Source organism: Crinia signifera, chromosome 4 (genome assembly GCF_055691185.1).
Source record: "Crinia signifera chromosome 4, ASM5569118v1, whole genome shotgun sequence".
Taxonomy (NCBI): domain Eukaryota; kingdom Metazoa; phylum Chordata; class Amphibia; order Anura; family Myobatrachidae; genus Crinia; species Crinia signifera.
Window position 1 is genome coordinate 326,220,683 of NC_139220.1, and position 72,089 is coordinate 326,292,771.

At 42.9% G+C, this 72,089-nt stretch overlaps 2 protein-coding genes across 2 annotated transcripts; both read right to left on the reverse strand.

Moving 5' to 3' along the window:
* Nucleotides 1-39,907: 39,907 nt before the first annotated feature.
* LOC146072194 (olfactory receptor 8H1-like) lies at nt 39,908-40,870 on the reverse strand. Its single transcript, XM_083179521.1, has one exon. It carries the CDS (start codon nt 40,868-40,870, stop codon nt 39,908-39,910), a length of 963 nt encoding a protein of 320 aa, XP_083035647.1.
* A 21,665-nt stretch (nt 40,871-62,535) lies between these two features.
* On the reverse strand, nt 62,536-64,584 carry LOC146073453 (olfactory receptor 5A2-like). The gene is made up of 2 exons (XM_083180633.1): nt 64,453-64,584; nt 62,536-63,471 (listed from the first exon to the last, which is right to left on the reverse strand). The coding sequence occupies exons 1-2, from the start codon at nt 64,582-64,584 to the stop codon at nt 62,536-62,538; spliced, it is 1,068 nt and encodes a 355-aa protein (XP_083036759.1).
* Nucleotides 64,585-72,089: the final 7,505 nt, after the last annotated feature.

Sequence of the window (72,089 nt, forward strand, 5' to 3'; positions counted from 1 at the left end):
CCAGGGGCGTAGCTAAGGGTTCATGGGCCCTGGTGCGAAAGGTCAGCTTGGGGCCCCCCTACATACAACAAAATTAAAATCTCGGTCTGTTTATATTTTAATACATCAAGTATATTATGTTAATAATAGAACTAACATTTAAACATAGGATAGCAGTTTATTTAAATAAAATATTAAAAGAACAAAGATGATAAAACTGGAGAGGCCCAGGTTACTGGAAGCTCAGATGGTGGCAGACCTAGGAGAAGTAAGAATGTTTGTTGTTAGGAGTTGTTTCATACATATCCTACTGAATCAGAGCTAATGAGAGGGGGAGAAAAACAAAACATAAAAAGCAGTAATTATTTCTGCAATAACAGAGCAGCCAAGCAATAGAAACGAATTGCTTTGTCAGCTTTGGGCACCACTCCAAATCCTGATTGATCCAACAGCTATCTGGCTGAGACGATACTACAACAGAGGAGACTTACGTGTAGGCGGCGGCGGCCAGTGAGCACCGGGACACACGCGAATACGCAGCGCGGCAGCGGCGACTGTCCTTCCTCTAACACCGCTCTATCTGCAGCATCAGGGGGAACCGGAGCCGCTGCAGCCAATCACAGCTCCGATACGGCCACCGTGTCCCATCCTCAGCCGCAGGCAGCCAATAGGAAGGGGACCCCTTGCCGCGTGACGTCAGCGCGACGCACGCTGGCCGGGCCCGCAAAGCACCACTGGGAACGGGTGCTGTTCGCTACCCTCTTCCAGGACGGCCGGACAGTGGCAGTGGTTGGCAGTTGCGACCGCTGCGACCCCTGTAGCTATGCCACTGACTGTATCAATGTCCCAGCCATCATCAAAATGTTTATTTCTCCTTTCAGACACAACATCTTCATCTGCACTCTCCTCTGAGGGCCTTATGTTCTCTTGCATCCTCTGTCCTGCAAGTCGCTATGTTGGTGGTGTAGGGGTCTTTCTATTCTCTGGCTGCTCCCTTTCTTTCTCTGTATTTGAGGTTCATGTTATTCACCGCTTCCAACCTGTTCACTCTCTTGTAGCTGTCACCTATTGCCTGCCTAGCTCGGCTGTAAAATATGTAGAGGTCCCCTGTATTTTATGAAACAAGACTGGCTTTTGTAGTCAGCTCTGGTTCTAAAAAATATGGAGAGAAAATGAGTAGGGATCCCCTGTATTTTAACATACAGCATCAGGCTTCTCTAGGAGGGGGGTAATGCCTAGGGTCATACTTGACAGGTCTCCCTAGCCAAAGATTTATTGGTACTTCTTTACTTTCACGGCGCCAGCATGGCGCCGCGCGTACTTCCGGGTTACGCTCGCCACTAATTAAGTAAAATAAACTAAGTTAACGCCATGCCAACATGGATAGTTCATACCTCCACTATCCATGTTGGCATGGAGTTGATTTTAATTAGCGTGGCGAGCGTAGCGAGCCACCGAGCCCGCAGCGTGGTCGAGCGAAGCGAGCCCCGCAAGGGGACTCTGACGCGCCGTGAAAGTACAGAAGTACCGATTTATTTCCCTCTATCTAGTCAGTCCAGGCCAGAGATTTCTGGAGAAGTTGTGCCATCCACAATAAAGTGATTCCCCTCTCCAAGTCCCCCTGGGCTGAAGCCCGGGTCTAATTCTCATACCCCTGAGAGGTTGATAGCATTGATTTTAAAATTATTTTTGGCCTGATTCAGACCTTTCGCTAGGCTTCATGTACTCTAACGAACAGGTCAGCGCCACCCCTGTAAAATAACCATTACTATAACAGTAATGTACACTTCACATCATGGAAGGTAAAATGTAATACATACCATACACTAACATTCACTCTCCAGTGCCTTGCGATGGATTATTCCAGGGGTAGCCAACTCCAGTCCTCGAGAGCTACCAGCAGTTCGCTTTTTCCAGCTCACCTCGCAGATACGCAGGTGCACTCATTACTGACTGATACATTTTACAAGATCCACGGGTGGAGCTAATTACTTCACTTGTGATTCTGTGAGGATGCATGGACAATGTTAACTGTTCAGGGGCACAGGATTTGTAAGGGGGGTTTTCAGTTATGAAAAGTGCTGATTTGGACAATGTTTTTGTCATGTTTTGAAACTTCTCACCAACCAGATCTAGTGCCGCGTGACTTGCTGATTCACTTTTATTTGGACTGCCCCTTGACCCATCCAAAGCCCAAACACTGACCCGCTCCACAGCCCTCCCTTTTACCTGCCTTATCATGGTTTTTTTAACTTTTGCTTCAATTTTATTCTTGATTTTGCACACCATAATGCCATGTACATGTTACATCACTCACCATAATGCCTATTACACATTACATCTCACAACATAATAGCCTTTACAAATAAGGCCTCATATCGTGATGCCCACTACACATTATGCTACACACCATGATGCCTATTACACATTATACCACATGTTATAATGGCTATTACATATTATGCCAGATAAGTGCCACTTACCTACATGTTAATTGCAAGGGGCTTAATGTCAGGGCCTTCATGCTTGATGCCATAGGGGACTACATGCCCATAGAGGAAGGCTCAGGACCCACTCAGAGCAGCAGCTGCAGGAGGACACCGGAGGGCTCCTCGTCTCAGAGTCAGCCTCACAGGGCAGGAGTAAAGAGGGTTGAGGGTTCAGGGCAGGAGCAGATCCTTGGGCCTGCTAGGGCAGGGGGCAGCCACAGGTGGCCCACACAGGACTGGAGCAATTCAAAGTTGGGCTGTGGCAGGCGGCTCACTCAGGAGACAGGTCACTAGGACAGGGGTCTGATGTCAGCCTACCCTGTGGAGAACAGAGAGTATAAAATAAATAACGGGGATAGGGGAGGGGGGATTGAGGGTCCGCACACACTTTTTTCTTATATTGTATATCCCTTGTGTATTATTGGGAATGATTGTTCAAACGCCTTTATTTTATGTACTTAGGCGATGGGTGCTATCCGGGCAACGAGATCATAACAATGTTTTAGGAGAAGAAAAGAGTTGCACGGTGGATGCACACCAGAGAGAGAGGATATTTTACAAGAGAGAAAATTATCCTGAGATATTTAAAATTTACACTTTTATTGGTATTTTAGACTAAAAAGAAGAGAGAACAATCCTGTGCAGATTTTTAAACATATAGAATCTCACGAGGTGATCTCCTTCTATGACTTGTGAAATTTACAAGGGGTTAAAACTTTTTAACATACATACACACAACATATATTGTGACGTGCAGATGCACAAAAGAAAGAAAGTAGTGTTTACGGGGATTCAAATGAGTTTCCCTTAGGCTGGTTACAGACGATACTGTGATTTTATCTAGTCCTTTTTTAAATATTTTTCTCTCTTGTAAAACATCCTCTTTCTCTGGTGTGCATCCACCATGCAACTCTTTTCTTCTCCTAAACCATTGAGAACAGAGAGTAGGCAGGCCCTGCTAGGACAGGGGCAGGGACTCCTCAGCTGAAAGAAGTGGAGCCACATCCAGCCACAGGCCCACACAGGACTGAAGCACTGCATGGGGCGGCGGAGCCTAGACCTCAGGACACTGTGACTGTGACAGGCTGCCCTATGGTGAACAGGCAGCATGAACAGGGAGTAGGAGGTGCTGTACCATGGGGTGCTGCCTGCCCCCCGCCCCCCCCAACTTCCAGCACCTAGATCTAAACTAAGCAGCAGCACCCAGAGGCAGCAGCTGCAATACCATCCTCTTTCCCCCCTCATCATTAACAAATATTATTACCATAAAGTAACACTTGCTCCTTACCTCCCTTCTCCCTCCAGGCATTTATAAAGGTTGCCTGTCAATCACACGCCCCACCCATGTCCGCAGCAGCAGCAGCACCACAGTTAGCCGCAAAAAGGATAAATACTCCCCCCCCTCTGGCTTTCTCTCCCGGCAGCACCTGTTGTGCATAGTCTCAGCGTGACATCATCTGCTCATCACTGTCAGTGGTGCCGGGTGACGTGCGCTCGGCAGAGGAGGTGAGCGCAGCTGCTGAGTCCCAGCATTAGAAAAAAGCTCTCACGAGCAGCGCCCTGGCTGTCTAACTGCTTTTTTTTACACTGCAATATACAGTAGGAGCAAGTTTCATCTTTGCTCCTTTGGCTAGCCATGGCCAAAGGAGCAAAGATGAAACTTGCTCCTACTGTAGATCTCACTTTGAAGTAAAACCCCACCTACATCTAATTCTCTCTGCACAAGTAACATCTGCCCCACCTGCAGTGCACATGGTTTTTTCCATCTAAGAAGAAATTTTTCAGAAAGAGTGAACCAAAATAACCCCCTTAGTCACATGACTTCCGTTTAAATGTCTGTAGCGCTGCATAACTATTTACTTGCGCACTTTGATATTTCCTCAATAATTATGTTAATTATACATATTTTTACCTTCACGTTCATGTAGCCGATGCTGAATATTTTGAACTGTTGGTACTGTACAGTAGCTCTAGTATTTGGCTACCACTGAATTACTGTCTCTTCCAGGGAGTAATGTGTATGCAGCAAAAGTCAATCGCCACCTCCCCTCCTCCCCCAGGGCTAATCCACAAAGGGACCGTCTCAGATGCTGCCACAACTCGGGTTTCGCCACTAGCACTACAGATGCCACTGATTATACCAGTACTCTACAGACCATACACATCACCGTGTTGCATAGTGTAGTGCATAGCTGTGCGGCTCTACATGCTGGAGACCCGTGTTCGATTACGGTGTCAAATTATTATTATTTTTTTATTCGAATATTTTGGAAAGTGATATTTAATAAAACTAGACCATTAAATGTAACAGTTTTAACAAAACTAGACAAATAAAACAGTTAATGTTTTCCAGGTCTCCTCACAGAATCATACTGTAAGTGAGGTAATTAGCTCCACCTGTGGATCATTTATAATGTGTCAGTCAGTAATGAGTACACCTGTGCCCCAGCTAGGTGTTCTAGAAAACATCAATTGTTGGTACTGTACAGTAACTCTCGAGGACTGAATCTGGCTACCATTGCATTACTGTATCTTCCAGGGAGTAATGTGTATTCAGCTGAAGTCAACCGCCGCCTCCCCTCCCCCAGGGGACAATAGTTTCATGCGACTCTCGTCTCAGACGCTCATGCGACTCTCGTCTCAGATACTCATGCGACTCATGTGTGCCGTGGTAGATACAGGCCCCTGGCAATGTAGCCTGCCTCCGGTCCCCGCCATCGCCGCAGGTACCGCTCGCCACCTCAAGCCCCTGAAGCGGAGACAGGAAGGGACACGCAGCGTCCCCACCGAGAGACTGGGACGCGCATGCGTGTGAGACGCACGCACGTCCCAGTTCAGTGTAGCCCCTGTCCGCCGGCGCTTGCCAGCGGGGAGGGTCTGGCGAGCTCCGGCCAAGGATGGCAGGGGCTACATCTGTATCTCACAGGTTACATAACTGCAATAGTTGTCATAGCGATTCAGTATGTTAAAGCTCTTTCAAATAAAGTTTTGGGATGCATGATGAAAGTAATGTGTAGCACACAGCGGTGACTAGGACGCCCGCTCCGCCATTTTAAGACTACTTTATGCTGTACAGTATACTGTAGTAGGTTACAATGGCGCAGCCCAGGGAAGGCCCACACAGCACCCGGGAGCTTAGGCACCTGGTGCGCTGGCGAGACGTTGCTCTCGCCAGAAAAAAAGCAAAAGCTCCGGGCATATAGAAAGGCCCGGAGGGCCATTCTGGCGGACCCTGGCCATGAGCGGTCTGTCCAATTTATAGAGCGCCACTGGAGCGACTAGCATGTAGCAACAGGCATGTACAGACCACCATGAAAACAAATGCTGTAGGAAATCCCTCATGCCAACTAGCACGTAATCACCCCATGGCAACAGGCATGTAATGACCACCATGAAAACACATGCTGTAGGAAATCCCTTGTGCCAACTAGCATGTAATCAACCCATGGCGACAGGCATGTAATGAGCACATTGAAAACAAATGCTGTAGGAAATCCCTTGTGCCAACTAGCATGTGGCAGCAGGCATGTAATGACCACATTGAAAACAAATGCTGTAGGAAATCACCCATGGCAACAAGCATGTACTGTACAGTAAAAACATTAAAAACAAATAGGAAATCCCCCATGGCAACAAGCAGAAAATACAGCACCCAATACTGTACAGTACTTACTTCCCCTTAGGGAGTTGAGTAGTCAGAGGTCCGGACGGACCAGGTCGCTCCAGCGGTGTTGCAGGGCCCTCACTGTCCTGATCCTCCTGAATCGCTCTCTTATGGCCAGCTTGCCCCCTGGTATGCCTCTACAAACTCTTGGTTGGAGGCCAGGGGCCTGTCCTGCCACGCCACCAGGACCAGGAGCTCTCCTCTCCCAAAGGGCCTAGCTCTGCATGGTGCAGACATCTTAGTATAGATGAGATACTGTAATAGAAATGGTGCCCACGTGTGCCCTGCCCACGTGCATCCTGTGCAGAACAAGTAGTTTATCACCGGCCAATCAGCTCCTACAGTAACTGTAAAGTTACTGTACTGTACATGCTTGGCTTGAAAAAATGACACTGTACAATGTACTGTACTATACAGTAGGAGCTGAGTGACCACTGATAAAAAACAGACACTTTATCACTTCACCAAGCTTACTAAATCTACAAGTACCACTTTATACATGACTGTAACAGTACTGTGTGTAAAATTAAAATGATCCCTTTACGAATTGAACTCAGCCAAACTGGACTTTAATGTACTGAACAGTAAAGATGCATCCTAGCACCTACACTATTGAACATGACAATGAGACGCATTAGCGTTTGTGCCACTTTAGTGTAGACCCGTGTAGAGCCTGTATAGAAGTTTATTGGAAGACTGGAACTTTTTCTTGTTTGTTAAATATACAGTACAGTAACTTACCATGAATGTCATGAAACCAAAATGTGGCCACCATTAGAACAATACACAGAGACACATTAGCGTCCGTGTCGCTCCAGTGTATCGCCTATGTAGATGCTCGTGTACATGCAAATTTAGACCCACAAAAAGCCTTATTGGGAAGCCGGAATTTTTTATGTGTGTTAAAACTACAATACTGTACTAACCTACTGTACATGTGTTGAAATCCCAGCACCTTTCAACAAAACCAATGAGACGTCAGTATAAAGTAGTGTAATGATACTGTACGCAATTCAATGTAATTTTATTTATTAGTGTGTACACTATCTACAGATCAGTACAGTACAGTTTGCTGGACAGTACAATAGTAGCAAAGTACTTTACTGTAGTACCCTGCTGTTATTCAGATGCTGGAGCGTTTCATTACTGGAGCATCTCAGGCGCTCTTGCGTGTTAAACAGCTCTTTGCCGGCGCCAGCATGATCCCCTCTCCGCCAAAGAGAGGGGATCATGTTGGCACTGGCGGTGTGAGAGATGTGCTGACTAGGCTTGCCAGGGACAGTACAATAGTAGCAAAGTACTGTACATACTTTACTGTAGTTCCTGCGCTTCATGCACGCGCTGCAGCACAAATTTGAAGCATGCGCAATGAAGATTTCAAAAAGTGACTTCTGGTGGATGATCACTGCATTGCACACTGTATTGCACTCATCCGGAGACGCCACTGCAATTCACCAAGCTTTTAAAATGTTTTGCGATGCTGCGTGCCGTGGTGGACTGGCAGTACAATCGCCATAGGTAGAAAAGATGAGGGACGCTACATCTGTAAAATAGTGAAATACATCAGTGAGCTGTTTGGACACCTACTATTTGTACGGAATTTCCAGATTGCAGTCCGAAGCAACCCCTTGGGATTTCTAACAACTATTTCCTGCCAAAGTATTCAATATCAATTACCACCTCAAGGCCACTACATCCAATGTGGAAAAAGCACTTTCACAATTCCATCTGCTGACTATATTGCCAAAACATTTCCAGTGGACTCTCGGTTATTCACACCAGCATTGGGCCGACCACACGGATACAAGTGGTTGATGCCAATACTGTACCCTACAAAAGGGGGTAACTATCCTCATATTCATATTCCCTTTCTTATACAAGGGTATTATAGGAGCTGACTCTCCGGTTTATTTAATCTTCTGTGGGTGTCACTATTATTGTTAATTCACAGTTTATTATGTTTCATTAAATTTGTGTAAATGATCATCCAATCCACTTATTTATTTTTATTCTTAACATTGTGTGCTCTGCTTTACCCCCTTCTTTCAACTATTAATATCTGTCTGCAATCCATTTGAGGAAGCTCGTGCGCCCATCTTATTCCATAGATCATGGGTACATTAGCGTCTAAGGTGAAGAGTATTACATCTGAGTTTCTTTTTCCCAATTTTTGGGCAAGTTAACAGCTCGAGTTGTACTCTATTACTTTGGGCTAGCTGTAGGTTTTACATTGCACATAAAACACATGGTGCAGATGCACACTCCATGTTATTAATCAATCAATAATAGAGGTTCTTGGTATATTCATTGGCCAAGAAATATTTGCCCACCAACCAGCTTCACGGTGACCTCATTTCTGGTGGGTCCCTAAAACTAAGCTTGAATCTGGGGCGCAGAAACCCAACAAGGCCAGCATAAGCCAGTCACCCCAGGGCAGCACACAAGTTAAAAACTAAGCTATAAGTAATAAATATGTGTTAATAAGAAAGAAGCAGAAGCTAGAGCAAATCGCCAGACTGTCACCGCTGGCGATCTGCCAGCAGCGAGGCGCTCCATCTGACTGAGACGAGCGTGCGTCTCACGCGCACGCGCGTCTCAGTTTCTGTGCAGCGGGGCGACTGGAACCTGTCCGTCTCCACTTCAGGGAGATGGACAGGGTTAGGGGGGGGGGTGCGGGGAGGCGGTGGGGACCCCGGGTGAACGCCGACAAGCCGGCGGGGACCCGGGGGAAGCGCAGTCGGAAGGGGACGCTCGTGCATCTCTTGCGCGTCCCCTTTCGCAGATACAGATGGCCGGGGGCGGGGGATGGTGGCTGGCGTCGCCATCCCCTGCAAAGACAAGCCCAGCTCCATCTGTAGTGCCAAATAAATGTTAGGGTGTGCCACCCCGAAAGCAACTTGGTGACACCAACCCAAGGGGAGCTGCGTCCAAAATCCATCTCCAAAACTAGCAATTAGTGTAAATTCTGCACCATGTGTTTTTCTTTGAAGAACAACAGGTCCCAGCATGATACAGTAGCACCTCATGTCAATCGGGTCTACATCCTAAGATCCCCTACATCCTAAGATCCCCCCATAAGCTAATATTGTGTACACCTGTACACCTGAAGGTTGGGACTCCTTCAACTTAGAGTAGCACCCCGCCCACCTGATCTGAATAATTTGGAGTGTGCATCTGCACCATGTGTTTTTCTTTGCAGAACTACAAGTCCCAGCATGATAGCACCTCATGTAAAATGGGTGTGCATTCTAAGATCCCCCCCCCCATTTACATTGCACATGTAAGCCCCCCAAATATCAGAACGGGGCCCAAATTCACCCCGCTCTGAGTGAACCTGAATGAGGGCAAATGTTTTGTTTGTCTGTTATACAGATCTGGATACTTAATGTGCTGTTTGCTCCTTTGGATTTGATAAAAATGGCTTTTTATTTTAAATTCAGGTCAGTTCTTTATCCACAAGCAAATGTCAGCAAGGTCTATACTTTGGGTACGTTTTTAGTAATTCAGTTGTTAACAAAAAAACAAAAACGTTGGTCGGATTTTTTAAAGTGGGTTTTTTGGTCATTTTCACATTGGTTTCATCTTTCGGAAATAATTGGTTTTGCAAAAACCAATCTAAAATACCAAAAAACTAAATTTACCCAAGTGACTTACGATGATATATAAAACATAATTCTCTTCAATCATTTGTTTTAAACCTTAAATCATGGTCTGTTACAAAATGACATAACCGCAGTCTACAAGTGATGTTGTTGCCCACAGTGGCCAATTAGGTTTTGTCTGTCATTTTCTAGAATGGGAAACTTCCAATTGCAAGTCTCTGCCAGTCACAGCGAAGACTGCACCGGGCTCACTGTCACTGAGCTGCAATGGTGTATTTTTCCTGCGGGTGGGCAGCACTGCCACCGCTTCGATATGAATTTACATGGACTTCTGTAAAACTTTATACAAACAACAATAAAGTTGAGTCTATCCAAAAAAGTGTTACCATATTATGCCTGAAGTTGTTTATGAATTCCCTAAAATGCCATTTACATTTTCTAAAAGCTTCCTTAAAGTCTCTATTCCGCAGGCTGTATATGAACGGGTTAAGCAACGGTGTCACCACTATGTAAAGCAGCGACAATATCATGCCAGTAGCGAATAACTGTCCTTCTGTTGGGACCATATATACAGCAATTAGAGATCCAAAGTATATAGACACAACAGTCAGGTGGGAACTGCAGGTGGAGAAGGCTTTCTGTCTCCCGCTGGTGGAGCGGATTTTTAGGATAACGTTGATAATTTGCACATAGGAAACTGAGATGATTATAACAGGAAATACAAGCGCAATAATACAAATTAAAATGGTCTGTGTTTGAACCACTGAAGTATCTGAGCAAGAAAGTTCTACAGTAGGCTTTAAATCACAGAAGAAATTATCAATAATGTTAGGTCCACAGAAGTCTAACTTATAGACAGCTACTACATTCATTCCCATTAACAAGACGCTCAAAGACCACAGCAAAATACCAGAAACGACACAGAATCTCTTGTTGATGATAGCGTTATATCTCAGTGGGTTACAGATAGCCACATGGCGGTCATAAGACATCACCGTCAGGATGAGACACTCAAATATTTCTGATTTGCCAAACACAAACAACTGTGATAAACAGGCAACAAGAGACATCGTTCCACCATTGTGCAGGACAACATTAAGTAAGTTGGGAAGAATGTCCGTGGTCATCAGGATGTCCTGGAGAGATACCAGCGTGATGAAGAAATACATTGGAGAGTGGAGATTTATGTTTACTGAAACCAAAGCAATTATTATAACATTAGCGCACATGGTGACACAGTAAATGAGGAGTAGGAACAAAAACAACAGAATATTGAGGCTGTGGAGATGTGGAAATCCCAGGATAATGACGTATGAGATGTTATGTGCAAGCATTTCTTCAACAAGTCCTGCAGAACAAACATGTTACAGTATATTGTCCACATTGAAAATGTATAATATCACAGTAACATTTTCTTCATCGGCATAGGCAAATGCAGGGGGGGGGGGGTTCTGGTTGCCTGGACACCACACCTCCTTTTGGCAAGTTGCTCATATTATGACAACAAAAGCAATGGCATATAACATGATTACTCGAGCTGCCGTCACATCATGGAGGTGATAAGGGACATAGCGGAACTGCTGCACATGCCCAATGGTAGCAGCTTCTTCTGCCAAGTTTAATGTGTGTGTGTGGATCTGAGACTACAATCAGTGCATTGACCAGAGAGCAGCTGCCAGGAAGAAGAGAGAGGAGCCTTACCATGAGGTTGGAGAATGTGTATTTATTTATTCCATACAGTACATAGTAAATAAAAAGACCAATGTTCAGGGTCATTACTAGATTCTTTTAGCGCTCACTCCAATGGCGTAGCTATCGGGGCTATTGTTACCCATCCCGCTGCATCTGCCATGGGACCCTGCTCTCCCGGCTCCATCTGCAATAAAAAATGTGAAACACAGAAAATGGCTGCCCCCTGAATGCAGACCGTTTTTGAGGATGCTAGAGGAGGCGGAGGCCTCGTCTAGCATCCTTAAAAACAATCTGCTGTACGGGGGCAGCCATTTTCTGAGTGACATGTTTTTTATGACAGCAGGAGCCGGGAGAGCAGGGAGACGGAGAGCCGCAGCGCAGACTGATTCGCCGGCGGAAGGTCCCGGGACAGACGCAGCGGCACTACGTGGAATGGTAAGGGGGTTGGGGGGGGGTCGAGCTGGGGGGGTCGGGGTCGAGCTGGGGGGGGGGGGGGGGGCGTGCAAAATAGTTGTGGCGGGAGGGAGATTTTTTCATAGTTACGCCACTGGCTCACTCACTTACTCCAATGTTCTGCAGAGTGGGAAACTGTGGATTGCATTTGGAAACCCCCCTCACAAAATGTATACATCTACTGTACCTATATGCATGGTTCTACTTATGTACTATGTACATAAGTCTATATACTATATTATGTGGCTGCTATTTCATCATGAGCTATTGTTGCAAAAATGCAATGATGAAAGAAACTGGAATTTACCCATATTTACTTACCTTCAATTACATGTCATCAAACTGTTAAAGGAACCAGCTATCCCCAAAACCAGCCTTGTACTGTGGATGTATTTTCATTTTACACATTTTGCCAGTACAGAAAATGATGACACAGCAATCTTCAAATAATATTAGAGATTTAAAAGTAATATACACCCAACTTTTTTCTATTCCTAAAGAAAAGAAAATACTCAAATAAATAACAGATTATAAATAACTTTAATGCACTAACCAGTATACAGTATACATTATACAGTAAATCAACAACTTACAGTACTCTAGGTCAGTGGTTCCCAACCCTGGTCCTCAAGTACTCCCAACAGTGCATGTTTTGCAGATCTCCACACAGAATCAAAGTGCTATAATTAGCTCCACCTGTGGATCTTTTCAAATGTGCCTGAATAATGAGTGCACCTGCTGGGTGACCTGGAAAATGTGCACTGTTGGGTGTACTTGAGGACCAGGGTTGGGAACCACTGCTCTAGGTCACACATACCAAAATGTACTGCCCAAAAGTGATAAATAAACTACACTTTTAGCTGCCACATGTTATAAACAAGACCTTCTATATGGTTATGCTGCTTAAGCCCCAACTTTATTGGAAGAAAAAGAATCCAAAAATGTTCTTTAAGGACAAAAATATCTGTTAAGTATCTTTTAGACTCAGACAAGGGAAGTCAAGTGCTAGAAGAGAAAATACAGTAATGTCAATACATTATAAAATAGAATTACGCAACCAGTAGCAGATAACTATTATCTTTATAAGGCTCTAAAGCACATTATCAGGTCACAGAACCTTTGAGTCTTGACATTTTGCAAATTGTTCAATTTTCAGAAAATAACTATTGGAAATATATACATATATTTTTTATTAAATCACCTTCTAACTTACCTTGGTAAAAATTCAACCACAACAATTCCTATAATTGCTCCTTTTGGATCCACATATTTGTGCTTTTTGCAGAAATTTAGAACAAAGTATATTCCACATTTTCAAGTCTATCCAAAAAAAATAAAAATACAATTGAAATTTACTTAAATTTTCACACCTGCATCCGGGACATTAAAAGAAATAATAATTGTATAATTTTTAAAAAATTCATTTAAAATTCACATCCGCCTCGGTGGAGCTTACAATCTTTGTTTCTGACCATGTTTCTCACATGCTTGTACATTTTGAGTCAGGTGTCAGAATGTTTTTGAATTGTGGAGAAAGCCGAAGCAGCATTCTAAGTCAATAAAGGGATTTCTTCCTTAGTGTAAAGCCGGTTGTTTCAGCCTTCTCTTATACAGTGTACAGCATGTTGTATTAAATGAGCTGGTTAGTCTGTGGAGACCTCACTGAGGATCTCTTGTGTGTTAGTGATCTGTGTATTACACGTCAGCTGGGGAAATCAATTTAAAATTTTGATAATAATTCAGTGGAAAACAAATTTGCGCTTTTATAAAAGGAAAAAAATTGTAACATTACTAGCTAATATTTTCTATACAGTCACATATATCTACATTTCAAATAAATGAATTCAATTTTTTTCTCAGGTTATATATATATATATATATATATATATATATATATATATATATATATATATATATATATATATATATATATATATATATATATATATATATATATATATAGCAAATGGGGGAACCCTTTCTGCGCTCGAAACAGTGGAAGCAGCACCTCTGGGGGGTCCTCTGTTAGACAAGACCCAGAATAAAAATGGAAAGAGGGGGGTTTCAGAGGGCGCTATTCAATATCCAACAGATACAAATCGGATTTAACCGTTTAATATAAAAATAGAAGTAAAAAACCCACAATAGGGTATCACAAATACATATGTTGTACACATACAAATAAATGCTGCTCAATACATATGAATAATAATAATGAATAATAAATGCTGCTCAATACATATGTGATGTGAATCACATTGGTGAAACCCTGCTGCTGGTTACTTCTCTACGATTCCCATATTCTGATGAGAATGTTCATCTGATTTATCTGCTGTGAAATCTATCTGAATTGTCTGCTGTGAAATCTAAAAGCCACTTCTGTCTTTTTCCGAATATTGGAAACCCACCGGAGTGCTTCATGAATTATTTATCTCCAGACTCTATCTGTATAGGACACATATAGTTTCTGCTGGCTATGTTATCTGCCCCTGATGAAGTCAGGTACTGACGAAACGCGTTGGGCTATCTTCTACTGAACTATACAACACTCATTTGAATCCGTACAGCTTATGCGCTATCTTCTGTATTGAGCAGCATTTATTTGTATGTGTACAACATATGTATTTGTGATACCCTATTATGGGTTTTTTACTTCTATTTTTATATTAAACGGTTAAATCCGATTTGTATCTGTTGGATATTGAATAGCGTCCTCTGAAACCCCCCTCTTTCCATATATATATATATATATATATATATATATATATATATATATATATATATATATATATATACATACAGTAGCTTGATGAGTAACAATTTTATTAATTATGAAAGTATTTACAATTCCACGTTTCTGTGACATAAATATTGACAGTAGGTGGATGGGTATGTGGTCACTGTGTAGACAATGTCTAGGAGGACAGTCACTAGGTTGACCACAAATGGTCAACATTCCCAAGGTCAACATTGACAAAAGGACACAAGCTTATGGTTGACAGACATGGTTGACATGAGTTTTCCATACTTTTATTTATTTTCAAAAAAGGTGTTTTTTTCATACTTTACTATCCAAGTGGGCATAGATTGGGAATTTAATAGTGTGCCGAGCACAGCGAGGGAAGCGAGCCATGCAATGGAATGCGGTACATTTAGACAGTTTCCATGTCGACATATGGGGACATAGACACCAAAAGTTATGAAAAACTTATGTCAACCTTATTCATGTCACCCATGTCTATGTTGACCATAAGCTTGTATCAAACTTTTGTCAAAGTCAACCTTGGTTATGTTGACCACATCAAGGTATCGACCTAGTCACTGTTGACCATTCATTGTCAACCTAGTGACTTTTGACCTAGACATTGTTTACCATTTATACCGAACTGATGGATGAAGCATCAACAACAATAGAATACAAGTTAGAAGAGTTGTTTGGAGATCTAACAAATTGTGTATAAATGTAAGGGTTACCAATTCTTCTTATATCCTGCTTATTCTCTCCTTAGACCTCCTGAATGCATATTTGTCTGTAATATTATAGTCACCTCCGATAAACCCTTCATTTCAAAATCACTAAATCTGCTAATTCTGGCAAATCCTGCATTTCAGACATCACTTCTTCTGCCGCATTCTCCTCTGGAAGCCACATAATTCATAGACTGCTGGGTCCTTCTATACACCCAACTATTCATGCCCTACTTCATGCTATTTGCCTCTTCCTGACTCCCATTTTTCCTCTATGCAGACCTCCCTTTCCTTATCTTGGTGGACTTCAATATAACTATTAATGCTCCCAGTGGCCTGTCTGCCTCTAAAGTCTTTACCATCACATCATCGCTTAGTTTCTATTAATTGACCTCCTCATCTTCCCATGGGGGCATTCACTTGATATGGTCTTCACTCAATGTTGTAATTCTTCTGACTTCAAAATTCTTGTGATCTTCCTCCTCCAACTCTCACTCCCTAGGATACCATTACTAATCATAACCTTGAGGTTATTGACTCTGTGTTATTTTATACCTTTATTGTTTATAGTCTATTCTAGAACTGTTGGACACTATCCATTATATCCAATCCATGCCTCAGCTTTGACAGGATGATAATAGAATGCACGTTGGCATGTGGCTGAGGCTTAAAAGAAACTGAGGTTGACTTTGAATACTTGCAAAATGTTGATAATTTGAAGGTAAATTGCTTCCCACATTCAAATACAATATAAATGGGAAACCTGTACAACCCGAAGATCTCTTCGATAAATACATTTAGCAGCTTTAGAGCTGAAGGCAATCCTTTTAGAGAAGCACATTTAGCCATCTAGGGAGAACCTAAGACATTATTGAATCATAAAAGGAAAGAAAGCTTTATGCCTATATCAATATAAGGCGACGGATAGTCAGGAACTAGTAAGTGATGTAAACAATCCATAGTAGCATCAGCTTAAGAATAAATAATGTGTTAGACACAGGTATAAAGTCTTATTTGCCCTTGCATGGCTGTGGAAATGTAATACCACATAAAAATACTTAGGTTTTTGTTCTAGTGAGACAGATTTCCTTGGAATAAACTTCATTGTCTACTAAGATGAAATAAGTTGAATTTGAAATAGGTTTGACATGTACTTCGGCTCTTTCATCATCAGCCTGGACAAAGACTGAAAACTACAAATACCCTTACTGTATGTCTTGCTCCGACATATGATCTTTGAGCAATCTAAGTACATAAGGATGATGCAAGCCAGTTGTCATGACTTGGATAATGGGGATATATGGAATAATATCAGGATCTGATGTTTTCTAGACATCTCAACAAAATCTTTGGAGAAATTCTAGATTTGGATCCTAACCATTCCATTAAGTTTCACTATGCACATATAGCCCTCTGGCCAAAGTTTCCTTTAACTGACCATCCCTGATATCAGATATTTTGACTCCACTACTATTCCCAAAAAGGAGGATATCCTTCAAAAGGTTCATGTCCTGGAAGGTGTGGTATTTAATGATAGCTGGCTGAAGATCTTTCAGGAACTCTCATGGCCCAGACTTCAGCAATTGAGTTAGTAAAACCTCTTGTGGAGGTGCTACACAAATGGCATCTTAAACACAAATGGGTGTTTCTGCTATCTCGTACTGTAGCTGTACCAGGAGCGGATTGAAATGAAAAACCAACTGGAGAAATTTCTGAAAGCTGCCCTACAAAAGGGGTGGGGTCAATTAAGGGGGTGGAGTCTTTTAAAGAGGGGAAGACAGAAGAAACCCTTATTAAAAGCAAGAACCCCGTCCAGCTTTGTACCAAACCCCCAGGACTTAACTGGGACTAAAAATAGACACTGCCATTTACAGCACACAGGAACACATGGCATTAGCATCTGGCTACTTCCCTGACTCTTCCTTGGGGAGATGTGAGAGGAAAAACAGGGAGACGCGAAAGCAAGAGGAGGAACAGGGGGAGATGTGAGAGGAGGAACAGGGTGAGATGTGAGAGGAGGAGGAACAGTAGGAGAGGTGAGAGGAGGAGAATGAACAGGGGGAGAGGTTCAAAGAGGAGGAACAGGGGGGACTTTAATGGAGGAGGGACATGGGGAGATGTGAGAGGAGGAGGAATAGGGGGAGACTTGAGAGGAATATAGGCTTGTACCACTGCAGAGAGAGAGAGAGAAAGAAATAGAGAGGGGGAAGGGGAGAAAAAAAAGAGAGGGTGAGAGAGGGGGGAGAGAGGAGAGGATTGAGGGAACGAGAATGAGATAGACCAGGATAGAGAGAGACAAATAGGCAGGGGGAGAGACAAATAGGCAGGGAGAGAGACAAAGACATAGGGAGAGACAAAGACAGGGGGGAGACAAAGACAGGGAAGAGAGAGAAAGTGGGACACAGAGAGCGATACAGTGGGAGAGAGAAAGACAGTGGGAGAGAAAAAGAGAGAAGGGGAGAGAAAGAGAGCGGGAAGAGAAAGAAAGAAATAGCGAGAGAGGGGGAGAAATAGAGAGATATAAAGAGAGAGGGGAGAGAAAGGGTGGAGAGAGGGAGTGAAAAGGAGATAGACAAGGACAGGGGGAGAGACGAAGAGATAGGGGAGTATCAAAGACATGGGAGACAGAGAGAAAGAGAGAGATAGGTAGAGAGAGAGAAGGAGAAAGACAGGGGTACAGAAAAAGGGACAGGGAGGAGAGAGAGACAAGGAGAGAGTTAGTGTGCATATGCAGAGGAGCAGCATCCAAAAACCCAATGACTATCTTACCACAGCAGCAGTGAGTCCCAGCTTCCCGCTTTTCAGTGCAAAATCAGCAGCGCTTGGGAGGGATGTGTTTTGTTTGAAGCACTTCGGCCCCTGGTTCAGGATCCGGACTACTCAGTCTGTGAACAAATAAATATTCAAAATAAATGTTAAATGATAGGTGGCGCACATGCCTTGATTGCCCCCCCCTGAATCCGCCACTGCGCACACACACACACACAAACACAAACACTACATACAAACATATACACATAGCATACATACATCCAAACATACTATAAACACATCATACATACATACAATGAACACAGCATGCATACATAAACACATAAAATAAACACACAGCATACATAAAAACGCAGAACATACATACAAATATCATACATTGCGGCCATAGGTAGACCGGCAGCCCGGGTGTTCTCAGATGCCCAGCTGGTAAGTCTGTGAGCTGTTTCTGCAGGAGCCCAGTGCCCTGAGGAAGGGGGTGGCGGCTTTGGACCAGGGAATTGCATCATCAGGCTCCTTGCCTCTGAGGAGAGAAGGAAGCCGGCGGTGGCCCGTACTACTCACTACACACACACATTACCTTCTGGACGAGGACCTCAGGATCCCGCTACTACACAGCAGATTGAGCCCAGGGCCAGGCAAAGTTGGGGGCATGGCCTAATCAAGGAACTTCCCGTGACCTTGCCCCCTTTCAAAACCCATCAGGAGCAGGTACCGCTACAAGCAGGGGAGGGAGCACTGCTGTGAGACGCATAGTCGAGGCAGAGCTGGCTCTGCTACTGGTAATCAGGGGCACACACACGCCAAAGCACCACGGGAGGAGCTGCATGCGGCTGCATATGCGCAGCAGCCCTCCCGTGGCCATCTTTGATCTGGGCAAAATGCTGTAGCATGGCCTCTAACAGCTGAGGTCACGGTTGTGCATACGTCATTCTCTGAATTTGTCCTACATTACAGCTGGAGTATTAACTGTTTGACTTCTTGTCTAGTTCTCAGCAATATCTGCCGCCAACAGCATTTTTAAGCCTTTTGATTGTTGAACTATACACCACGTATTCCTGATAATCTGGTTCTTCTACCGCTCCCTCAGACTTCCGCACTTGCTCGAATGTTCTGCGGAGTGTAAGATTTTTGAATCCTCCCTCTAGAAATCCTGCATTTGACACTGACCTGTTTTTCATTTTTAGACATTCACAAGATTTACGCATCTACCTATATGTGTGGTTTGACTTATGTACCACGTATTGTGTGGCAGCTTTGTAATCAAGAACTGTCGTGGTAAACTGAGATAATAACTTAACAAGACACATATTTACTTACCTTAAATTACAGGTCAGCAAACTGTTAAATGAATCTGGATCTGTGTAGGAAATACCTTTCCAATAAAGAAAATGAAGACACATCATTCTAGATTTGGGTTATGAGTTATTTTGTTTCTGTGCAGGGTAAATACTGGCTGCTTTATTTTTACACTGCAATATAGATCTCACTTTGAAGTAAAACCCCACCCAAATCTAATTCTCTCTGCACATGATACATCTGCCCCCTGCAGTGCATATGGTTTTGTCCAGCTAAGAAGGATTTTGTCAGAAAGAGTGAACTAGAATAAGACCCTTAGCGCTGCTCATTTCCTCCTCTGGGGTCAACATGGTGGTGGTGGTGTTGGTGTCCGTCTATCCTCCGGTTACCCTTTCTATTCTAACAACTCATGCACTCAGAATCTCTCCTTACATTCTCTGCATTTGAGGTCAATGCCATACAACTCTTATAACCTGTTGACCTTTGAGTTGCTGCCATTTACTCCCCCCCCCTGTAATTCCCATGTCCACCTTTTGCTTGTGTTTACTTATTTTCCATGTTGACCTAATGCATTTTAACCAATTATTGACTGTCAAATTTTTGAATGAAAGTCTGGAACCACCTTAAAGCTTCAATCACTAAGCATAATATTGAGGTCTTCAAACAATTTCATTATCCTCCTGTTAATCTCGTTTCTCGCTCCTGTATTAAGATAACCACCTATACAATGCCTTTTTTACTTTTGCTTTTGATGCTGTTGCTGCAGCATACCCTATGCACCTCCGCAGATCAACACCTCTAAAAGTGGCCTAACTCTGGAGGGTTCAGGGAGGTGCAACTGCTATGGGGCCTGGGCCTTTGGGGGTCCCGAGGGATAAGCAGGCATCCCCTGCACCCATTATACCTTTTTTGTTAGGTAGCCACAGTGCCACTGTCGTGTCCCTCCTTTCTTCCGCTGCCCTCACCGTACGTTATGACTCTACTTCCCCCCTCCGCCAGCAGCACCTTTGGTTTGGCCAATGAAGGGGAAAAGCTGATCTGGCTATTCCAGCCTCTGCTCTCCCCCCTGTCTCTCGGACGCTGCCGGGGGTCAAAGTCACTATCTGGTGACCAGCCTTAGCGTGAAAAAGGAATACTGTGCTGCTTCTGGTGCTGGCAGCCAGATATCCGCACCACTGAAGGGGGCCCACACTGAGGAGAACCACCACTGCTATGGACACCACTGAAGACATCCGCATCTGCTGAGGTCTCTCTCTCTCTTCCCCTACCCATAATTCTCACCCTCCCCTTGTCTTATCTCTCTCATTTCTCTCACTCTCCTTCTTCTTTCTTTCTCTCTCTCCACTGTTCTCTTTCCCTATTTGCCTGCTTTCTCTCAACCCTCTGTTATTCCCCCTCCTTTGCTCTGCCCATATTCTCTTTCTCCTCCCCATCTCTTTCCCCATCTATCTCTTCCCTCCTTATCCCCTCCCTCTCCACCTGTCTTCCCCCATCTCTCTTTCTCTCCTCCATTCTGTCGCTCTACCTGACACTGGCCCTTATTCAGATCTGTTCGCAGTACAAATTTGTTCTCAAAATGGGCAAAACCATATGCACTGCAGGTGGGACAGATGTAACATGTGCAGAGAGAGTTAGATTTTGGTGAGTTAATTTGTTTCTGTGCAGGGTAAATACTGGCTGCATTATTTTTACACTGCAATTTAGATTTCAGTTTCAACACACCCCACCCAAATTTATCTCTCTCTGCACATGTTACATCTGCCCCATCTGCGGTGCACATGGTTTTGTCCATTTTGAGAACAAATTTGTACTGCGATCAGATCTGAATAAGGGCTACTGTCTCTATCTCCCCCTCCCTCCAACATTCTCTCTCACTGCTGCTCATACCACTCCCTTTCTCCCTTTCTCTCTTGCTCCTCTTCTTATATTCTCACGTTCCTTCTCTTTTCCTGACCACCCCTCTCTCACCAGCATCATTTGTGTCTCTCAGTAGCATAAGGGGGGAGAGTGGAGGTGGAGCCCTTTTCATTTGTAAACAATTTTATCTTTGAACCCCCAGTGCCTCTTTGCCACTTTCAAGTAACTCATCTGTTACAATGCTGCCTTCCGTTGACATCCATGACTCCTCCCACTTTTATGGATAGAGCTGGTTTTAGTCCACTGAGGCTTCCATTTTACAACTTCTGTTTGAACTGTTGCTGTTTTGCTGACCAAGTGGTTCATGTTCTTTAGCTTTAGCCCACAGAGGCACAAAAACATGTCGCACTCTATAGGGACACACCCTTGTAACTAACCACTCACAGCCGCTACTTGGCACACACCCGCCGGACCCAGCAGTGATGTCATCGAGCTGAGTCCCGACAGCTACATCAGATGGAGGAGAAGAGAGAATAGCAGATATAGTTTATTATAAGCTGAGGAATATTGCTGGTTTCACTGCTAGGGTAAGGCAGGTAAGTAACACCATCACATCTGCAAAACAGTGTAAACATTCTGACTGTCACAAACCTGCTTGTTTTGTTGATATGGTCAGCAGGCTTTTCACAGTTCGGATCAGTGCAGTGTGCTCTCATGCTGTCAATCATGGTATGAGAGGCTGTGGGCCTTCATTATTTGTGCACCTGAGGAGAATTCAGTCTGTAGCAAAGATTAGCTGTAACCCTTCGGTGGCCTGTTTGCTCTTTGTTTAACTGTTAGTTCTGACTGAAGCTCCTGAATCCATGTCTTTTAATTGCTAATCACCTTTCTCTCTTTCAACCAATCAATACAAGGCAGAGGAGGATAAATATCCTGCCCTCAGACCAAGAGTTGCCTACAGCAACTGTTGTTTCTACATGCAGTTTCCAGGCATCCGGTATGGTGTTTCCACTGTTACCTGATTCCAGTCTCTGCATCTGTGGCAGCTTGGCTTTCTGACATCTCCAGCTTCAGCCACCATCCAGTCCCCTTGCCGCTGTCTGCTATTACTCCGCTGTGCAGTTTCCAGTAATCCTGCTGCCTCGCTGAGTCCAGATGCTCATCAGTTGCTGCTCATTCGCCACACAGCACATGTTCCAGTAATCCTGCCACCCTGCTGAGTCCAGACTCTCATCGGTTGCTACTCATTCACCGCACTGCAAATTCATCACTCCGGTCCAGAATCTGGTCAATCTCCGGTCAGCTCTACAGAACTCTGCAGATCCGGTATTCCGGGCCAGTTTCTGGTCAATCTTCAGTCAGTTCCCAAGTATCCTGCAGTTTCCCGTCACATGTACACTGTCGCTCCTGTGTGAGTCAGACACCACTGGTATTCGGACGCAGTGTGCTAGTTTGTTGCTAATGGACTCCAGCTAAACACCATTTCTGCTGTGTATAGGTGACTACCAGTTCCGGCTCCAATACATCTGAATCTGTTGTGTGCCAGCCTCCCTACCACTCGTACCACCAAGTCACATCCCATACCAGTACTCCACGTCTGTATTATTAGAGCACGGAGGCATAGCCGCTGTCCGTATCCAGGAGGGTGTTTTGGTGTTCCTGGTATCCCTGGTTTTTCCAGTGCTTTTGGATCTTGTCTTCTTCAGTGTTCCTGGATCAAGTACTCCTGAATCTTCGGATCCAGCCTTATTGCCTAAAAGGCATTCTTAGTCAAGGAGGCAATTCCTGAGTTTCTTCAGTTTATTTTATTATATTGCCATGGAGGCATTTATCAGTTTATTTGCCAAGAGACATCGCCCAGAGTATATTCCGGCTTCCCCAGTAATCTGCATAGTAAGTCTCCAAGTCACTTGGTCACAACTGGGTCCTCAAAACCAAGAATCCGGACACTGGCATTGCTAATTATTTTCTTTTTAATACAGATGATCAATCATCTATATTTTATTCAATTGCTCTTATGTTACACTAAGTTCCTCATCTTCCAACCCCCACTTCAACTCCCTTCTCCCTTCCCTGACCTTGACATTGTCACCTAACTCACAACCACCATTCACTCCACACATCAAGGCATCATTTCCTTTGGCATACCTGAGACCTGTGACACATGTTGTGGGCACTGGAAAATGGGGCCTGTCCTTGTAGCAAGAAGGTGTGGACTCATGGCAAGGGGATAGCCATTTTCATCTCTCTGCAAACATTACATATGCCCCACCTGCAGTGTCCATTAAAGAGGGAGTTTGCTTTTGCAAACCAACCAGAATCACCACCTAAAAGAGAACTGTTAACATTGTTTATAATTTATTTTTCCAGTGAAATAAATAATTACATTTATGCGTTACTAGGTAACGGTAACACCTCTTTTTCTTGATTTGTGGCATGAAGCCCACAAATATGTTAAATAAGCATAAATAAACGAGTTTGATGTTTCATGTATAAAGGATGTTATTAGACTTACACGCATTTTAATTATTTTGACAACATTTTATTTATCTACTTATATATATTTTTTGTATCATTTATTTGGAAGCTGTATAAATCTGACAGTACCACGCAACAGACTTTGGATAAGCATAATATGTAAATCATAGTATGTCATTATAATTGTTTTCACTAGATCAACATTTCATCATTAAATAATGTCTCTGATCAATGTCTTCTCTAATGATATGGATGACACACAAGTGATTCTCAGTGAGGTCTCCAGGGACTCCCCAGCTCATTAATTATATCTCTGGTGGGGTATAAAAGAAGGCAGCAGTGATGGTATGTACAGGAAGCTGAGCGCAATATCAGTATAAACAGCTATTTACTGGTAATTATCGGTCTTACAGAGACGTGCGGTGTGAGTGTGGCCAGGTGAGTTGAGAAATCCTGTGTGATTTGTAATGGTAAGTGCTTACATTAATGTTACATTTATTTGTCTTTTGTTTTGAATTATATTGAATTATTGATTTGTTTTAATTATTGTACTTTTTGGTTTGCTAGACAAACTGATGCATTAGCAAAACATGGTATTGTATTGTATACTAACTTTTCTACTTACCCTCTCCTGAACCCTACCCCCCGCAGTCTAATTTTAACTCTCTCCTCCTAATGCTTAAGACACTTCTCCTTCAAAGCCTAACTCTAATCCTCCATACCATCAGCATGACCTTAGCCCCCCTTCCTAACAATAATCCTCCCACAGCCTAACCCTAACCCTCATCTCCCTCTGTTTAAACCTAACTCTCCCTCCCCCAGCCTAACCATAACTCCCCGCTGTCTAACGTTATCTCTTCCCTTCCAATGCTTAAACATAAGCCTTCCTCCCCCAGCCTAACTATAACACTCCCTACCCCTGCAGCCTAACCATAACCGACCCAGCAGATTCACCCTTAACATGGTGACTATCGTGATTGTATGTGGTGTCAAAATATTGGCACCGGTCATTTGACTGGTCTTCTGATTGCTGGTCCACTATTTCAAAAGTTAGATTTTCCACTGGCTTTGATTTTAGTAACCGTTGATTTGCAAATTCAATCAAAAATTTAGCAAAACCCCAAAACCGACCTATATAATAAATGTTACCCCTATGTATTATACAGTATAAATGAAACAGTTATTTGGCACATACTGTACATGTGATGCATGTGGTTACCTAGCCCTCCTCCTTTTACTTCCACTATATCTGCTTCTCCATTTGTTTTTGTCAGCTAAGACCGTTCCAGAGGCGGAACTATCATTGATGCAACAGGTGAATTTACAGGGGCAAAAATAGAAAGATTTGATTGGTGCGCTACTAACTGCAGCTGGTACTGGGGTTGTCAATCCCAAATATATGTATACCAAAACAGTACCAGCGCAGATTGAAGAAAATATATTGAATAGGAATGGTATCTTCTACAATAAATTGTATTAATAATACTTAGCTGCAATTAAACTATGGAATTCCATATAAAAACATTGATGTAATACTTAATAAAAAAAGAACTTACAAAATTGCAATAATTTGTTGATCAACACTGTTCTTATAAAGGTTATATAGGCATATTACATTTGAAAGTGCATGAGAAATTTGAGAGGTCTCCAGTTTAGCAGCAGAATTTACAGGGGCCCCTGAGGACTAAGGGGCCCAAATTATATATTTTGCACCTGGGCCAACCACAACTTGCGCCACTAGACCGTATACTACAGTATATACACAATGCAGAGTATATTGTTCTTCTGAGCTGGATGATTCCTCCTCTGTATATTAAGTAAAAGCCTCCTGACTACGTAACACTCATTTTGATCCACTGAAGTTTCCCACTGGTGTTAATCCCCCCCAAAAAATATGGGTGGAATATGACTGGTTGATTGGATCACTGTAAAGTCTCTTTATGGCATTCGTCAAAGGAAAATGCTGCGGCATTTATTTTGGCTAATAAAGCCCACAATGGATGCCAGCCTTGCGGATTGTACTGTTAAACTTTGGGCAATCTGTGAAACAGCTAAAACTTGGTCTTTGCAACACTGTTGCATAGGGTGTCCAAAAATCACCAGGATTAGAATCCCAGGATTGGATTTTCCAATCCTGGGATTTCGAGATTAATTTCTGCATGCACAGTTGAAGTTTTAAATGCCAGGTTGCGCAAAAGCAGTGGGCGGCTTACAAGCTACCGGGCCGCCCCTTGGCTCTACACAGCGGGATGGCAGAGGTCATGCTGTGCAGCCCAGAAACAGCTACGCTTGCCAGATTAGTCTCCAGACTGCCTGTGGCTTGTGGGGATCCACATGGAGGAAAACAGCGCCAAAGAAGAGCACAAGTAGAGGGGAAGGGATAAAGAGATAAAAATGGAGAAGCAATTATGTGGGGGATGGGGAGAGAGAGAAGAGAGTGAAGGAAGAGTATGCTGCTGCCTGCCACTGGTAACATTCAAGCCTGGGATACCAGGATTTGGGTATGGATCATATGGTTGACCTAAAGATGTTCAACAATCATTAGGTCAACACCACTAGGTCAACATACTGCCATGTTGACATGGATCTAGGTCGACATGGGACAATATCAACAGGTCTTTGGGTCAACACAAGCATTAGGTCGACATGATCTAGGTTGACAGTCAAAAGGTCGACATGGGGTTATTCACTGTTTTTAACCTGAATGTCGACTTAGACCCACATCAACCTTGCAGTATGTCAACTTAATGACTGTCGACCATCTTTAGGTTGACCAACCGACCGTTTCCCCAGGATTCACAGGATTGAGCGTTTTTCAATCCTGAATCCCTGGATTGAAAAAATGGCCTGGGATTATCATCCCTATATGCGCATGCTATTTCATTGACCTCGGCAACAAAACGGAGATATTTAGTTGACCTCATGGACCAAATGTATTAGCTTGTGATTTGCAGTAGCCTTTGTGATTATGGTGGTGTTTTTGGTTTATTCAGATCATGCGCTACTACAATTGGGCCCCATCACTGTGTTCCACCTACTAATGAGATACGGAAATACAGTACTTGCAAATGAGTAGCCATTTCCATATTATTGTGTCCAAAACTTAGAGATATCTTTTTAAGAGCAGGATTCATGGGAAACAAGTTGCTCACTGCTGAAGTGATGAATGAGCCATACACAAATGGATGGAGATTGTCAGTGCAGACTGGCATATCCGTTTTTTAAACAAACTTCATTTGATATGAATTGGACCATTCAGAGTGCCAAATAGGTGGTAACCATGTGGATATAAGAACTGTTCAATCTACTGGGAGTGCCATGGTCATGTAAGGGCAGGTTGAGACAGGTCCATAGGGGTACAGGAGAAACTCCACTGCCCAAAATCCCACCATTTGGAGAAATATAGCAGAACTGTACTTCATATTTCACTGGTGACTCTATTACTAACACTGGCAACAGTTTTGCAAGTCACTGAAACATTCAAGCCTACAGTATTAACATTGTTATAATTCCTCTATTGGAAAAACTATGGAGGATTAGACTAGATCCATGCCTTGTATGTTATTGTTCATTAGATATTGTGTTAGGATGAAGGTGGATGGATTTGGTGAGGAAGTCGGTCTGAAATTATTGTAGAGAGTTAAAGAGTTTGAGTGAAAGAGGAAAATAATTCCTCACATATTTTGTATTTTGGTTATGAGTTGTGCCTTCTAAACTGCATATTACAGATGTATCTTCATAGATTTAGTCACAATAGCACCAACTCTGCAAGTATCGGCATCTTTCTTTGCTGAAAATGTGTCTTAACTAGAAAACAATATGACTTTAATGCACCAGGAGACTATCCTAGTAATAGTATATACTGTAGGACAAAAAAAGAAGTAAATATAGATGGACTATATTAAAAAAGGCGCTTGATATGGGTGTGCTTGGCCAGAAGCAGCAATCCAGGAAAAAGGAGGAGTCACCTCCGATACAGTATGCACAAGAGAAAGGGGATGGTAGGATGCGCTAAATGGATGATATAACAGTAATAATGTATAAAAAGAATTCTGGTCAGGTGTGAGAAAAGGGAATGCACAATTTATTAAACAACACAATAAAAAAAACACAATAAAAAAACCACAGTGTGGTACATAATATTAAAAATGGTTTAGGACAGAAGGTTAATAGTCACCCATTCGGATATCCTTGTGCCAGTCCTTGCGAGGAAAAACCCCAGAGGGTATCACTTGTATATTTATCTTCGGAAACAAAATTTGTAATCCAATTGATAGATACTCCTGGGAATAAAGAGGATATTTAGGAGATTCCACACCAAGATGCCGGGCCTTTTAGGAGGTGGTGTACCTCCAGAAGATTTTCGTATGCCTCGGATGGTGATGGTATGACAAGTGGGAGTATTCCGGTGTCTTCCACAACAAAGTTCCGGGTCTTAAGGAGGTGGCGTGCCTCCAGGAGATTCTATGTGCCACGGATAGAGGTGGTGTGACCAGTCCACTTTGTTATCCCAATAATTTAGTGATGAGCCACTTACAAGTGGGGTTCTATGGATTTTTATGGATATGAACGCTGGCAAGGGTAGTAGCTGGCAAGGGTGAAGATAGCCAAGGGTCCTGTTTAGGGTAATCACCCTAAACAGGACCCTTGGCTATCTTCACCCTTGCCAGCTACTACCCTTGCCAGCGTTCATATCCATAAAAATCCATAGAACCCCACTTGTAAGTGGCTCATCACTAAATTATTGGGATAACAAAGTGGACTGGTCACACCACCTCTATCCGTGGCACATAGAATCTCCTGGAGGCACGCCACCTCCTTAAGACCCGGAACTTTGTTGTGGAAGACACCGGAATACTCCCACTTGTCATACCATCACCATCCGAGGCATACGAAAATCTTCTGGAGGTACACCACCTCCTAAAAGGCCCGGCATCTTGGTGTGGAATCTCCTAAATATCCTCTTTATTCCCAGGAGTATCTATCAATTGGATTACAAATTTTGTTTCCGAAGATAAATATACAAGTGATACCCTCTGGGGTTTTTCCTCGCAAGGACTGGCACAAGGATATCCGAATGGGTGACTATTAACCTTCTGTCCTAAACCATTTTTAATATTATGTACCACACTGTGGTTTTTTTATTGTGTTTTTTTTATTGTGTTGTTTAATAAATTGTGCATTCCCTTTTCTCACACCTGACCAGAATTCTTTTTATACATTATTACTGTTATATCATCCATTTAGCGCATCCTACCATCCCCTTTCTCTTGTATATACTGTAGGACACTTGTACATTGGGGTTTGATACGAAATCCAGGCAATCGGAATCCCTCCGTTCAAAATCCTGATGCCGGAATCACGGCCGCCCAAATCCCCCCCTTGTGTGCTCGCTGAGCTCACCGTGCAGTGGGCCCGGTGCCTCGCTACGCTCGGAACACTAATTTATTCTTCCTCTGTGGGTGTCGTGGACACCCACAGACAGAGGGAGAAAGTGTCAGGATTTCGGTGGTCGGGATTTTGAACGCTGGGATTCCGACCGCCGGGATTTTGTGATCTCCAGTCACCGCTTGTAGTTTTAATATATATTTGTCCAATGCACTTTTGTATATCTCATACTCACAGACTCCACATGAATATATAGATGTTGGGCCGTAATTCAAATTAGCAGGGAGGCAGGAGAGCTGGTAAATATTTCTCAGTCTGTGACATCCACAACATCTATATATTAATGTGGAGTCTGTGAGTATGAGATATACAAAAGTGCATTGGACAAATATATATTAAAACTACAAGCGGTGACTGGAGATCACAAAATTGGCTGCTATTATTGTTCCCCCTCCCACTGGAAAAGCAATAATTATTTTTAAATTCATCAAAGAAAGCTTCCCTTTGAGAAGCAACATCAATTAATTTATTTTATTTTTTAGGTGGCCACCAATTTCAATTGTGTAGAGTTTACATGTGTTTTATACATTGTTATGTATAGGAAAATGTTTTTTTAATTCCTAACTTGGTATATTCATACTAATAAATATATTTATCTACAACCTAGTAGTGATCGTTGATTCAGCCACACATGCACCTGGTTTTATAAGCACAGTCTCTATATAAAAGTTCATCGGTGCAGAGTGCATGGTTGCCATTGATGGCGAATCTGCACCCAGCCATCAATCAGTTTAACTCGGTCATGTATGTTCTTATTTGTTCAGCTCACTGTTTAAAAAAAAAAGTAAAAAAAAAAATGGCAACAAAATGCAAATTATTCTTCTTTATTATCAAATGACCCCTTCTTTCAAAGTGAACACCGATGATCTGTGTAAAAGAACCAAATCTTTTCCCGAACTGATCTGCTGGATCCCAGCTCTTGTTAGTGACCCGTTTTGCCCACCTCTGGATTAAATCAACCAAACCCTCACATTATGCAAAAGACAGCAAGCAGGCATGTTTAAATACATGGGCATCTATTTCCACTGTAAGTATTTGTTTTTGTAATTTAAACCACACATAAGGGGTGAAATTTAATAGAATGAGAGATTCAGAAAGTGAGAGATTTGGTGAGAAATCTCCAGCGGCAATCACTTACACTGCAAAACCAGTTTGATCTTGCAGTGTAAATGATTGCCGCTTTAAAAAAACTGGAGATTTCTCACCAAATCTCTCACTTTCTGAATCTCTCATCCTATTAAATCTCACCCTTAGATTCTCCACTGAAAATAATTAAATACAGTATTTATAAATCTCTGATGTTGTATGGATTAAAAATAACCACTTTAAAATTATTCATTTATCTAAAACTAGAGTGCTCACAAGTGTTTTTGCCTTTTGCATTCAATGTAAGGTTTCATTTTGAAATGGATTTCATAAACTGAATACAAAAACCCATATTAAAATTGACCAAAATTGACCTTGATTGTGTAAATCAGAATTTGTTAAGGGAGTTTGCAGTTCGATTTTGGTCTGATAACAGTGGATTTTATCAAATACCAAATTAAACTTTAGCAAATTTACCCCCTGGAGTTAGAAAAGGAATTCAATTGCTTCAAATGGAAAAACACAATGCCAGTGGGTGCTTTATAATACAAGCCAAGGGGCATTTTTGCTGTATTACATGCCTGTGTTTTTATTTATGTTTGATCATGTGTTTTGTATGATATGTAATAAAGGATTGTTCATCTGATAGGGGGTTTATAGTAATATTTGTTTTATATATAATGATTCAGGGTTAGATGACATACAATGCAGAAGAACAATATCACCCACATCTTTCTCCTGGGATTTCCAAATCTTCACAGCTGTTATATTCTATTGTTCTTGTTCCTGCTCCTCATTTACTGTGCCACCATATGCAGTAATGTTATTATCATTGTATTAGTTTCAATGAGCAAAAATCTTCACTTTCCAATGTATTTCTTCATCACGCAAGTCTCTTTTGTAGACATTTTGATGACTGGGGACATTGTCCCTAACCTTCTTCATGTTGTCCTGCATAATGGTGCCACCATGTCTCTTGGTGCCTGTTTATTACAGATGTCTGTGGGTGCTAATACAGAGTCATCGCAATGTTTCATCCTAACAGTGATGTCTTATGACCGGTATGTGGCCATCTGTAACCCACTACGGTATAACTCTATCATCAACAAAGGGTTTTGTGTGATATCTGTCATTGCATCGTGGTCATTGACTATTTTGTTGATGTTGAATATCGAACTAGATCTATGCAAAAATGACTTCTGTGGACCAAATGTTATTGACCATTTCTTCTGTGATTTTACTCCTGTTCTAAAGCTTTCTTGTTCAGATACGTCACTTATTGAAATACAGGTAGTTGTGATGTGTGTTTTTGCTGTCATCTGTCCATTCGCAATGATCGTTGTCTCCTATGTGTACATCCTCGCCACCATTCTAAACATACGCTCCATCAGCGGGAGACAGAAAGCCTTCTCCACCTGCAGCTCCCACCTGACTGTTGTGTGTATATTTTATGGGACCCTCCTTTCTGTGTATCTGCTACCAGCCATGGGACAATTATCTGCTAGCAACAAAATACTATCATTTCTGTATACTGTGGTGACACCATTCATTAACCCATTGATATACACCCTAAGGAATAAAGACTTCAAGGAAGCTTTTAAAAAAAATGTATAATGACTTAATTTAATAGCAAATGCATTCAAAAAGCTTTGTTGAAATATTGTATATTTTTTACTGGGATTAGCAGGTTAACATAAAAAGGTCTTGTCAATTACTTTACACCCATGAGTCCATGCAAGTCATGTATGGTAGCTCCAGGCTCATTGTCTAGGGTGAGATCAGATTACTTGGGGGGCAAGAGGCTGTGTCATTGCCGGAATATTCACACCATTGAAATGGCAATTTGCCACCTTGGAGGATAACTGATTTAAATTGACTTTACATATGTTATAATGAACATATGTGCTTGGTGAGCAACTGTCATGAACGATAGTCGGTATTGTTGGCAGTATGTGGCATATGTAAAGATATGTAAAAATTCAGATAAAACAAGTAACGCAACAAAATATTATTGAAACATTTTAATTGAATCAAGGCTTCTAACCATTATACACCTGTCCATGGACACACAGGTCTTGTAGACTATTAAGGGGATATTCAATCCAAGATTCCAACTGTTCCAACATCCCGGGCCATTTTTGTTTGATCTGCCAGTAATTCTACAGTCGGAATTCAACGTTCCGACTGTTGGAAAGTCCATGAATGATGGTTGGGTGACCGTGTTGTATGTTGTACGAGTTCCAGTTCAACCTATAAATGCCTCATCAGCAGATCCATAAGAAGTGGTGCAGTAGCTTCTAACGGCCTGATTAAGATTTCATCAAACGGGGACAAATTTGGCTACGACTTTTATTACCGAAGGGGAGAGACATCATTTAATAGTCGGTGACCATCAAATGGTTTCTCTCCCCTTTAGCCACATGCTAGCGGAGGGCAGGAATAAGGGTGAAGTACTCAGCCTAGCAAACAGGTGTGAATCAGGTCCTGAATGTGTAATGGCAAGGGTTATTTAAACGGTATGCGGTCATTATGTCAGCAGTGTCTAGGTCGTCAGTCAAAAGGTCAACCACTATTGGTGAAAAGGCAGATGGTTGACACATGAAAAAGGTCAACATGCATTAGGTCATCATGTTCAAAAGGTTGGCACAAGCAAAAGGTCAACACGAAAAAGTTTGTCATGGAAAAAGTTTTTCATGATTTATTTTTTACCATCCCAGAAGGCATAGCGGTAAAATATTACAGTGTGTCTAATGCATGACAAATGCAGAGAACCATGCAAAGGGATGCAGAACACTAATATGGTGTCCATGGTGACCTATGTTGACATAGTTAACAAAAATGTGAAAAACTAATTTTGACCTTTTTCATTGTTGATCGTGTGCATGTGCCGACCTTTTGACAAATTTGACTTAATGCATGTTGACCATTTTCATGTGTGGTCTTTCATCCGGTCTATGAACAGAGGTCAACCTTTTGACTGTCCACCTAGACACTGTCTAACTAATGATCCACACCTCTGTAACACCAAACTGTGTGATTGGAGATTTGTAAAGTGTGTTCAATCATTGGATTTTACCAAGAGGTTTGCCATTGATACATTTCAATAAATGGGTCAATAACACTAGCCAACAAAAAACATATTTTTATTCTTTTACAAAAAGTATTTTTTTTTTTTTTTACAAAATTTGGGTCAGGAAAACCGAATATGACCTTAGAATTTGTTTTTTTTTTTAGATCCACTACTTGTGATACACGTACTTCTGTAGTAAAAACCAATATTATATTAATATGATATCTGTACATAACAGAAGTAGCAATTGTTTTAATTCAATCAATGTACAGGTAAATTAGCAGATCATAAGATAACGAGCCTTGCTATTTCATATGATGACCTATTTATGAGTGCGCCTTCATGTTGCTTGTCATTTGTACTCTTGTACTGGAGCATTTCTTGTCATCGTCCAACAGTAGTCTGCAAGCATGGAAATGTCCCATTTTTCCTGATATCTTTGTTCCATAGTTGAAATATCTTGGTGGAATCTCTCACCATGCTCATTACTTACTGCATCACAATTCGGAGGAAAGAAGTCCAGGTGAGAATCGAGAAAATGAATTTTGAGTGACATACAGTATATGAGTAACATATATTAAGTAACAAAATATGGCTGACAATAACTCAGGATACCTGTACTAAGGATTGCCAACCTATAATTTATTTAAATAAAAAAAAATCCCTAGTATTTTTCGAAAATCCCTCAAATTCTCTAGCATTTAATGAAATATGGTTATATCTCAGAACATAGAGCTAACTCAGCATTTTAAATGCCATATTCATATTTATCATGCTCGAATGAACTAGAAATGACTATTTTTGTTTCGGAAGCATTTTCACTGTTGGTTAGTGTAATCAAACATCAATCCCATGGGTGACATTTAATTGGATGAGATTTTTAGTCACTTTCCAAAATCACACATTATTGCACTTTTTAAAATATATTTTTTTTTACCCGGAATGCACATATTTAATTAGATGCAAATTTGTGGGGGAGAAATGCGATAAAGTGCTATAAAGTGCAATTTTTAGTCATGAAAATGTGCAATTTTTAGTAATGGAAATGGCCAAATTTGAGGTCATGTGCGATTCTGTGTTCATTTTTTTTAAATGGAGTGAGGTCCCCCTCCTGAGCATAACCAGCCCCAGACTCATTGAGCTGGATCTGGTTCCAAAAATATGGGGGACCAAAAGTGTAGGTGACACCCCGTATTTTTGAAACCAGCCCCAGACTCTTGGACCGGTCCTGGTTCCAAAAATACAGGGGACAAAAAAAAACTGTGGGTCCCCTGTATTTTGGAACCAGCACTGGGCTCCAACAGCCTGCGGTGTCATGCCACAGCCAGGGGGCACTTTTACATAAGGTCCCCCGGCCATACCATGAGCACGTGGCTGGTCAGCCTTGGACAGGGTACCTGGGGGAGTGGGGACACCCCAAATAAATGGGTCCCCCCTAGGATTCACCCGTCCACCGGCATCCATGGGCTGTGGGCACAAGCCTGATAGGGTTAAATCATCCATACAAAATATTGCTTTATACAGGTAAACTACAAGTCCCAGCATGATTCCCCGCATGCTGGTACTTGGCAAAACCACAAGTCCCAGCATGCGGAGCATTAATTGGCCCGTTGGGACTTGCAGTCCACCTGAATATACTTACGTATACCAGGGTCCAGCGGTGACTCCCTCCTCCAATGCAGGCTCACCCCATCCTCACTGACAGCAGAGTGAGCCAGCTTCCTCCATCCCTGGAGCTTCTATAGCACTGTCAGCTCTATAGAAGCTGTTAGCGTGGTTGGCTCTATGCATCTCTATGGAGACATTTTCAGCCAATCAGGGCTGTGCTATGATTCATCATGTATGAATGAACAGCTGCATTCAGACATTGGAGGAATATGATCCTTATTGCTGACTCTGGTTTTTAAATACAATTTATTGGATATCTATGTTTATTCTACAATTTATCCGACATCTATGATTTTCCTTGATCCCGATGGAACTATCCGTACATCCATCCAAAAAGGATTATAAGTAAAATTGAAAACCCTATAAAATTACTGATTATTCCTAAACCCAAAAATTGATGGTTTGGAATCAGTCCCCCTGATGAAGTAATTTTTGATGAAATGTGTTGGGTTTTATTCCATCTGGATAGAACTGATCAATGGAACCTATATTTAAACTGCATGGGAAATTTAATAGGATGAGTGATTCAGAAAGTGAGAGATTTGGTAAGAAAATTTCCAGTTTTTTAAAGTGGCAATCATTTACACTGCAACATCAGACTGGATTTGCAGTGTAAATGATTGCCGCTTTAAAAAAAACTGGAGATTTCTTCCCAAATCTCTCACTTTCTGAATATCTCATCCTATTAAATCTCACCCCCATATGTCTGATATTATGTTTTAATAATTTTTAAAAATTATCTGATCGCTGTCAAATTGTTGATAAAGGTGGTGGAGACTATATAGTGAGCTTTATATCTATTCCTATCCATTCTATTTATTCCTCCGCTTACAGGGAGCTTTTGTAGATTGTTGCTGATACACAAGTGCAAACGAAAGTAAATGTTCTTTTTACTATTAAATTATATTTAATAATACTATATTTAATATTATATATTATTATATTGTATAATTTGAAGTAATTGTTACTTTTAATAATAATAATAATAATAATAATAATAATAATAATAATAATAATAATAATAATAATAATCTATATAATAAGTTGAAGAGTCTGTGTGCGTGTGTGCGTGTCCGCGTGTCCATCGCATTGTGGACACACCGTGGCACTCAGAGACACCAAATTCAGCAACAAGATACCTCTGGACCCGGTGGTGTGCACCTCGAAGCCCTTTTTGGGAAATTTCACTTAGAAATTTAAAAAACACCAAGTTTTAATTTTCCTTCATTGATGTTCTGGGGAAAAGATCGATGATCTGGGAAACCGTTTGCGAAGGAACAACTCCACACCTGATTTCATTGCTGTCATTGAGTATGAAAGACACATTCTAACATTATGGTGAAGGCTTTAAACAATTAGGAAATAATTGAGGATATACATAGACCACACATAACACACACACATACACATTGTACACGCACACACAATACACCACATACGCAGACATAGCACACAACACACACATTTATACGTAGAGCACCTCACACACTTACACATTGGAAAGACACACACACACAACACACCACATGCAGTACAATACAAATCCATGCACACTACAAGACACACCCAAAAACAGTACAACAAACACACACTTAAACATTGCCAGGATACGCAAAGCACACTACACACACATATATACGTAGCACACCTCACAAACTTACACATTCGGCAGATACACACAACACAACACACACATAACACACCACTCACAGTACAACACACACCCACATTCACTATAACACACACCCAAAAACAGTACAATACACAGAACACACACACTTAAACATTGCACAGATACACACAGCACACTACACACACACACAGATTTATACATAGCACACCTTACGCACTTACACATTGGGCAGATACACTCAACACACACACACACATAACATACCTCTAACAGCACAACACACACCCACATTCACCACACACACCCAAAAAACAGTACAACACACACAAAACACACACTTAAACATTGCACAGACACAAAAAGACACAACACACACATACTGTATATACATAGCACACCTCACACACTTATGCATTGGACAGATACATACAGATGGGGCCGGGCTCATCTTTGCAGGGGATGGCGATGGCGACGCCATCGCCATTCCCTGCTCCCGCGCCATCTGTGTGTCGGAAGGGGACGCGCGCGCATGAGGTGCGCGCGCGTCCCCTTCCGACGGTGCTGCCGTCCCCTTCCGACGGTCGCCCGGTGCCCACACCGGGCGCCCGCACCCCCCCACAGCCTCCTCGGGTCCCCCCAGCCCCCCTCGAGCGGGAGGCGGACAGTATTGCGTCCGCCCTCGCCGGCCGGCCGCCCGGATACTGAGCCGCGCGTGCGTGGGGGACGCACGCGCGTCTCAGTCAGATGGCGCGCCGTGTTGCTGGCGCATCGCCAGCAGCATGCTGCTGGCGATTCGCCAGCAAGCATAAGGCCGGCGCCGTCTGTACAATACAACACACACAACCACATACACTACAACACACACACAAAAACAGTACAACACACACAAACACACAGAACACATAAAAAATTATTTGCCGTTTATTTAACAGTCTGTACCGGCAAATAAAAACTGTACCCAATGTACCGTTTCTACTTTGTACCCCATATCCGTCTCTCCAGTCCTCCAGCCTGTCACTGCGCTCCCCGGCCAGTTGCACTGAGAAATCTTTGTCCTGGCCAATGCACCCATTGATCAATACAAAGTGGCTACACTGGATATCAGGCACTGCTCTGCCTTAAGGGTTTCCCAGACTCTTTTGGTTCATAGATAATGTTTGGTCGATGGGCATGAGCGCTGCATGCATTTGTTTGAATGTTATGAGTGTAAGAAGTTGAAGAATAAGACTGAGATGAAGATTTGTCACGTTATAGTGTACAATTTTCTCAATAAATCGTGAAAAAAATATGTGTACATAGAAGTACAATCAAGAAATGAAAGTAGGATTAAAAAATAAATTCCGATTCAAACTGATAATGGTTTGGATGGGGGTGGGTTGCGAAACAAATCTATAGGTGGAGGGGGTATGGATATTGTGGGCATAATTGGTGTTTGGTACACCTACAGGGGGTCCCCAGTTGATGAGAAATTTTCACTACAGTGTCACCGTAGAGGGATTTCCAATTGGGGTTCAGGTGGTCTTTTAGGGAACCCTTTACAATCCCGTTGGTCTCTTCTCCTGGAGCCTACAGTCTCCCTCAGTGATTGACTATCATTAAGGGAGACCGTAAGCTCAAGGAGAAGAGACCTACAGGATTGTAAAGGGTACCTAAAAGACCAACTGGACCCCAATTGGGAATCCCCCTATGGTGACACTGTGACCGTGACACTGTAGTGAAAATCCCATCAATTGAGGACCCCCTGTAGGTGTAACAAACACCAATTATGCCCACAATATCCATACCCACACCTATAAATTTGTTTCACAACCCACCCCATCCAAACAATTATCAGTTTGAATCAGAACTTATTTTTTAATCCTACTTTCATTTCTTGATAAGTAATGCCCACCCCGGGTCCCCACGCACTCAGCGCCTGTAATTACACACCCTAGAAACTGTACCATTGAAAGTATAGAAATGGAGGTGTGGCCACGTCCCTTTCTGATTTTGTACTGGTTTCTGACCCTCAGATGTTGGAGGGTATGTCATAGGTGCTAAATCTCAGGAGTGGATATGGAATTCATCAACACATACAAGTTATCAACTCAGGAGCATTGTGTTTCAAACAACAACACCACACCTGATTTCATTGCCGTCATTGAGTATCAGTGCAAACACATTCTAATATTATGGTGGAATCTATAACAAATTACAATCTTAGGTCTTTGGCACAGCATACTGTAAGATGACATTTTTCAGCAATTTTGGAAATAAAGAAACCCCAGGTTTTCCCGGGCAACGCCGGGTGGGTCAGCTAGTAATAATAATATGATTAGGAAATAATACCTCTTTGCCCTGGAAGAAGAGCACCTGATGCTCAACACGCGTCGGCGGCAGTGACTGACTGGACTTAAACTGGGTGAACCTACCAAGTACTAAGGTATTAGGGGCCACTGCAGGGTGCGGTACTTGTGTATTATCACAGCTCCCACCTTTTCCATCGTAGGGCATTGTACAACCAAAAAATTGCGTCGCATCACATCGCATGCGTTGTCAACTCCACGCCGACGTGGATATTGGGGGTATGAAAAGGTCGGAGGACACGTACCAACGTCTCTCGCTGGCTCGTTGCGCTCCCCACGCTTCACGTTGGCATTGATAGTGGGGTGGCGTTAACAATGGGGGGGGCATTTAACATAGTCATTACCCATCAGGGTGGGTATACAATTAAAAATTTGTGGGGGGGGGGGCATTTAACATGGGAATAAGCCCAAATTGGGCACGATCGTGTCACATCGCATCGCATGCCATTATAATGGCATGCGATGTGACTCAATATTAAAATTGTATGCTCACGCCCGGGGAAAGGCTCAAATCGGGTAACATCACATGCCATTGCATACCTTAATTAGTGGCATGCGATGCGATGGGCGCCGTGATACTACACAAGTACCCAGGGTGCACTTCCGGACTGTATCCCTGCCACTTACCAACCCAGTGCTGGCTCCAAATACCCTTAAGGGTAAGGACTCATCCCTCCTTTTTAAGAAATATTAAAAGTATATGTTATTCTTTACAATAAATTTCCATGTAATTTTAACCCATTCTCTGGCGCCTGGTAAAATTATCACACCCACTCATTCACCAGTAGAACCCATAATAATAATTTAAATTTGACAAATATTTTTGGCAATATAACACATAACATACTGTATTTACTTACATTTCATACATTGATACATGATACATTTGTTTCATTGCACATTGTTACAATTTTTTGGAGAAATTAATGTTTTTTATTAATTTATCAAATGCTTTCTTAAAATCCTTGTTTCTGAAAGTATATATTATTGGATTTAGCAAAGGCGTGATCACTGTGTAAAACAGAGACATGATTTTGCTGAGTATCCAGAACCGCTTTGTAGGTAACACATAAACGATTATCAGTGTTCCATAAAATATGGAAACCACCAGGAGATGGGAGCTGCAGGTGGAGAAAGCTTTCTGTCTTCCAGTAAAGGATGGTATCTTTAGAACAGTAAATACAATATATACATATGACATCACAATTATTATGAATGGTCCCATTATAGCTAAAATTGCCATCACCAAAGTCTCAATATGAATTATGGAGGTATCAGAGCAGGAAAGCTTCAATATTGGCTCAAAGTCACAGTAGAAATGGTCAATGACGTTTGGTCCACAGAAATGTAAACTACACATAGATTGAACATCAACCATCATCATTATAAAACTCATTATCCAAATTATAGTCATAGATTTTACACAAAACCTGGGATTTATTATAGAATGATAGCGCAAAGGGTCACAGATGGCCAGGTATCGATCATAGGACATCACCGACAGAAGAAGACACTCGGAGGTCTCAGACGTAGCAAAGAAATAAAACTGAGCAATGCACCCAATAAGTGACATAACACATCCGTCATACAGCACAATGTGCAGCAGGTTAGGGAGAATATCTGTGATTAGTATGATGTCATATAATGATAGCTGTGTAATGAAGAAGTACATGGGGGTCTGAAGGTTGCTGCTCAGCAGAAATAAAACCATGATTAGGAGGTTTCCAGAGATGGTCACAGAGTAAACGATGAGCAGGAGCAAGAACAGAGGAATTTGAAAGTTTTGAAGATTTGGAATCCCAACAAGTATGACTGAGGTGATATTGTTCTCATATGTTACCTGGGGGAGGAACACAAAGCTCCACATTTAGCATTGGTGTAATAAGAGGACAGTCATTTAACTATGTTATTTTTCTTGCAAATGTAAAAATGAAACAATCTGAAAACAAACTATTAAAACAATTATATTTGGATAGATAGATAGATAGATAGATAGATAGACAGATAGACAGACAGACAGACAGACAGACAGACAGACAGACAGACAGACAGACAGACAGACAGACAGACAGATAGATAGATAGATAGATAGATAGATAGATAGATAGAACACATATAGACAACTCTGCATTATTAATCACAAAGTAGTTTATTACAGTTTTGGATTTTTGTGTTAAAAATCCGTTAGAATTTTACTGAATACAAATACCTAATTTTGTAAATTTGTTTAATATATTTTCATTATAGAGTGTGGACAAATTATATTTAAAACACATTTTTCTGCAGGTTGTTTATTTAGTAGAATTTATCAAATAGTGATAGTGAACTTTTTTTTTTTAAGATGATGATGATTATTATTAATAATATTACATTTATCAGTGTTCTAGGAGCACACTAAAAGAGCTTTTTATGGAAATGTGTGATATTCTTACAATAATGCTTACTTATGCAGATGTACATGCAGAAAATGGGATTTTACAAAACTTGTAATTTGCACACTTGTCTTCAGTGCTAAACAAACTCCCTGACACCATAACAATCAGAAAACAAATGATTAAAATGGATGATATATGTATATATATATATATATATATATATATATATATATATATATATATGTATATATATATATATGTATATATATATATATATATATATATATATATATATATATATGTAGGTACAGTAGATACAAAGATAGATAGAGGTGTCTAGGTTGACAGTCAATAGTTTGACATCCAAAGGTCAACATGCACCGGGGTGACAGCAACATAACAACCTCATGCACAAGGTTGACTTGGAAATGGTCAACGTATAAAAAGAGCAACATGAGTTTTCCACTTTTCTGGTGTCAGTGTTGACACCAGAACAAGTGGACCCCCAAATAGTGTAGTGCTTACCCACACATGGCTCGCTTCACACACCTCAATTGCCATTGACAATTGGAGTCCACATGAATGGTAAAAAATGAAAAAAGTCTCCAAAAAACAATAAACAAAATTGTAAAAATATTAATTTTAATCTTTTTATGTGTCGACCATGTCATGTCAACATGTTGCTTGTGCTGAAGTTATGATTATGTCAACCTTATGCCGCATTTGGTGTCAACCTATTTTTTTTTACAGAGACTTTTAAGTTATTTTGGTTAGGGTATTTTTGTGTGACAGTTTTCCTAATAATAATAATAATAATAATAATAATAATAATAATAATAATAATAATAATAATAATAATAATAATAATAAAAGTTCATATTGACTATTACTTATTAAAAAAAAATATTAGAAAATAAACCTGCAGCAAAATAGATTAAGAAAATAATAATAAAAAAAAAACTTATAATTATAAATATTAATATTTATTCATTGTTAATATTTTTTTTATTATTATTTAAAGCTGTAGCTATTGTGGTTTGAACACATAAATGGAATCTCAAGTTGCTGCTATTACTTGGAAAATCCATCCATATATAAGTCTGCAGCCACATTACTTTAATTACATCATGTTAAAACATTGTATTGTGCTTTCTGAAGAATCACTCTTTCAATTAAAACCGATAGAAAGTAAAGATTAATTTTCCTAAAATGAACATATTTTAGCCTAAGCATATCACACTGAAATAACTGTCTCTTATTTGATGTTTCTGTCTTTTATTTCTAGTGCTACAGCTCCCTGAGCCAAACAATAAAATAATCAGGCACTGTGCATATTGACTACCATTGGATTATCGAAAGATAGCAAACGGACCGGCTATGTAATATAGCACAATGAAGTTGAAGTTGAAGTAGCTCCAAATGCTACATCTACATTTTGAGCTACGGATCCTGTTAGAATTGCAAGAGGGTTTATATTACCATTGTTGCCCAGATAGCGGTCATATTTGATATGATTTGGATGTTTTCTTTGCCTGTTATAATCAAGTCCAATGATAAAGATGGTGATCACCTCAGCCAGAGATCCATGTACGCTGATATTTCCTCCAAACATTATAGGCTATCTGATATCTCAACGCTTCATCATAGAGTCCAATATGTGAGATCATGGTGTGAACGTAGATCATTTTATAGAGGAGTGCGGAGAGTGTCTCTCTTCTGTTGATCCCACGGAGAATTCACTGAGTCTTTCTTTTTTCTCTTTGTAATTAATCTAATGAGTAAAGTTAACTCATTTTATAAAGTTTCTAATAAAGTGATACTTTGCTTATTAATAGGAGTCATGCCAGTTTGAAACAAACTTTTTCATGTTTATTCCAACCATAAGAAGTCAGAATGTTGGAATTGTTCTTATATATATATTTGGTTTGATTAAAAGATTTATATATTGGTATATGTAGATGGTACAACAAGGGTATTTGACATAAATCATAAAATAAAGTTAGGCAGAACATCTTTTCCTAACAAAAGAAATTATTAGTATTTGTCAAAGTTACAAAGACCTGCCCTGGTCACCGCCACCCTACCACGCAGAGGCGGAACTAGTGAGTGGTGGGCCGAGGTACATCAATATGCTTTGGGCCCCAATCCCGGAGTAGAGAGTAGGAGAAAAGGCATTGCCTTGGGGCACACAGAGTATCAATAGTTATGTGCAATTTCACTGAAGACTATTTTGCATTGTAGATGAACAAATGCCCCCGCCCTCCCTTCCCCCAGACCATGATATACTTAAAGAACAATATGGTGCAAAAATGTCTTTTTGATAGGTTAGATTCACCTCAAATGCCACCATACAGTATCTATCTATCTATCTATCTATCTATCTATCTATCTATCTATCTATCTATCTTTTACTGGAGTTGTATCTGATCTATTTTAAATCACGTGTGATCAGGAATATGAATTGACCTCTCTTCCCACATTGGGATTACACTTAGTAGAATTGAATGTATTGTATTCATTTTCAAGTCATACTGTTTCTGACTGCCTGCTGTTTATCGGCTGTTCTCCTGAATCCTGACTCCCATCAACAGGGTTAGGCTGCAGAAGGGAAGTGTTAGGCACTCGGAGGAGGGATAGGCTGTGGGGGGTTAGCATTAAGGACTAGGAGGAGAGTTAGGGTTAGGCTGTGGGGGGTAAGCGTTAGGCACTATGAGGAGGGTTAGGCTGTGGGGGATTAGCATTAAGCACTAGGAGTAGAGTTAGGGTTAGGCTGTAGGGGGTAAGCGTTAGGCACTAGGAGGAGGGTTAGGCTGTGAAGGGTTAGCATTGGGCACTAGGAGGAAGGTTAGGCTGTGGGAGGTTAGTGTTGGGCACTAGGAGGAGGGTTAGGCTGTGGGAGGTTAGCGTTGGTCACCAGGAGGAGGGATAGGCTGTGGGGGTTAACATTGGGCACTAGGAGGATGGTTAGGCTGTGGGAGGTTAGTGTTGGGCACTAGGAGGAGGGTTACGCTGTGGGAGGTTAGTGTTGGGCACCAGGAGGAGGGATAGGCTGTGGGAGGTTAGCGTTAGGCACTAAGAGGAGGGTTAGGCTGTGGGAGGTTACCATTAGGCACTAAGAGGAGGGTTAAGGTAACGCAGCACCTATATACTGCCACAATATACTGTCCTCTATAAGGTAACAAAGCCCCTATAAGCAGACACAGCCCCACTACACAGCCCCTATATAGTAACACAACCCATTTATTCAGACAAAGCCACAATATACCACAGTCCCCTTTGAGCTAATACAGATCATATAAAAAGACACATATTCCATTATAGGGTAATAGCCCCTACTTACTGTATACAGACCCCTATAAAGGTATCACAGCCCTTACATACAGATTCAAAGCCCCTTACAGAATATCACAGCCCCTATACACAGACACAAGATAAAGGCCCCAATAAGGTGACACAGCTTACATGTAAATGTACTGAAGTCAACTGTTGGATCAGCTAGACTGTGGTACCACCTCCCTGGCTGCCTCACTGAAGATCCTGCTCTGGGCCCCAGCTGGAGCCGGCTCCTTACTCCCTGGACCCTGCTATGGTTAGGCCTCGTCTCTTCCTCTCATATAGGTCCCGCACACTAAACTGCAGTGGTCAGGTTCAATGCTCTCTGAGAATGCACGCTGAGGAGGGCATATTGAGTGATTGGATACAGAGGGAGTGAGTGCAGATTAACAGTCATGCCGCCACACGTCATACAGCCCGGTACAGCCACCTCAGCTGCCCGCCTCCCTCACCTTCCTGCCCGGTCAGCATGTCCAGCTCGTCGCTGCCCACTTTTTTTTCTGGTGAGTGGGAACTCTTGTGTCCTGGAATGTTCTGGGATCCTGCAATTGGCTGGCCCCACGCAGGCTGCACTATGATTGGTCGGCGTTGCCGCAGACAGCTGTGTGTGATGCTGCAGGGACTGTGCCAACTGCAGACAGTAGCCGCTATACTCCTTGACTGGCACTGGCAGCATCCATCATCGCGGGGAAGGTGGGTTGGCGGAGCTGGGACGCAATGAAAGGACTCACAGCTACGGACTGTGACATTACTAGTACTAATATTAACATCCACAGCTGTGGGCCCTTTCATTGCCGGTAGTTCCGCTGCTGCTACCACGTGAATCCACAACCACTACACCCAGTATAGGTTAGTGTCTAGTTCCTTCTCTTTACTCGTACCAATATGATGTCACATACCATGTGACCACACCATGTGACCATCATTTTGAAGTCAGTTTACTAGCTGATCTTCCATTCTGCCGATGACTTCTTCCCGTGGCAGTGCTTTTGACTACATGAGCAGGCTGCAGGGGATAGCACATGGGGAGAAGGCTGCACAGTGGGGGCACATGGGGAGCAGACTGCACAGTGGGGGCACATGGGGAGCAGGCTGCATAGTGGGAGGCACATGGGGAGCAGGCTGCAGAGTGGGGGCACATGGGGAGCAGGCTGCATAGTGGGGGACACATGGGGAGCAGGCTGAACAGTGGGGGGCACATGGGGAGCAGACTGCACAGTGGGAGGCACATGGGGAGCAGGCTGCACAGTGGGGTCACATGGGGAGCAGGCTGCACAGTGGGGGACACATGGGGAGCAGGCTGCACAGTGGGGGACACATGGGGAGCAGGCTGAACAGTGGGGGGGCACATGGGGAGCAGGCTGAACAGTGGGGGACACATGGGGAGCAGGCTGCAAAGTGGGAGGCACATGGGGAGCAGGCTGCACAGTGGGGGTCACATGGGGAGCAGGCTGCACAGTGGGGGACACATGGGGAGCAGGCTGAACAGTGGGAGGCACATGGGAAGCAGGCTGCACAGTGGGAGGCTCATGGGGAGCAGGCTGCACAGTGGGAGGCACATGGGGAGCAGGCTGTACAGTGGGGGGCACATGGGGAGCAGGCTGCACAGTGGGGTCACATGGGGAGCAGGCTGAACAGTGGGGGGCACATGGGGAGCAGGCTGAACAGTGGGGGGCACATGGGGATCAGGCTGCACAGTGGGAGGCACATGGGGAGCAGGCTGCACAGTGGGGGGCACATGGGGAGCAGGCTGCACAGTTGGGGAACCATGGGGATCAGACTGCACAGTGGGGGGCACATGGGGAGCAGGCTGAACAGTGGGGGCACATGGGGAGCAGGCTGAACAGTGGCGGGCACATGGGGAGCAGGCTGCACAGTGGGGGGCACATGGGGAGCAGGGTGAACAGTGGGGGCACATGGGGAGCAGGCTGAACAGTGGGGGGCACATGGGGAGCAGGCTGCACAGTGGCGGGCACATGGGGAGCAGGCTGCACAGTGGGGGGCACATGGGGAGCAGGGTGAACAGTGGGGGGCACATGGGGAGCAGGCTGAACAGTGGGAGGCACATGGGGAGCAGGCTGAACAGTGGGGGGCACATGGGGAGCAGGCTGAACAGTGGGGGGCACATGGGGAGCAGGCTGAACAGTGGGGGGCACATGGGAGCAGGCTGAACAGTGGCGGGCACATGGGGAGCAGGCTGCACAGTGGGGGGCACATGGGGAGCAGGCTGCAAAGTGGTGGGCACTTGGGGAGCCGGCTGAACAGTGGAGGGCACATGGGGAGCAGGCTGCACAGTGGGGGGCACATGGGGAGCAGGCAGCACAGTGGGGGGCACTTGGGGAGCCGGTTGAACAGTGGGGGCACATGGGGAGCAGGCTGAACAGTGGGGGCACATGGGGAGCAGGCTGCACAGTGGGGGCACATGGGGAGCAGGCTGCATAGTGGGGGCACATGGGGAGCAGGCTGAACAGTGGGGGGCACATGGGGAGCAGGCTGCACAGTGGGAGGCACATGGGGAGCAGGCTGCACAGTGGGGTCACATGGGGAGTAGGCTGCACAGTGGGGGACACATGGGGATCAGACTGCACAGTGGGGGGGCACATGGGGAGCAGGCTGAACAGTGGGGGCACATGGGGAGCAGGCTGAACAGTGGCAGGCACATGGGGAGCAGGCTGCACAGTGGGGGGCACATGGGGAGCAGGCTGTACAGTGGGGGCACATGGGGAGCAGGCTGAACAGTGGGGGGCACATGGGGAGCAGGCTGCACAGTGGCGGGCACATGGGGAGCAGGCTGCACAGTGGCGGGCACATGGGGAGCAGGCTGCACAGTGGGGGGCACATGGGGAGCAGGCTGCACAGTGGGGGGCACTTGGGGAGCCGGCTGAACAGTGGAGGGCACATGGGGAGAAGGCTGAACAGTGGGGGCACATGGGGAGCAGGCTGAACAGTGGGGGCACATGGGGAGCAGGCTGAACAGTGGGGGCACATGGGGAGCAGGCTGCACAGTGGGGGGCACATGGGGAGAAGGCTGAACAGTGGGGGGCACATGGGGACCAGGCTGAACAGTGGGGGGCACATGGGGAGCAGGCTGCACAGTGGCGGGCACATGGGGAGCAGGCTGCACAGTGGCGGGCACATGGAGAGCAGGCTGCACAGTGGCGGGCACATGGGGAGCAGGCTGCACAGTGGGGGGCACTTGGGGAGCAGGCTGCACAGTGGGGGGCACTTGGGGAGCCGGCTGAACAGTGGAGGGCACATGGGGAGCAGGCTGAACAGTGGGGGCACATGGGGAGCAGGCTGAACAGTGGGGGCACATGGGGAGCAGGCTGAACAGTGGGGGGGAACATGGGGAGCAGGCTGAACAGTGGGGGCACATGGGGAGCAGGCTGAACAGTGGGGGCACATGGGGAGCAGGCTGAACATTGGGGGCACATGGGGAGCAGGCTGCACAGTGGCGGGCACATGGGGAGCAGGCTGCACAGTGGGGGACACATGGGGAGCAGGCTGAACAGTGGGGGGCACATGGGGAGCAGGCTGCACAGTGGCGGGCACATGGGGAGCAGGCTGAACAGTGGGAGGCACATGGGGAGCAGGCTGAACAGTGGGGTGCACATGGGGAGCAGGCTGCACAGTGGCGGGCACATGGGGAGCAGGCTGCACAGTGGGGGGCACATGGGGAGCAGGCTGCACAGTGGGGGGCACATGGGGATCAGGGTAAACAGTGGGGGGCACATGGGGAGCAGGGTGAACAGTGGGGGCACATGGGGAGCAGGGTGAACAGTGGGGGGCACATGGGGAGCAGGCTGAACAGTGGGGGCACATGGGGAGCAGGCTGAACAGTGGGGGCACATGGGGAGCAGGGTGAACAGTGGGGGGCACATGGGGAGCAGGCTGAACAGTGGGGGCACATGGGGAGCAGGGTGAACAGTGGGGGGCACATGGGGAGCAGGCTGAACAGTGGGGGCACAAGGGGAGCAGGCTGCACAGTGGGGGGCACATGGGGAGCAGGCTGAACAGTGGGGGCACATGGGGAGCAGGCTGAACAGTGGGGGCACATGGGGAGCAGGCTGAACAGTGGGGGGTACTTGGGAGCAGGCTGCACAGTGGCGGGCACATGGGGAGCAGGCTGAACAGTGGGGGGCACATGGGGAGCAGGCTGCACAGTGGGGGGCACATGGGGATCAGGCTGCACAGTTGGGGGCACTTGGGGAGCCGGCTGAACAGTGGGGGGCACATGGGGAGCAGGCTGAACAGTGGGGGGGGCACATGGGGAGCAGGCTGAACAGTGGGGGCACATGGGGAGCAGGCTGAAGAGTGGGGGGCACATGGGGAGCAGGCTGCACCAGTTGGCATTGTACTTTGTCTTCCAAATAGCCAAGCTCCTTTGACTCAAATGTTGCTAACATTGGGGTCACCATGTTGGCACTATTAGATGTGTTGCCCAAACAGATATACCAGGTATATATCATGCCGCAGTTTGTCTATTACATTGCATAAATCCCCCACAGGATAAATTGGAGGGGTTTAAATTGTAAAAAAACAATAAGAAGTAGATACACCGGCCAACCAGGACAAATCAGTCTGCAAGGGTGGAGTGTAGTAGTTCACCAGGGTGTGTGTCTAAAAGTGTTTAGTCTGTTCTGCCTCATTACCACACCTCTACACAGTTCTCACAAAACTTACATTTATTGTATACCTATAATTAATTATTCCCTTTTACTAATTGACTGGATCACTATAGATTATGCGGTACTCAACCTCATGTATCAAAAGTTTCTTCTTATTTTTAATCCTATGGGCAGAATCCTGTTTAGGCTTTATTTTAAAAGTTCTTCATCTTAAATCTGCAAATTACAACATCAATTCCGGCAGAAATAAAAACAGCAATGACATTGTGGGGGAAATTTACTTAAGGAAATTTGTAAAAAATAGGTTTATTTGTATCCAGAAATACACTTATTTTCGACATTTACTATCCCGAAAATACGGCAATTCATATTCGTATTGATAGCACATCAATACGAATATGAATTGCCGTATTTTCTGGATGGTAAATGTAAAAAATAAGTGTATTTCTGGATACAAATAAACCTATTTTTTTTCCAAATTTACTTTAGTAAATTTCCCCCTGTATGTCTAAAAATTCACATCTGGCTTCGCACCTACTGTAATCTGTATAGCTATTTGTAGGTCTATGGGCATATTATTGAATTATATACACATTGTTGCATATGCAGCAATAATGACTATGAATGTAGCACCGAAACTGCCTTCATTAACAGTCCTATAGTCTCTGCATATGCTATTTGACTTCACATCTGCTTGTCACCATGGATGACCTCATGTTGACCCTTTTATATGTCGACCATTTCCATAGCGTTCTATTGCTTGTGTCAACCTTTTGTCAATATTGACCTAATGCATGTTGACCTATCATCTGTCCACCGTTCCTAATTTAAAAAAATGAGCTCAGTTTCCATTTAAGCCAGGCATAGCCAAACTGTAAAAAAAAAAACGAAAAAAAAAACAGAATTTGAGCGCTAGGGACAATTGTTGTGTGCCGTGTACAAATGGCTGCCCTATGGTAGAGGGATGCCACCCTCAATTGTGTACAGATACAGAGAAAAAAAAACATTGGGCGCCGTGTGTACACAAAAATCTATTTAATTATTTGCATGCATTCAAAAAAGCACATTTAAAATAAATTTATATGCACAAAAATAAGCACATACAATTAGACATCCATATTAAATACCGGTATTTGATCAATCCTGACTAGTACAGGTTAAATTGCACAGATTGGACAGTTTTGCTGTCCCAAAAGGAAGATGTATATCTCTGCAACTTTAGAATTTATATCCTCCCAATGAAAGTAGTGTGTAGATATATTTTTTTGTGTGTATATAATTTGTGTTGAATATGTTAAGATGTGAGTCACATTTGCTTCTACGATATACAATGATGTTCGGCCGGAGATGCCGCAAACAGTTAAAAAATCAGCTGCGCAGTGAGACGTACTAATGAATCACATGTATACACAGTAGGGCTATTTAGAGGCCACTGACCGACGCGAGGCCAGCCCTCTGACGAAGTCCTTGATGACGAAACACATTGGGCCGTGGCCTGGCGTCGTTGAATTGCAGTGAGTGATACCGCTCTGAGAAACGCTGTATTGATTACATTTATCACGCTGTTATCATCTGTGGTTATGTCAACCGCCACAAGCGATACGTTATACCCAATCCTGGCCCTTATTCTACTCGGCTCGGTACGGCCCGCGTGCGGCCGTACCGCCGATGTTTTTGTTCTGCACATGCGCAGAGGTCATTCTGCGCATGTGCAGCCCCCTTCGCCGCAGACGGATTTCGTCCGCCGCAAAGGGGGCGTATAGGGGCGTGAGGGGCTTCAGCCCCTCATTACCCTATGTGTACGCCCCGCGTTTCATGGGCGTTCCCATGCAAACGCGGGGCGTATGCATGGTAATGAGGGCATGACGCCCTCATTACCATGACATGGGGGCGGAAAGCTGACGTCGCCGGATGTCAGCTTTCAGCCCCCTTTCAAGCTCCCACACGGACGATTGTCCGTGTGGTCTGAGCTTGCGGGAGCTGCCGCGGCGTGCGGGCCTGCCTTCGATGGTCGTCGACCATCGAAGGCAGGGGGCAGCTCCCACCATGGTGGAGGCGTAGCCTCCACCATTTTTGTGCGGATCGCCAGCCGTCCGTGTACGGACGGCCGTGGCGATCCGTCGGGTGGGCGGCCCTTGGTTTGTGCGGTCGGAGCCCCGTGTGCGGCTCTGACCGCACCAACCAGAATAAGGGCCCCTATGTACTCCAGTTTGGATTTTTAATATTAAAAACTAATTTTATCACAACGATATTGCACCATAGAGCGCTCCTCTCTCTTGTTCCTCTCCCTCTCTCTCTCTCTCTCTCTCTCTCTCTCTGTATATATACACCGGGGCCATTACCTACCTCTACCTATTCACTGGAGTGCCGAATCGAACTGTCTATATATATATATATATATATATATATATATATATATATAGACAGTTCGATTCGGCACTCCAGTGAATAGGTAGAGGTAGGTAATGGCCCCGGTGTATATATACAGAGAGAGAGAGAGAGAGAGAGAGAGAGAGGGAGAGGAACAAGAGAGAGGAGCGCTCTATGGTGCAATATCGTTGTGATAAAATTAGTTTTTAATATTAAAAATCCAAACTGGAGTACATAGGGGCCCTTATTCTGGTTGGTGCGGTCAGAGCCGCACACGGGGCTCCGACCGCACAAACCAAGGGCCGCCCACCCGACGGATCGCCACGGCCGTCCGTACACGGACGGCTGGCGATCCGCACAAAAATGGTGGAGGCTACGCCTCCACCATGGTGGGAGCTGCCCCCTGCCTTCGATGGTCGACGACCATCGAAGGCAGGCCCGCACGCCGCGGCAGCTCCCGCAAGCTCAGACCACACGGACAATCGTCCGTGTGGGAGCTTGAAAGGGGGCTGAAAGCTGACATCCGGCGACGTCAGCTTTCCGCCCCCATGTCATGGTCATGAGGGCGTCATGTATATGTAATTATATATATATAATTTTAAATGTTATTTTTTCTAAAACATTTGAAGTAGGAGCCAGGCAGGCAGGCAAGCAGCCAGCTTACAGTAGGTGTATAATGTGTCCAATATAATGGTGTAGTCAGGAAAAGTGCAAGTATGTGTATGTGTTTTTTCTTATAAATGTACGCACATACACATAAATGCATACAGTAAGTAATGCGGAGTACAGCTATGCGATGCCAAGCTATAGCACGCGTTGCTTGGCGGTGCGTTGCTTTAGCCGATTCTTGTAGCGCATACACACTGTGCATGTTCAAATGGATAATAAAGTATATACCAAATAATACACTTAACAACCAATCACAGGACATGAATATTTGCCATGTGCCAATGCTAAAATGGCGTCATATGGTTGAGCAGCACCATTCTCTGCCGCGGAGCTAATAAGCCTTGTGGCAGTAATGGAGCGAAGGCTGGGCAGAGCGGGCCCATTCATAACTAACCGCCAGAAGCACAATGCCTATGCGGCGGCACACCGTAGAATTTTCGCCCGCACCCACATGTGGAGGTCCATCGCCCAACAGGAGAGGCGATGGTCTGACCTCAGGAGGCGCCAGCCCGATTTGCTCCAGCAAATCAGAGAAAATCTTGCTAGATGTGAGTGTTTACACAATGATTAAAAATTTGTACATGATTGCTTACAATCACTATTTAAATCCAATAGGGTAAACTGGCTGATCATGACTGTAAAATGCCATACACTTATATGTGTGCAACTTCCTCATTGAAATGCAGTCATGTCAATATAATATGTAAATCTATAGGATTATTGTTTGTGATGCATACAATGGGCCAGATGTATTAAGCTTAAACAAAAGATAACTGCAAGGGTGAAAAGGAGAGATACACTTCCATCAAAACACATCATAACTGCCATGTTACAGGCTGTGTTTGAAAAAAAAGAAATTAAGGAGCGAATTGCCTGGACATTTATCTCTACTTATCACCCTTGCAGTTATCTCTTGTTAAGGCTTAATATATCTTCCCCAATGACCCAAAAGTGGCACTAATGGTTATTTTCTCCAACACAGCACAGGATCGAGCACGACAAGCACGGGAAGAGGCAGAGTTGCTCCATTCCAGGGAGGAGGAGCCAGAGGAGATGGAGGATGAGGTGGTGCAAGAGGAAGTGATGGTGGAGGTGGAGGAGGAAGTCGAGGAGGAGCTGGTGGCGTGGGCAGATGCGGAGGAGGAAGTGGAGGAGGAGGTGGTGGCGTTGGTGGAGGAAGTGGAGGAGGAAGTGGTGGCGGTGGAGGAGGCCAGGGAGGAAGATCCGGAGATTGAGCCGGAGGAGGAGGAGGCCTGTGAGGTCGTGCAGGCAGATGCAAGTGGTATGCATCATTAATCTTTTATTTACTACCAAAATTTGTTATGTAGCACTGCTGATTCAGTTGTGTTTGACAATAGTATAAAGTCATAAAACAAAGTGAGTACCAACAGACACACTTAGAGGTTAGATAGGGTGACCAAGTCATCCCTTTCAGCCAGGACACATCTTAATGACACAGGTTATGTGGATGGCTTTCAGCTCAATTTGAACTGCCACATAACTTGTGTAGTTAATCTGGAGCCAGGATTAAAGGGTTGACTTGGTCACCTTAGGGTTCCAGGCCCCTGCTGCAAGCATACAATCTATAGGTTCATATTGGTGAATTGAGGTCATAGTTGATTGATATTTCTAAACTAGATTAAGAATGGAATAAATGGAGTATGGGCAGGCGTGCCTTAGAATGGAGTCACAAGTGCTAAGTGCCCCTGGGCCCTCCTCTAGCTAGCCTCCCCCTGTGGTTGGCATGTTTTTTCCCTAACATTATTGTTGGTTGATTTTGTCTTAATAATGAATTTGTGCATGGGAGTGGGTTTGTGCTGCAGCTTGACCTAACTGGCAATATGACAATGATTTATGGAGCAGACCATCAGCAGCCAAGCCATCCATGATTGCACAAATGTACTGTGCATTCCTGAGAGTTGACTAAGTCCCATGCCACGTTGCATCAGAGAACAGACACTGAGTGGATTTTGATGAGTTGATATTGGTGGAGCTCATTACATGCTTCTCATAGCTTAGTCATGGGTGGGTTGTGATTCAGAAGGAGCACTATGACTGTGAGGTCTTCTACAGAGTCAAGGGTAGAGGGACAAAAACAGGCTTGCCATTTAGTATGTATGCATGTATGTATAGATGTATGTGTCATATATATTTATATATGTCTCTCTCTCTCTCTCTCTCTCTCTCTCTCTCTCTCTCTCTCTCTCTCTATCTATATATATATATATATATATATATATATATATATATATTCACACATGTCACCTTGCATTTATTAGATTTATGTATGACTATTTTAAATGTATTCATGAACATCATTACAGGTTGAGTATCCCGTATCCAAAATGCTCGGGACCAGGAGAATTTTGGATAACGGATTATTCCGTATTTCGGAATATTTTAATATTTCAATTATGTATTTTGAAGTATCTTGCATGTATGCTGTATAAACACATAAAATACACACAAATATATTTTATTACCACATAAAATGCACACAAATATATTTTATTTGTTCAAAAAACAAGGTTTCAAAACCTGAAACAAAATTTGTGTACTATCTCAGATATTGAATTTGAATGCCAAGCAATCTTTTTCTTGCACATATATAGTGCCAGTTACATATCATGTCACCAGTAGTGGTGTTACAAATGTCCCCAGTGAGTTTTTAGCAAAAAAAAAAAAAAAATTTTCACTTTCTGGAATGTATGGTTTTCGGAATAATTCGGATAACGGATACTTGGATACGGGATACTCAACCTGTACTAATTTACCCCCCTTTAACATGCCCACAGATGAGCCTACCCAAGCAGAGGAGGGTGTACGTGGGGCCCTCCTCAGACTGCGCCATCACCTGCAGCTGGTCCTGGCAGACCTCCAAGATCTAACAGATTTGCTGTTATAAATTTTGAATAATGTTAATTATTTGTTGATTTATATGTTTACCTTAAATTATCAGAACATTTATTGTTAATATAAAAAAGTTTTAAAAAGTTAGAAGGTGTCTGTGTGTTTTTTAAACAAACAAAGAAAGGGGTGACAATGATTACATATCACTTCACATGATGTAAGGGTTAATGTCTGTAATGGATGTGGTAGTAATGTGTTTAAGTATCTATTAGAATTTAATTGATTCCAATTCCAAACAAACACTTTTTAATGAGGTTACCTAATTGCATAAGTGGGTCATGTGACTGATTTCTGACTTCACAGAATAGTGGTGAGTTTTGCGATAGTACACCGCATCGGTGCGTACCGGCAGCTTCTCGTCCGTTCTGACGCTGTAAGACCGTGCAGAATATGTGTGTGTCCACCGCACGCGCATGGTTTGGATGTCATCCGTAAACACGTCCTGTTCTTCCAGTGTGAGTCCGTCCGTATGCGGAGGACCGGTGGGCGTTTCTTCGTACGATGTCCACACAGCGTGGCGTGCGGACCGCTCCGAAAGAATTCGGAAATTTACGCACCAACCAGAATAACCTCCATAGTGTTTAAACCTCCTTTACTCCTTTGTGAGTGTCCACATATTGTGAGCCCTCAGCAGACTCACTAAACACGTGCAGCAGCTGAGGATCCACTAATTATCTGCTATTTAACAATAATTGTTTCTATTAAAGCGACAGGACGTGTATTTAGTGGAGGTGCTTTAAACCCCTCCGCCACCTGCAAACCTTTTTCTTCTGGTCCACGGCATGGCCTTCATCTACAGGCAGAGTTATGCTTTATGTAGTAATTGTTATTTGATTCTTACAGTTATTTCATATGTTTACTTGTTTATATTATATATTATATTTCATTTTCATTCTACTGTGCAAACGGTTATTAAGCTTAACCATACACTTTCATCTGCAGGGATTTTATTTCATATATGTAAGTTCAAGATGTTGATTTGATTTTGCACGACCTCATTTTCCTGCTGAACTATATAGAGATGGAGCCAGCTGCCAGCCCCCACCACGCGGCGCATACGCACGAGACGCTCACACATCCATGGCTATGCAGCTCCCCGTCACCATCCCCTGCCGCCATCGCCGGTCCCCACCGCTGCCCCAACTCCCCCTAACCCTGCCCATCTCCCTGAAGCGGAGAAGGGCAGGGACCCGCCATCCAGCCGCCGAGAGACTGGGACGCGCGTGTGCATGAGACGCACGCACGTCCCAGTTTAATGGAGTCCCTCTCTGCCAGCTCTCGCCAGCGGGGATGGTCTGGCGAGAGCCGGACAGTAATGAGAGGAGCTCCCTTGCTTTAAGTGTTGGAAACTAATTAGATTATTATATTAGATTATTATATCTGCTGCTACCTGCTTAGGCCTCTGAATGGCTAATTTCATTTGTACTTTGGGGTCATTCTGCTGCATTCGGTCCTTCGCTCAATCACACTGGAGAGAGGTGTTTTTTGTCTCTGAATACGCATAATGATTTATGCTTGTATGCAGGCTCTCTTGGCGAACGGACCCGGCAACTTGCATAGTCCCCGGCCGATTCACGGTGCGGTGGGGGGTGTGGGCCTGTAGGCCCGGGTCGCTCCTATGGGAACACCCAGTGTTTCATGGGGGTCCCCATGGAAATGCTGAGCGTTCCCATGGGATTGTGGGTGGGCCTCTACTGACTGTTTGCGAGGCCTGAAGAATTAATTTGATGGATGGCGACCATCAAATGATTCCTCCACCAGTGGGACATGCGAGGGGTTGTGTCTTAGTGGCACATCCCCTCGTATGGTTGTGAGCGGATACGGCAGTGGCCATTTTTTAAATGTGTAAAACCCTGCTGTGCTGCAGATGGGGCAGATGTAACATGTGCAGAGAGAGATAAATTTGGGTGAGTGATACTACTTCCAGACAGAAATGTTGAGAAATTACCAGCCTTTACCCAGCATTTGAATGCTGGATCATTTTGCCAGTACAAGCCTGACCCCCAGCAGGCAAATTGGAGGGTGAAAAATTTCTACCTGGTCATTTATTGAATAACATGTGTATTTCTTTTGTGTGAAAGGGTCAACCCAGGTCGCAAAATCCCAGGTCCAGAGATCCAGGAAAAGGACCATTGTTGAATGTAAAAAAAGGGTATTGTTTTGTTTCTGTGCAGGGTAAATACTGGCTGCTTTATTCTTACACTCTCTGCACCTGTTACATCTGCCCCACCTGCAGTGCAGGATGGTTTTGCCCATTTAAAAACATACTGTAGAATACTACTATTTTGGAAATATTGATCATTGGTGACACAAGAACAGTACAGTACAGTATTTTTATGTTTTGTGAAGACACAAAAATCACATTGAATTTTATTGAAATTTTTAATGAATTTTGCATTACAATATCACTTATTTTAGCATTTGTGTTACAATTTTCTTTTGTGGAGAATGCATAAAAAGACTTATTTTGTGAAGGCACAAAACAACTCACACAAATCGAACTCTCTCTGCACATGTTACATCTGCCCCACCTGCAATGCACATGGTTTTGCCCATTTTGAGGACAAATTTGTACTGCAATCAGATTCTGAATAAGCTGATATTTTCTTATGTGGAGAATGCATAAAAATTCTTATTTTGTGAAGCCACAAATACTTCTTAAATAAAGTATAATGGCCCTTGTTCATATCTGATCACAATACAAATTTGTTCTCAAAATGAGCAAAACCATGTGCACTGCAGGTGGGGCAGATGTAACATGTGCAGAAAGAGTTACATTTGGGTGGGGTGTGTTTAAACTGAAATCTAAATTGCAGTGTAAAAAAAATGCAGTCAGAATTTACCCTGCACAGAAACAAAATAACTCACACCAATCTAACTCTCTCTGCACATGTTACATCTGCCCCATCTGCAGTGCACATGGTTTTGCCCATGTTGAGAACAAATTTGTATTGAGATCAGATCTGAATAATTGGCAGGTTAGTTATAAAGTAAAAAATAAATCTCCCATTACCAGCAACTTCAGGAGGAGGATGATGATGTTGGTGATGATGATGGTGGGGAAGGCGGTTAGATAGCTAATGAGTATATCATAATCTAACAAGAGAAAGCTAATGAATTAGAACATAGTGTTACAACTAAGTGCACAATGACAATGTTTCTAAATCATTCATCTACCCGGATATAGGGGGTTATTCAGATGTGACCCCATGCTGCAATTTCACAAACTGGGCGATTATCAATAGACTGCCCATGCTTATGGCCCATAATGACCGAGGCCGCCCCTGCAAATTTTTCAATCACTGGCAACACACAAGTTGATTGACAGGAAGTCAGCATTTGGGGGTGGTAACTTGCCATTTTCTGGGAGTGTCGGGGAAAACGCTGGCCTGCCCAGGTGTTTTAGGGGAAGACATCAACTCCAGCCCCAATCCAACTCTTTTTGTCACTGCCACCAAGTCCCGGGTGACATAGAAATCAAGGATGCTGACATGGAAGTGCAACAGGATGAAAGGGATATTTGTGTATCTGATGCAAATATTGTAATGAGGATTTTGATGATGAAGATGTTGGGGGAAATTTACTAAAGGAAATTTGTAAAAAATAGGTGTATTTGTATCCAGAAATATACTTATTTTTGATATTTACTATCCCGAAAATATGGCAATTCGTATTCGTATTACAAATACACCTATTTTTTACAAATTTCCTTTAGTAAATTCCCCCCGTTGTGTGAAATTAGTCAGTGGCAGAAGTTCATGCCCATTATAAAAAGAAATCCAGTGTGAGGCCTCAAATCAATATCAGAAAAGCCATCTAATTTTTTTAACCAAATTCTGACAACATTTGTGAGGTCATCTGTACCATTTGTGAGGTCATCTGTACCATTTGTGAGGTCATCTGCACCGTTTGTGAGGTCAAAGTTATCAGAGGTAGGGACGTTAGCCATCTAGGCACCTACTTCCTGTTACATCACTTGAGCAAGTTCATGCAAGTTATTGATAAATCTTGTAAAATAATAACAAGCAGTCCAGTATCAGCTGCCAGCAGTTCGGACTATCACATGCAAGTCCAAACACAAAAACCATTACTAATGATCGGCGGTAGTCCTTTCCATTTATTTAAAAAAAATGTAAACGTTTTCATGTTCATGAGAAAGACTACTGCCACCAATTATAACCAATAAGTAACGCAGGGTATCAGTGGCATAAACTAATAGGGTGACATTTAATAGGATGCAATTTTATTGCATTTTCCGAAATCACACCATATCGCACTTTTTAAGATCACATTTTTTTGCTTGAACTTGCATATTTAATGAGATATGAATTTGTGGCAAAAAAGTTCGATATGGTGCGATTTTCAGTCATGAAAATGTGCGATTTTGAGGACATGTGCGATTTTGTGTTGGAAAAAAAAAAGGCATGGGGCCTCCTGAGCATAAACAGCTCCAGGCTCATTGAGCCGGACCATACGGGGACAAAAAGTATAGGGGTCCCCCATATTTCTGAAACCAGCCCTGGACTCTTGGACTACTCCTGGTTCCAAACATACTGTAGACAAAAAACTGGGGGTCCTATTTTGGAACCAGCACCGGGCTCCAACAGCCCGCGGTGTCACGCCACAGCCAGCGGACACTATTTACATAAAGTCCCCTGGCTGTATCTTGCTCACTGTGGCTGGTCAGCCCTGAACAGTGTACCTTGGGGAGTAGAGACCACCCCAAAAAATGGGTCCCCCCAGGCTTCACCCATCCAGGGCTGAAGCCCAGGGCTGTCTCGGGCATCCCTGGGTGGTGGATGCCAGGCTGATACGTGTAAAATGAAATAAAAAAACATTGCTTTTTACAGGTGAACTACAAGACCCATCAGGCCTTCCATGCATGCAAGACATTAATGGGCCCCTTTGGACTTGTAGTTCACCTGTAAATAGAATGTTTAAATAAAAAAAACCACACAGAGAAAAGTAAAACGTTAATACGTTAACACAACATAATTTTACAGCAGCATACATTACCATTCCAGGCTCCAGCATTGCCTGTCTCTCCTGCAGCAGCTCACCCCGCACTGACTGTGGGATGAGCCGGCACCCTTTCCACTGACTGTGGGGTGAGCCGGCTTCCTCCTTGTCTGCTGTCACTGCACTGTAGATGCTCTCAGCCCCATTGGCAGTATGCGTCTCCATGGAGATGCTTTCAGCCAATCAGGTGAAGCCCAGCCCTGAGCATGATATGGCCAGGGGACCTTATGTAAATATTGTCACCTGGCTGTGGCATGACACCGTGGGCTGTTGGAGCCCGGTGCTGGTTCATTTTTCCCTGCAAATAGCATCCTATAAAATGTGCGATTTTTGGAAAGAGTTTTTGTGATAATATCGCAAAAGTCACAATATCGGACCTCATTAAATCTCGCCCATGTGTTACTTTAATGTTGATGATAATGAAATTAACAGTGAGAAGGGTGATGGTGAGGATGGTGATGACTATTACATGCTCCAAAAGTGGTTTTGAATAACAACACTGTTAGCTGCCTTAAGAACAATGGAAGCTTGGTTTGTGGGGGCCCAAACACACCAAGTGACAAATGTGGCCTTCCCTGTTATTGAAGTGCTTGGTTTGTTCAACTGTGCATGACAGAGAATATTTGTCCAATTCACCACAGTACCTGCCCCAGTGGAGCTTAAAGTCCTGCAATTAGACAAACAATGCCTGGCCATAGAGAAATCCCACCTTGTGCAAGGCTTGTGATTGGCTTGCTAAAATTAAGCCTATAAGCCATTACCTGAAAAATCCATACAAAATCTGCTCAACATCTTATGATTTCCTGTCCATGCAGTCTGTGCATAACCCAGGACTTCATTAGCAGGTGTGATAGAAACAAACTGATCTGGGCCAGAGCTGATGTCACACAACCTTTCTTCAAACACTTGGCCATGCCTGCGTTTTGCCTAACACTCCATGAAAATGGCCATTTACCATCCACAAACGCCAGCTTCCTGTGCTTTAACTTGCATAAGGCCAAAGATAAAAAGTAATTGGATTTTATTGCAGGATGTCCTCGCTATGTGATGTACGCATATGCAGCCTATCGACTAACGCCCAGCCTGCAAATTCCCAGACATGTGTTCTGGTCTGTATAACCCTCTGGGCAGTATTCAATGTAAATATTCACAGCGTGCAGCGAATCCTGTTTAGGATTCGCTGCAAAGTTGCCACTGCCCGCCGTGTTTCGGAGCCTCGCCGTCCCCCCTATTCAACGTCGTAGGGGCTCGCTGCCCCTGACGGCGAGTGTGAACCTGAGGACAGGGAGATGGAAGTCTCCCTGTCTGCCCCAGAATGTATGTGGGGGGGTGGTGGGCTCTCCGGGAGCCAGGCAGCACAGGCTGCCCCGGGAGAGCCAACAGGGGACCGGGCATTCACTGCACCCGATCGTGCATATGTAATGATCAGGTGCAGTGAATATATGAATATCTAATGAGCAGCTCTCGGCTCCGGCCCCCTGCTGGCTGCTCTGTGTAAAAAAATAATAATAATTTTAAAATTAAATATATATTCATGTATATTCATATATATTCATGTATTCATGAATAAAAATAGCATGCCCCTTCACAGAATAAAATTCCTGATTTTTTTACACCAAATGTAAAACAACTTTATTTTAAAAGTTCACTTTCCACTTCACCATGAAAAGATGGCGGTTTGCTACACGGAGACACACGGCGAAAATCACTACAGAAAGACGGCGAGAAGTGCACGTTGAATAGGGTGATTTGCTTTCTGACCCAAAAAATCACCTTCCAACATGAAAATAGCTCAAATTTGCCGTGAAACAGGGTGAATTTTCCTCATTGAATACTGCCCACTATATTTCTTACAACACATATATGCATATACATTAATGCTAGGGTTATTTTTATTGGGAACCAATTAGCCTACAAGTATTATCTTGGGTTGTGGGGGAAACTGGTGTTCCACGAGGAAACCCATGCAAATGAAAATGAGTGAATACATTGCTATTGTTATTTTTAGGCATAAAGAAAGCCTAAGGCAAACTAAATAACTCAATTCTACTACCAAAACAAGAAAGCACAAATACATGTATAGGAGTCAGTGTCACTGTGATAGACAAAATGCATATCCACGCAAAATATATTTATCACAAAAATGTATTTTCATTTAACAGTATTTATAAAAATAATGACTCCAGTTCCAGAATAATGGTTATAATTTTTTACCCAAATTTGTTTATTTAAAATCTTGATGCTTTCACCTTCAATGCACCTTTAACAAAAGCTGTATGTATGTCCTTATTTCTGAAGCTATATATGAAAGGGTTAATCAATGGTGTGACCACAGTGTACAACAGAGACAGGATTTTACTCAAAGTCCGGGAATTTGCTTTCTTGGGAACGGAATAAATACTTGATAGAGATCCATAAAATATAGAGACAACAAGCAGGTGGGAGCTGCAGGTGGAGAAGGCCTTATGTCTTCCAGTAATGGTTGGGATTCGTAGGATGGTGGAAACAATATAGACATAGGAAATAATAATTATAAAGAATGGGATGATTACTACTGGAATGGAAATCAATTTAGATTCAATTTCAACTACATAAGTATCTGAGCAGGAAAGTTCAAACAAAGGATCAAAATCACAGAAGAAATGGTCAATCACATGTGGTCCACAAAATGCTAATTTATATATTTGTATATATTGTATTAGTAGTAGTGAATAACTTATAACCCAGCACATGAGAACAAGTTTAAAGCAAAACATGTGGTTCATTATAACAGTGTAACGCAGAGGGTTACATATGGCCAAATAGCAGTCACAGGACATCACTGTCAGAAGGAGACATTCCGAGCTTACTAAGGAACAAAATATTAAATACTGAGTGATACAGCCCAGAAGAGAAACAAGGCCTCCATCTTTATAGATAATATTAAGCATATTGGGGACAATATCTGTGGCCACCAACATGTCACACACAGAAATCTGTGTAAGGAAGATGTACATAGGCAAATGGAGAGTCTTGCTGTAAGCCACCAGTGAGATGATCAGAAGGTTCCCTAATATGGTCACCAAATAAATCACAAGGAACAGAGAGAAAATTATAAACTTATGTTGATGGAAACTTGTAATTCCTAACAGCAATATTTCTGTGATTTCCGTTACATTCGTAATCTTAAAGATATAAAAAGAGTACAAGTGTTCAGTGGCTTATATATGTTTATGTATATGTGCTTTATAGAGTCAGACTGAAAAAAAGTTTAGTGGTTGGCTTCTGAAAAAAACAAAAAAACAAAATACATTGACGCAAGTCCAGTGTAGTCGGGTTAGAAAAGATTTTGAAATTTATTATGACAATAAACAGAAACCAAGCCTACAGATGTGTCTATATATGTTGTTGTCACAAAGCTTATGCATCACTGCATACAACATAAGGAGTGGTTAGTAATACATGAAAGTAGTGAAGGGTTTTCTGCAGTGTTAAAAGCATCTAAGAGGTCAACAAAATAAGTGGCTCTTGGATTAATGAGGGCATAGCAGTCTTTAGTGATGACAATTTGAATGGAGAGGAGAAGATGGTAGCCAGACTGAAATGGGTCATGCAATGAGTGGGAGCAAGGAAATAAAGGTAGTGAGTTGGCTGTAGGCAATATAGTTGAGGCGTTTGGGGAGAGAGAGATCAACAGCTGGAGGGAATGTTAGGATCAATGTTTTTTTTGTTTGTTTGTTTTTTAAAGGCAAGACAATGGTATGCATGAAGGTAGAGGGGGCATTTCCTGATGAAAGAGGGAGACTGAGGAGGTGGGCAAGATCAGGCAGAAAGAGAGATGTAACAATGGAGGCAGGAAGGGATAGAGTGAAGTGGGAGGTTGGACTGGGAGGAACAGATGAGTTACATGACTTCTTTACCAGGAGCAGTTGAAAAAGATGCCAGAGTTGGTAAGAAGGAAGGATTGTGGTGGTCAGGAAAAGGAGTGGGAGGTTTCTGAAGGTCTGGTGGGAATGAATGTTGGATGTGAATTAGGAGGCAAAATCAAGGGCAAAGAGTAAGGAGGGGAGTTGAGATGGAAGTGGGCAGAGGTGGGAGTTGACCATGGCAAAGAAACACATGGGATTTGAAATGGAGGAAGTTTATGTTAGAGGATGGTTTCCTACACTCTCACGGCGTGGTTCCTGAACATTTCTGCCGATTTCCAGTGAATTTGGAATGCCAAAATTGCGTTTTTGATCTTTGATGGAGAAGAGTGGTTGCTGATGAATAGTGATTGCTGAAGGTAAGGGAGGCATTTTATGGGGAAGTGGCTTGTTCAGGGCAGGAGAGAGAGAATAAAAGAGAGAAGTGAGGCAAACATAGAGGATAAGAAAATGGTGTTGACTGCCTCAATGCTTCATGATGGTAGCCACGAGGCAGAGGTGGAGAAGAAGAGGGCATAAGTTAAATACGAGCAGAAGGACAGAGAAGGGGATAGGGTAGGGATAATCAGATGTAGGGGTAATCAGAAATATCACAACTATCTATCTATATCTGTCTGTCTATCTATCTGTCAATTAATTAAGCCATCAAAGTAAGAATGTTGTATTTTGATTTCTTAATTGCTTAATATAGTAGTTAATAGGATTTTAGTAGGGTAGAAAAACTCTAATCAATCATGCACATAACAGTATAAAAACAGTCTATTGATTTGCACACTGCACATATATATGCAAATGCATGTGTTTGCAATCAGTATGGCAGGAACGGGTGTATTTGGAAACACCTGATGTGCCTATGCATTTTTAGGGTTGTCTGTGAGGTCCGCACTTACCACTTCTAGCTGATCTCAGTCGCAGATTTTTGGCAGCCTTACAGAGCCCATACACGCTCCGTTGTGGACCGGCACCATTCTGTACTATGCGATGCTCACTCCCACGCAGCACATAGTACTGTGCAAAAAGTATGTGCTGCACATACATTTTGTACTAGCTACACATCGCACCGCATCGCATTGCATGCACACTAAATGCACAAGGCATGCGATGCGATGTGTACTATTTAAGTCCCAAACGGATCCGTTAAACGGACCGTGTATGGGGACCTTTAGACCTAATCACAATTGCACAGACGGCAAAGACTCTTCAATGTTTCGGTAATGGCAAGTGGATTTGTGACTGTATGATGTTTAACAATGCATTCACAGCTCATTCAGAATTTTGCACAGGGCATTTTATCTTTCAGACTGGGCGGCAGCTTTCTGCTCACAGTCCTATGCAATTTTTTTTTGATTAGCGATCAATGCTGAATTACAGTAGGAACAATGTTCTCTGCAGAGAACATTCACCCTGCACAAAATGTATGTATCAGCATGTAAGACAAGTCATGGATCATGGGTAGATTTATGTGAAAACACCTTAATTGCCATTTATTTGTACAACTGCATTAGTACTGTAGAAAGAAAGAGAAAAGAATTTCCCAAGGCGCAATAGAAGTCTGTGCAGCCTTACAGTTGATAGAGGATCACTGGAAATGCCTCTTTTGTAGGTACTGTATTCGAAAAAACAACGGAGATGGCGCTTGACTCCGAATGTGAAGATCAATCAATCGATGTAGTGTTCATGTGTCATAAAATAAAAGACATAGGGTGAGATTTAATAGGATGAGAGATTCAGAAAGTGAGAGATTTGGGAAGAAATCTCCAGGTTTTTTTTAAAGTGGCAATCATTTACACTGCAATACCAGTTTGATTTTGCAGTGTAAATGATTGCCGCTTTAAATAAACCTGGAGATTTCTTCCCAAATCTCTCACTTTCTGAATCTCTCATCCTATTAAATCTCACCCAAAGTGAATAAATAAATTGAAGTGAAGGAAAGTGGTAACTAAAAGCGTACCGAACTCACAAAGAATATTGTGAGAACCCGTGCATAAAGGTTTCTTTAGGAGATCTCCCAATGTGAAGGGTGTAGGAATTGAAGAGTAGGAACTGCGTACCGTACTCACTAGAAAGAAAAACTTTATACTTATATAACGGTTTCTTTAGGTCCCGTCACATCAGGTTTTCCATTTCCATATGTGGTGAATATAAACCGTATCGAATGCAAAAAAGAAATAAAATGTGTTGTAATATATATTGTGTACACTTCTACGTTGAGGGTATAGTGGGAACCTCTAAGGGCGTACTGAAACTCACAGGAGAGATAATATCACCATGCTCATCAAGGTTTCTTTAGGGTATGACACCATTTATGTGAACTCCCTTTCTGAAAATAATGCGTACCGTACTCACAGCCCATATAGATGTTATACGCGTATCAAGGTATCTTTATATGGGCAATCACCAATTTCAATCCAAGTCACCTCTAAAGGGAATGTTGGGCGGTGTTTTTTTAGGGTTATACAAAATATTTAATATAAAACAACAAATTTTAAAAACAAGTACAAGATTTAAATACCTGGGTGGTGGCTGGGAGTGGGAAATGCCACAACCCAGGTTTGAAATAAGAACAGTAACTCCTATGCCAACGTGTTTCTACAGCAAGCTGCTATCTTTCTCAAGGCAATACAATAATGCATAAGTACTGTCCTAGCACTGGAATATAACATATAACTTTTGGCATGTAACAGTAAATGAAATAATAGATATTTATTAATTGATTTATGTATTTGTGATATGTACTTTGTAATATCCTCTACTTCTTTTCTTTATATTTGTTAAATAGTAATTGAAAAACAAACACTTTAGATTCTTCATTAATATGTGATGGGCAGAAATCATACAATAAGCAAATTCTGGTTAATTTCTAATTAAATTGAGATATTAAGAATTAATTAAAAAAAAAAAAAAAAAAAAAAAAGATTATACTACTTACATTCTCCTAAAAAAAATTGCATTTGATTTATTTTTATTTTACATTTTTTATAAATACATCCTGAGGTTGGGTAAATTAATGTTTTAGGAATCAGAATATATGTCAGATAGCTAAGCAGTACTGTATGCGGGCTATCCTATTTACTGGTGTAGGTATGCACAGCACTGTTTTGTAGCGGGGTCAAAAACAATAAATTCTGGACTAGCTATGTCTAATTTTGCCCACAGTGTCCATAGCACCCATCACGTTTTACTCTTGAGAACAGGAACATACAAAGTTCTGCACATACAGGGTTCGATCTCATCTATTTTTCAATTCAATTTTGCTTATATAAGCAAAATTGAATCGGAATCGAATCAGAATTGAAGGCACATCGAACGCTCTTCAACCATATTCAATGCCACTTCAATCCTGATGCTCAGCCCATTGGCATTGAAATGGAATAGAAAAACTGTGCAGGAAAGACAATAAAGTCCAAATCTAATGCGTTTTGCTTGCCATTCAATTCGATCCCGACTCAATCTCAATGGAATCGGGATAAAATCGCACCGTGTGTATACCTCCTTAATGTCACTTACCTCTGCAGCAATATGACGGAGTGCATTGTGTCCTGTAATATTTGCCTCCCTATTATAATATAATGACAAGTTGCCCATTTCTGCAGTAGTTGGCATTCAATAGTACTGTACATACAGTATTTCAGAATCATCACGTAACAGTAAAGGTCAACAGAGCATCTTACCCAAAGCAGAGGGTGACTGGTAAAAAGCTAGTCTTTTTATAATCATAATGTAGGGACTCCAAGGGCCTTTAATTTTCTACATACTTCAAGATTATGCCAACCCAATTAAGATTCAAAACTATAAAATCTCTAGTGGCTTGTAAAAAAAAAAAATACAAAAAAATAAAAAGAAGAATAATCCAAGCAGGTTTATGAAAATTAACTCCAGTTACAAGTAAATATGTATTGATTTATTAAGGCTGAGCGGTATTAATAATAATAATAATAATAATAATATCAGAATGATATTCATAATATTGATATTAATTAGAATTATGATCCTAAGCCAGAGATGACATTGGGAATGTAGTGATCGGATATCCCTGTTGCGATGGTGGGTGGTCTGGGCATGCACCCACCGCCTGTGCGAACACCTTCGGCTAGTATCACACTCACTGAGGCATTTGTGCAAGTGAGGTAGGGAGGGGTGGGGATTGACACTAACCAGACCAGGGGAACGCCCAATGTATTATGGTCATCCCCATAAAAATGCTGGGCGTTCCCTTGGGTAAGCTAGGGGGGCTAGTGCTTGCTTAGTGTGGGTGGCTGAAGTCACATGATGTCAGTCCCGCCCCCTCTTTGGTGGACTCCGATAGGAACAAAACTCAGTTTAGACTGACTTTTATTACATGGAGCCTTTGGGTGCATATGAAGGGATGTGTTCATATACATCCCCTTGCATTGTACCGAGGGGATTCCTGCGGTGGAGATGCATCGAGCGACAGCAAGCACGCGCTGAAGCAGTCGGCGTAAATGACGCACTCCCCCCTCGAGCTTGCAAGTGGTACAGTCCAAGCAAATGACTACGTCAGCCATTGTTTATTGTTGCATTCAGACGGGTGGCATTCATGGGCTTGATACGCAGCAAAAGACCACTGCTAAGTGGGCCTTGCTAAATCAGGCATATTGTAGACCTTGCACAGATGTGACTATGGCAAATGAAGTAAGCCTCAAAGCTGTCCAAATCAGATTCATGCCCTTTTCTGTGCTGTGACTCTGACGGACCTTTTAAGTCTGTAATACATATTTGACCCTTTAATAATAATAAGTTGCATAGAGGCAACTAGAATTTCCATAATTCTGTATGTATATCTCTTGAAAAAAATGTAATCCTTGACATTATCTCTGGACGCTTCACAGTCCCACTTCAATGAGCTCTCCACTGGGATACCCAACATTTCTTGCAATCCAGGCCGCAAGAAAAAAAGAGTCACCTCAAATTTGGTGATAGACTCCCAGGCTGAAGTCCCAGCTTGATCTACCATGGGCACACTCTCCTGAGTGGATCTGATCTTGTTGCTGCTGGACATTACCCATGAGTTGTGTTGTCTGCTCCACCACCTCCCAGCAAGCACTGGGCCCTCCATAACCTCCCCCTACTCAGCACCACAACTTGGTGGTCCAGAACAATGACCCCAGACTTAACAAAGCGTCCATCTTGCCTGGCTGCTACACTGGCTGCTCACCATACTGCCACCCATTCCCACACCTACAGTAGCTGTTTCACCTGACCAGCAAGCCCAGTCTTCACATGAGCATGGATTAGAACAGATAGCCAAAACGAAAAATACGTGGGGCGCTCAAAGGTAAACAAGAATAGGAATTTTATTAAAAACACATACACACAAAAAAATCACAATACATATGTATATATAAAAAACTCTAAAATCAATGAGTATCACTATACCACAATTGTAAGCACTGATTGGATATGCACAAGACAGCGTGGACTCTCTTCCCTTTTCAATTAGAGGGATGGTATATGCTTGGTTAGTCCGATTATTATTGGGGTTAGTATCCACTTTTATTTGAACCATATGGATTTAAAAGTAAATGGCCAGTGTGCACACTTAGCAGTCCATAGCAGTAGCGCTAGCTTATTGTAAAAATATCGATATTGAGTAAGTGATGACAAGGACTTCTGTTATATATTATATAAGAACAGTGTCCATCCTGTTATCACAATTATTGGGCTCTTACCCCTCCGTGGCGCTGGGCAGTGATGGAAAGCTATCGTCAGTCTGGTGCATGTAGCAGCGCTTGCTGCCTCCGTCTCTCTCAGCTGACCTGTTGTTTGACCGGATCAGCCGGCCGAATAAACCCGACAGGAGCCGCCTCTTCGTTGTTTGCCTTCTTTTGCTGGAATTCCCGCACAGCGCTCTGCCACAGCGTCTGTGTTGCTTGGGGGGAATCTGCGGCTTTGGCGTGGAGGCAATTCCGGCTCTTTACGTGTAGCAGGTGTCGGGGAGACGGGAGAGCGGCACTTCAGAACTTCAGACTTCAGAACGCGTTTCGCCGCACACTGGCCGGCTTTCTCAACAAGGTATGGAGTTCATTCTCCCTAGCCAGCTATAAATGCTGGTCTGCTTAATTTACACAGGTGTTTCAGGTTAATTAGTCACCTCCTTGATTTTCGTCAGTCAGACAGTTTTGTCTATCCCATTTAAAGTGTTCAAGTATATTCTTTATGTGCATGTGATTTTTCTTTTATATGCTTACAGTTTTATTGGTACCAATTCATATTATATGCTCCATAAGTAACCATTCCGCATATTTAAATTCTATATTTGTGTGGGTCACACTTATTTTTTATATTTAATAATTATTAAACATACAAAATCAATTAATCAATCTCTATTTGCTATATCAGACAGATTCACAGTATCTAGACAAACCAGACACATTTTTAGATATACAAAATAATATTAATAATAAAAACTAAATAGTAAAACCTAGACAAAATAAAATGAAAAAAAAAAACAATGAAAAGAAAAAGGAAAAAAGTGCAAATAGACAGTCAATATAGACACCATTTCTAAACTATGTTTATACATGATATTTGCTGGTTCTATTGCCTACTATTTGACTGTCCATCATACAGTTCATCCATTATTCATTATTTGTTTGACCTCACTACAGGAACAAATATAATAAATATAATAAATTATAAAAAACCTGTGGACGTGTGCAGTTTTATCCCGTATTCAAGTAACCATAAGAAAAGCTGGCTAAAAAATGTACCAAAGAGCCAGCTGCACAGGATACGGAGGAACTGCACCTCCAACACACAGTTCGAAGAACAGGCTGAATCCCTATTGGGGGAATTTAAAAATCGAGGATATCCACAAGAAGTATTAGATGAAGCCTCTAAATATTCTGAGAGCTTAAACAGGGAAGAAATGCTCTATAGAAATGTAAATAAAGAGGAAAACAAAAATAAAAATAAAAACAAAATTAAGGAAAATAGATATGACAACAAAACTCCCTTTTTTGTGTCAACACATAATGTAGCAGCTGGCAAAATTACCTCCATCATTAAAAGGAATTACAAACTCCTCAGCACTGACCCAATATTAAAATCAAATCTTGAGATAAAACCCCCTATAATTTTCAAAAAGGCACGCAACCTCAAAAATATCCTCGCCCCGAGCATGCTCAAGGAAAATGCTCAAAAAGGAAGAAGTTCTACACAAAGAACTTTGATAGGTCCAGAGGTACGGGGCTTCTTCAGATGCAACCATACAAGATGCATAACATGTGAACATGTAAGTAACAAAAGACAGTCAGTTGAGGCGGCGGTCTCAGGGAAATCCTTTGAAATAGAGTCCTTCATTAACTGTGCTACAAGTTATGTGATCTACTTGTTAATTTGTCCGTGCCATATGTATTACGTGGGACGAACCACACGTCAACTTAAAAATAGAGTAACTGAACATAGGCGAAATATTTTGAATAAACGCATGAATCACAGTGTTCCTAGACACTATCTGGAAGCACACAACAGCAATCCTGACGGAATGCTTGTGATTGGACTTGAGCAAATTAAAACAACATGTCGGGGAGGGGATCGTTTCAGAACCCTCTGCAAACAGGAAGCAGCATGGATTCTGAAGTTGCAGTCTCTAAAACCTCAAGGTCTGAATGAGAACATTGATCTTGAGTTCATCTAGTGATCTCTAGATGGATTGCATGGAGGGTGTTCTCAAATGTGTCAATTTCCCAATTAATGTATTTACAGAAGATCACTCATAACCCGCTCCATTCTTTTTCGCCTCCCAAAAACAACAAAAATCCCCCCCTTCCCCCCCCCCCTCCCCCCGCTTCATTCCTCTATTGGTGTATTAATCATCCTTTTCTCCTGCAAACTACAGTTAACTAATAATCACG

Bases quoted from the DNA above. Each gene is read 5' to 3' on its own strand.
- LOC146072194 (XM_083179521.1), bottom strand. From the start codon at position 40,870: ATGTGGAGCTTTGTGTTCCTCCCCCAGGTAACATATGAGAACAATATC.
- LOC146073453 (XM_083180633.1), bottom strand. From the start codon at position 64,584: ATGCCTCCCTTACCTTCAGCAATCACTATTCATCAGCAACCACTCTTC. The intron at 63,472-64,452 runs GTAGGAAACCAT...TATATCTTTAAG, and splicing joins AGGAACCACGCCGTGAGAGT to ATTACGAATGTAACGGAAAT.